This window comes from Pagrus pagrus (assembly GCF_965226575.1).
Source record: "Pagrus pagrus genome assembly, chromosome: 14".
Taxonomy (NCBI): Eukaryota; Metazoa; Chordata; class Actinopteri; order Spariformes; family Sparidae; genus Pagrus; species Pagrus pagrus.
The window spans coordinates 17990290-18056496 of NC_140198.1; the positions used below are offsets into that span (position 1 = coordinate 17990290).

General features: G+C 41.6%; 3 protein-coding genes across 6 annotated transcripts; 2 read left to right on the forward strand and 1 right to left on the reverse strand.

Moving 5' to 3' along the window:
* Positions 1-2053: 2053 nt before the first annotated feature.
* On the forward strand, positions 2054-11666 carry wdr44 (WD repeat domain 44). The gene is made up of 20 exons (XM_084373106.1): positions 2054-2610; positions 3548-3581; positions 4531-4614; positions 4937-5546; positions 5928-6067; positions 6176-6271; positions 6393-6529; positions 6990-7073; positions 7182-7288; positions 7833-7984; positions 8069-8207; positions 8314-8375; positions 8494-8610; positions 8696-8818; positions 8922-9113; positions 9236-9337; positions 9439-9554; positions 10262-10389; positions 10493-10627; positions 10717-11666. Exons 1-20 carry the CDS (start codon positions 2534-2536, stop codon positions 10803-10805), a joined length of 2724 nt encoding a protein of 907 aa, XP_084229232.1. The 5' UTR covers positions 2054-2533; the 3' UTR covers positions 10806-11666.
* Positions 11667-11750: 84 nt separating this feature from the next.
* On the reverse strand, positions 11751-21737 carry LOC311269109 (U2 snRNP-associated SURP motif-containing protein). 2 transcript variants are annotated; one of them, XM_084373108.1, is made up of 24 exons: positions 21580-21737; positions 20473-20557; positions 20277-20388; positions 19646-19752; positions 19466-19533; positions 19257-19387; positions 19108-19172; positions 18862-19027; positions 18553-18752; positions 17974-18017; positions 16315-16419; positions 16159-16225; positions 15625-15794; positions 15378-15540; positions 15179-15258; positions 15006-15093; positions 14796-14924; positions 14480-14669; positions 13871-13951; positions 13727-13790; positions 13453-13603; positions 13211-13321; positions 12180-12355; positions 11751-12086 (listed from the first exon to the last, which is right to left on the reverse strand). In XM_084373108.1, the coding sequence occupies exons 2-24, from the start codon at positions 20548-20550 to the stop codon at positions 11966-11968; spliced, it is 2667 nt and encodes an 888-aa protein (XP_084229234.1). In that variant the 5' UTR covers positions 20551-20557; positions 21580-21737; the 3' UTR covers positions 11751-11965. The 2 variants fall into 2 exon arrangements, with proteins under 2 accessions (XP_084229234.1, XP_084229233.1); XM_084373107.1 differs by having other exon boundaries at positions 19646-19755.
* Positions 21738-24161: 2424 nt separating this feature from the next.
* lrch2 (leucine-rich repeats and calponin homology (CH) domain containing 2) lies at positions 24162-58478 on the forward strand. Of its 3 annotated transcripts, XM_084373307.1 has the most exons (21): positions 24162-24505; positions 34496-34640; positions 34878-35004; positions 35092-35197; positions 36066-36202; positions 36422-36552; positions 36754-36841; positions 38851-38947; positions 39076-39173; positions 39322-39389; positions 40253-40357; positions 40746-40814; positions 41672-41734; positions 42695-42743; positions 42887-43027; positions 43545-43595; positions 43712-43775; positions 45792-45904; positions 49536-49673; positions 49842-49919; positions 51397-58478. In XM_084373307.1, exons 1-21 carry the CDS (start codon positions 24265-24267, stop codon positions 51514-51516), a joined length of 2229 nt encoding a protein of 742 aa, XP_084229433.1. In that variant the 5' UTR covers positions 24162-24264; the 3' UTR covers positions 51517-58478. The 3 variants fall into 3 exon arrangements, with proteins under 3 accessions (XP_084229433.1, XP_084229434.1, XP_084229435.1); XM_084373308.1 differs by lacking the exon at positions 40746-40814; XM_084373309.1 differs by lacking the exons at positions 38851-38947; positions 39076-39173.
* Positions 58479-66207: the final 7729 nt, after the last annotated feature.

Genomic DNA, 66207 nt, shown 5'->3' on the forward strand with positions numbered 1-66207 from the left:
TTATTGACCAGGCATGTATCTTGGACACACAAGTGCCCTAATCAGAATCACATTTTTTGCCAAGTAGTTTTTCACCATTTGAATTTGTGTTTTGGTGCATAACAAACACAGTAAGTAGAAAGATGTAAAGAAAGATAAAGGGCTGGTTTTTCAAGTCAAAAGCATGAATAGATCAAATGAAAAAAATGTAATATAAACTGGGACATCTGTGCAGTTTTGTCCAGGAATGTCTAAAGTATTGACCACTGAAAGTGTCTATGTTCACAGTATGCTGAGGACAGTCCAGCTCTGTTCCATAAAAATATCTAATCATGTTGCTCATCTGTTGCTTTACAGGCCAGAAATCAATGACTACATGTGGAGCAATCACATCAAGTGCTGGAACTCTGCCATGACCCCTATTTATTTCTCGTTCTGTATTTATTCCTTGTTTTGCATTATCTCTAACTTGTTTGAAAGTCTTTGTTTAAAGTCTTGAAAATGATAAATGCCTTTTCTTTACACTTCCAGCATAAACAACCATCCCATTACAGTTCTTACACTTTACATGATGCACTAATAATAACAACTGAATTAGGTAAGACTCTTGTTTGATGAATGTTGTTGTAAAGTTTCAAGATCCTTGACCTCCAGACCATTGACATCCATTAAATTTTATTTTTTTTAGACGGAAAAAAGATAGATCAAGATGATGCTAAACACACTGTGAGTTTTAGGTTTAGTTAGCAACGTTTATCAGGTTTGAGGACAATAAAATGTTTAAAATTCTGATCCATGCTTGATAGCATTAATGCAACTACAGTCTGTAATTACAACACGGCCAAATCAAAATAATGTATGCATTCATTAAAATGCATTGAGGCTCTTTCAATAATCACTCCTCTACCACCTCCACCTTTTTGTCCTCTTAAATAATCTGTGAAATTGCAAGCGCATTATTAATCCACTGATGCATTGATCTGGAACAAAGGGCTTTGGAAAAGATCAAATTCAATGATAATTTCACTGACCTGTTGGCTGTTTTTACAGTTTTAAGTGCCTGCCTTCATCATGTGTGAATGAATTGGACCTGCAGCTGTAAATTTATGTGCATGTTTTACCAAACAATCCTCACCTTCTGGGTTGTACAGGAACAGGCAAGGCAAGAATCCAACTGATAAACAGAACATTATAATTACATTTCAAAATCAGTTATACCTGGATCATTTTCAATTTTTAACACTTTTTTTTTTACTACACCATGGGTGGCTCTTACATGATTATCAGGTTACAAGGGTGCAAGGAGCACAGATAGGCAAAATAACGTTTGTTGAATTAAGTATGCATGTGTTTTTAGAGAAGGCTAAATGTGAAAGATATGAAAAGCTTTAATGTAACATGAAAAATGTAATCACTAAAACCAGACCATTAAATCGACATGGCTGATATTACTGGCAAGTTTAATCATGTGACAGATGTATCTGTAAGAGCGTGTGTGTCAGCTGATATGTAACGAGAAATTGCACTGCAGAAATGTCAGCATATGTATAGAAGCAGTGTTGATATCTGCTAGTTGTTGTTTTGTTTGTTATTGTTTGCACACTGTTTGTCCCCTTATGCTGCTGTGTCCAATTGAAATTCCCCTATTTTTGTGGCGTATTTTGTCCACCAGAGAGCACTGAGTTTATATTAGATATCCCGATCAGTAGCCTATATATCTTCACCACATCTCTTAGTAGCCTAACTAAATTTAAGACGTTCTTATCAAAGTGTTTGTTTAAGTCATGTGTTCATGTTAAAATAAAAAATATTGCTCACACATTGTTATTGGATGTCATACACTCTCAAATACCTACCATCCTTGGCTGGTGTTTGACCAGCCATTTTATATATGATACTGTTATCTTTGGATGGATCTCCCAGGTAATACCCCCGACTTAGCATCCCATCATCTGACAGCCCAGCCCCTGGCTTTTAACTACTCTTTAAAGTCTGTTCTTCAATCTGTCCAGTAGGGGGCAGTAATGTGACGTCATGGCCCTCAACTGTCATAACAGTGAGGTAGAAGAAGAGCGGCTGTCTGTGCCCCGCCCTTTGACTCACCTCGTTAAGATGTATTTTTTGTGTTACTGGTTTGTTTATGACGCGGTTCACTGGCCCCGTTAGCTTGACAGTTGTCCAAGTGTATGTTGTTGTTTAAAACGCGCTTTTCGGTGTCCGCTCTCATGGGAGATACTGCACCGTGAACGAGAACGGTTTAAAATAGTGCAGAAAGCTAGTTAGCATTAGGCGTTGGTCACTCGTAGGACCAGATTACGTTTGTTAGCCTAGCATTTGGCTAGCGTACTGTAACGTTATGACGTGACGTTGGACAGGAAAGTGGCTGTTGGACGACACCTGGGCCAAGTATTTTACATTAAAAGATAAATCTGGAGAAAGCAGCGTAGAGAGAGAGGCGGGCACATGTGTGTAGTACCTCCACTCGCAGGTTAGGCTTTTAGACAGCTGCCTGGCGACGAACTTTGACGAGCTAGCGAGCTAAATTCATGTTAGCATGGCGTCAGATACAAGTGACACCGAGGAATTCTATGATGCTCCTGAGGACGTTAATTTCACTCCATCACCAAAAGTGTAAGGAAACACATTTTAATAATAGTACTTAAGAGTGGCTGATAATACACGCTTTTATGCTTGTTTTGTGTCATGTGCCACAAGTTATATGCATCTAGCTAACTTACTAATGGCAGCTAACGTTAGATCAACAGAAAGATCATTCTTGTACATGTTAACTGAGCTGCTTCAGAGTGTCGAGATGGTTGCAGATTTTGTATTTGCACAGTTAAAATGTGATGTGTAGTGTCAGACATGATTACTCTTCACCAGCTGGTTGATGCTGGGAGAGTCAACCCAACACCCAAGTCACATGATGTTATTCCTAAGATCTAAATGACAGTTTGAATGCAAATACATTGTTGTAACACCTTAAAGACAATTATTAGCTGTCATTATGGGAGCATGGGGATTTGGCTGTTGGGCACAACAGACCAAAGTCAGGATTGACTAGGAAGTATTGCTGTGTATTCAAAATAATGCCAGGAAATGGTACTGCTTTATGACAGTTTAAAGTAAATTTACAGTAAGACACCACATACTTGGCCTTTATGTCCGTTTCATATAATGGCAATTTGCTGGTGGAGAATTTTTCCCAGTAAATAGGAATTGAGGAGCCCATCATGTAAATGAATGTAGTTCATTAGTCACTGAATTGACCAAGTTCTGTTTACTAAACAGCATTTACTGTAGGACACCACCGATTCAAAGAGCACCCATATCTATGTCTTGCTTTAAGATACAAGCATTTTTTTAGCAACCACATCCAGAAAGATTTCTTTAATAATATAAGAGGTCTGAAAATTAGTTTTGATTCACACACATTACTTGCTCAAGGGAGGGATATAAAGACAACACATTTGATTTCAGATTAAAAAAAAAAAAAAGTTGTTTGATGTTGCATTTTAGACATTGACTGTCCTTGCACTTTTGAACTGTATCCCTTCGTGTTTTTTAGGTCACCTGCGAAGTTTGTCATTCCTTCACCTAAGGTATGTTTGTCTAAACCCTGCCAGTGTTGAAACAAGGCAGTATCTGCTGAGTCGTAACATAGCTTTAATGTGACAAAGGTTTGGAAATAAAGTAGAGGTAGCTGATAGGCTTATGGTTCAGTTACATTTTTATTGTATTGGTATCCTTATGAGTCCTTTATTGAATCTGTTGAAATAGTATGTCACTTGTTGTTTTTCCTTGCATAGATTACATCTGATTGTGGTAGTTGTTCAGCAAACTGTTCCTGTTTGTTCAGTACTTTGCTAGCCAAAAAGAGAGTTTTGCACCAGATACCAGGAACTGAGACCTACCGAAACAGTACACTGTTCTCACAAGTGCTTGACTATCTAGAGGTGACTGCAGTGTTTATAGTAGCTCTCCTTGAAGTTGCACCTATCTCAAGTGACTTCAAGGTAACATATTAGTGCTGTGTGTGAAAACATTAACACAGCCTGTTTAGTAAAGCTTCATTGACTGCAAATGTTCATTCCTTTGCCACCATGCCTGTCCTTCCAGTATTTATCTGGTGCCTCCCTCCTGACAGTTAGAAAAATGGAAATTAAATGGAAATGAATCATGGCCTGGCTCTGCCTGTTCTTCCCACACAGACAGTTACAACTGAAATTCAAATGATCCTGGCTGTTCACGAGAGATTGAAAATAAGAACTACTATAACAACACTGAGCTGACATAGGAATGGATCCAGGATTGAACCAGATAGAGTCAGTCTTAGTGTTCACTCTCATGACAAGCAGTCTGATGAAATCTGATCCAATGAGAAAGGGCCTTTTAAAAGTTAGCTGGATGAGAGAAATGTGCTCATTAATCAGGTATTTCATGATTCAGATAGGTTTCCCGCTGTTTGGGTGTACTTGTAGATTAAAACTTGCACAGCTCTTGTTATTTCCTAGGAGGAAAAAATTATGTTTTTTATTGTTTTCTGAACAGCTTTCACAGAGATCAGTAAACGCTGCACAAGATGTGAGCTGTGGAGTGGCCGCATCAGAGCCTCAGCAAGATGATTCCCTACTGGTATGGATTCCTCCGTTATTACACACAGTGTGTCCCACACAAGATGGCTCTGTTTCACCGTATTCTCAGGTTTATATTTTGTAGAAGAATTGTGTAAGTGCGGATCTGAAAGATGTAAAACCAATGATTTGTTCTAATTACATCCTGTGGGTCCTTTGCTATACCTTTTTATGTGGGTATTGCACTAGCTGTGAGTGTTTGTTTTGTGTAAACTATTGTGAAAAGAGAGGAAGAAAGAAATGTACAGAAAATCACATATCTGTGAGTACTTAAGCTGGACACAGGAACTAGCATCATAACTGTTGTTTTCTCTTCCTCATAGATCATTGACAGCATCATTGAGGAGAGTCAAAAGGGAAGTGTTGGCGATGTTGGTGAGGTTGCTCAGCTGTTAGATCAGCTACATGTTGATGTAAGAGTGGACCCGGAGCCACAGGAAGATAATAATGCTCAGGAAGTTCCTGCGGAGTCAGCAGCGCCAGCTCCCGAACCTCAGCTCGCCGAGAGGCCAGAGGAAAGTGCTGCAACAAATAGAGCATACTCTATACCTGCCCCTGAACCCACAGATTCTCCAGGCCCATCAGTTGGGCCACAAGAAGGTGTTCAGCCCCCAGACATCACTAGCACTGTAGGACAGAGTCAGCCTGGTGGGGCTGTTGCAGTTGCAGAAGAGGGTCAGGAGCAAAGGCCTGCAGATATCTTAGATCAGATCCCACTCACGGACAGTCAGGCTGACTCGGACTCCTCTGGGCCTTTGAAACCCCCACGTCAGTTCACAGTGGAACCAGACATTGTAGCCAGCACCAAGAAGCCTCCTCCCTCACGCCCACCCCCACCCAGTGGAGGTCCTCCACCGAGACCGCCTCCACCCTCTTGGCAGAGTCTGCCTTCCAGGAAGTCGCAGGAGTGTCTGAGGCTGAGTGGACTGGAAGGTTGGGAAAACCATGCACAGTTAATGGCACTAAAGTGTTATGTTTATCTTTTGAAATGTTTAACTCTCCCCTTTAAAACATCACTAGATTAGTCACAGCCTCAAGAGCAATGGGTTTTTCATCTCTTATTTTAGACAACCTTTATTTTACAACTGTTTTGACAATAAACTAGTAAATGGGAATGAAATTGTGCTCAATGTAACCAGTATGAACAGGGATTCCCACAAAATGTGTGTTTCAGAGAATGGAAGAACAGTGCATAGCAATCCCTCCGTTATATTTGAGGTTTTACAATTACAATGGCAAATAGCTGCACACATATACAAAGCAGACTGAATAAGTTGACCCATTTTTCAGATGAACTGTTCTGTGATTGTCCAGTGTCTGCGGTCAGTAGCGATGCTCTTGAGCCCTCCGGCCTGGTGTCCCCTAGCAGCACAGTGAGGAGTCTAACCAAAGAGCTGCAGCATTCCCTGGATCTTGCCAGCGCCACCAGTGGGGACAAAGTGGTGACGGCACAGGTGAGTGAGGCTGCATGCTCAGATAGAGCTGAACAAGAATGAAACTGAATATCATGTAGCAGTTTGCTTATCTATTGCACCGTGGCTTGCTTTGTTTTGTTTTTTCAGGAAAATGAGGACGAACAGGCCTCGTCTGACAGTGGAGGACAAACTCCAGGCCCTCAGCGTCCACGTTCTAACTCTGGTAGAGAACTGACAGATGAAGTAAGAGTCCTCTGTGTATTTTTATTGCATTTATTCAGCTTGAATCCAAGCCATTACTCAACCTCTTGCATCCTTCCACCAACCTTTTAACCTTTTATACTTGTGTGTTATTTTACAAAAGGAAATCCTGGCCAGTGTGATGATCAAGAATCTGGACACTGGGGAAGAGATCCCTCTTATCCAGGCAGAGGAGAAACTTCCTGCAGGGATTAACCCCCTCACTCTGCACATAATGAGGAGGACCAAGGAGTACATCACGTAAGCAGAAAAAGATTTCTCTGTATTAGCTGCTCTCAACACTCTCCTATACATTAACTATTCTGTGAGAAACTCAACGTGTTTTGAAGGCCTTCAACAACAGCCGCAAGTTAGAATAATTGAAGTTAGCATCACCGACTATGTTCTCACATCAGTGACCGAAAGGAGAGACAAAAACAACCATTTCAAATTAGTGAAACAGCAGGGATTATGGAGACGAGAAGAAACAGTGATAAGTGGTGCTTTGTTGAGTATTGTGACATAGTGTGCAAACAAAAAGCCAAAGATGTAATGAATACACTCACACATACACACTTACATACTTGTTGCTGTAAGCAAATGTTATTCTCTTCGTAACATTTCCCCACTGTGAATTTTTTTTTAAGGCCAAATCTTGTAAAAAAAACAGATGGTACATTTTCTGGAGGAAGTTGATCTGTTTTATTTTTATTCCACTCAGGAATGATGCAGCACAGTCAGATGATGATGACAAGTCTCAAGCCCCACTGGCAGACACAGACGGAGGAAAACTGAAACAGAAAACGTAAGGATTAATGACTTTCAAAGCCTGTTAATGGAATTCATTTTTTGACCATGTGATATCTGTAATATATAGAATATAATCATTTGCTGTCACTTCATTTCTAATCAGAACCCAGTTTAAGAAATTCCTCGGCAAGTCTGTGAAGAAAGCCAAGCATCTCGCTGAGGAGTACGGAGAGAAGGCAGTCAACAAAGTGAAAAGTGTGCGTGATGAAGGTAAAAGAACATTACACTTTATTAACCTTTACACTACATTGTTGTTTTTTTATATTTTATACAGTCTCTAGATCTACTTCAAAAACATTTCAAGGTAATTTTCCTGATAGAGTGACTCATTTCTTTTGTTAAGTGAAAGTACAGCAAGATGACTAGCACAGATAAGTGCAGGCAGGAGATTGCTCTTTGTTAATGGATGTGGGCGCTGAGGATATTACAGGACGTATGGCTTAATTCTAACTTCTCACTGTCATAACCATAAATAGAAGCAGCGGAGGAAAGGTCTTGCTGAGTCATCAAAACCCACAAATCAATAACCTCAACAAACTTTGCAACGCTATAATGAAGATTTGATTAGTGAACTTCTGTCGCCATGTATCTTCATGTACTCATAATGTGGATATTAATAGAACTGTTGAGCTGCTGCAAAAGTCTGGATTCACTTTAAAGGATTTAGAAAAGGTAGCAGGACATGCTTATGAAATACGAGCGCTCTTGATGCAAATGTTTTGATAATCAAGGTTATGCTTTTTGTCTTGCTCAGTGTTCCATACAGATCAGGACGATCCATCATCGAGTGACGATGAGGGCATGCCCTACACGAGGCCTGCTAAGTTCAAGGCAGCACACAGCTTCAAGGGTCCCTTTGACTTTGATCAGATTAAGGTTGTGCAGGACCTGAGTGGAGAGCACATGGTAAGAGAGGGTCTTAGTTCGCGTTATTAATGTTTGAGAGAACCAGCGAATGCTTGTATGACAGCGTCTTTGTCTTCTCCTCAGGGTGCCGTTTGGACGATGAAGTTCTCTCACTGCGGGAGGCTGCTGGCAACTGCAGGCCAAGATAATGTGGTCCGCATCTGGGTCTTAAAGACTGCCTTCGACTACTTCAATAACATGAGATTAAAGTACAACACTGAAGGTAACCTGATGAGCATGTCAGGTTTTTGATTGTGTGATGATTGAGTTTTTGATTTAGTTGCTCAGCTTTGGCTGCAGTATGATTATTTTTGTTTTGGCTTCTCCAGGTCGAGTTTCACCTTCTCCTTCTCAGGAAAGTTTATGCTCTTCAAAATCTGATGATCCCGGGGTGAGTGAACTTAATAACACATTTGTGTTTCCAGAAAATATTATAAGAGTATTGTATTTTGTATATTTTACAGTCTGGAGACTCCATGTTTTCCTAACAGATTGCACTCTCATCCTAGGCAAGTTGTATTCCAGAAGATCCAGAGACAGAAGATAGAAATGCCCCTTTTCGTCAAGTCCCATTCTGCAAGTATAAAGGTCATACGGCTGATCTGTTGGACTTATCCTGGTCAAAGGTGACACATTTGTGCACACATTTTAGACACTGTCAGTACTGGTTTTATCTCCCATCTTACTTTTTCCATCTTTGTGTCAATGTAGAACTTTTTCCTGCTCTCCTCCTCCATGGATAAAACAGTCCGATTATGGCACATATCCAGGAGAGAGTGTCTCTGCTGCTTTCAGCACATTGACTTCGTCACAGCCATTGCGTTCCATCCCAGAGTAAGTAGAGTCACCTTGTGTTACCTCTCTCAGCACAAATCACACATCTATTAATTTTGGCTTGCAGACTGTATTTATAGCAACGCTTGCTTTATGTTCCTAGGATGACAGATACTTTTTAAGTGGCTCTCTGGATGGAAAGCTACGGCTCTGGAACATTCCGGACAAGAAGGTGGCGCTGTGGAACGAGGTGGACGGCCAAACACGCCTCATCACTGCAGCTAACTTCTGCCAAAATGGGAAGTATGCGGTCATCGGCACCTATGATGGCCGATGCATCTTCTACGACACAGAGGTACCCAGCTGAGCTACTTTTTCTTTTCGTTTCTTTATGTCTTTATTATTGATATTTGTCATGACAAATTCATGAATTCCAGGTTTAACCAAATGTATTTTTTCTGTTTGTACGTTTGTTAGCGTCTGAAATACCACACGCAGATTCACGTGAGGTCCACCAGAGGCAGAAATAAAGTTGGACGCAAAATCACTGGCATTGAACCTTTACCTGGAGAGAATAAGGTATCACTTGATCTCCAATGCAGATACACTCACTGTATGGTTGATGTCCCTTAATGAGGTGGTCAGACTTGTTAATAAGGGATTCTGTCTTTCCACAACAGATTTTGGTGACCTCAAATGATTCCCGCATTCGCCTTTATGACCTGAGGGACTTGTCTCTATCCATGAAATACAAAGGTTACGTCAACAGCAGCAGTCAGATCAAGGCGAGCTTCAGGTGAGGATGTTTCCCTTTCATGTAGTCATGTAGACTTGAGCATTTTAAGTAGCATTAGTTACAGCCGAGTAACAAATCCCTCTCTGTGAACTGCATTTAAAGTAGTGCTACTGCCTCTAAACTCTGCTTCTCATAAGCTTTTGGGACAGGGCTCTTTCAAATATTGATCTTTAACTGTAAAAACTGCTCAGCTAATATTAAACATAGTCTTTTTTTTTTTTTCTTCAAGCGTTCAAGTGTCTGCAGCTCCTTAAAGTGTCTCACATTCAGTTTTCTAAACATTTGGCGTCAAAAGTTATTAAATAGTCTTTAAATGTATCTAATGTATGAGGTCTTCATTGTAACGTTTTATCGAATTTAATTTTTCCATTTTGTGTGAAAGTCCAGATTTCTGATATTTCTGATAAATCTTTAAACCCACCACTGAACTATTGACTGTCTTTACTTAAACTTGCATTTACCTGTTACCATAAAGCCTACCTCTTTACAGAACCACAAACAGTATATACTACATAACTTTATACCTACATGCAATACTCGAAAAGACGATTTGTCCAAAAATAAGTCGTAGATCTGGTGAAAAATGTATCTTGATAAGGTCTCAGAAGGCATGAAATTTTAGTGTCTGGTACCTGTAGACTCCCTGGTATGTTGCACTGCTCCTTCAACACAAAAAACTGACTTGCTGTGGGATTGTCTTCCTACAGTCATGACTACTCCTTCATAGTCAGTGGATCAGAGGACAAGTATGTGTACATCTGGAGCACTTACCACGACCTGAGCAAATTCACATCAGTACGACGGGACCGCAATGACTTCTGGGAAGGCATTAAAGGTAGCTGTGTTGAATGACAACCATGGTTTTAATAGAAATACCTGTCTAAATAATGTCTCCCCCCTTGAATGAACTGACACTAAAGTGTTACTTATTTTTTCAGCACACAATGCAGTGGTCACCTCAGCGATCTTTGCACCCCACCCCGGCCTTATTGTTCCACAAGAAACTGGAGCAGAGAAACCAGAAGCAGAGTGCAAGAGCCTGGACTCCACAGACTCTGAAACGATACCCTCAGGTATGTTTGTTTGAATTCATCATGGACACATTTCATGACATCGAGGTTTGTCATTTTTAGTGCTATAAAATATTTATTTCTTTTTGCAGGAGCCCTTAAGACAGATCACACAGAGGTTCTACTCTCTGCTGACTTCACTGGAGCCATCAAAGTTTTCATCAATGTAAAAAAGTACTGAGCACTTGAGAGGGTGTCATCTCCTCACATCCAGGCCTTTCTGTCGGAGATCAGTCCTGCAGATGAAGGACAGCCCGTCAAGAGCCATCCGACGCTACCTAACGGCTAACGCTCTGAGACGAAGAGCCGTCTGTAGCTTTTTCGGGAGAACAGGGACCTTAAAATAGAAGATGAGGGAAAGGGTGGAAGAACTGTAAAAACAGACAAGGTGTGATTCACTGTCACATTTCTATTTTTTATCTTTAATACCAAGCAACTGTGAACGGTTTGGCATTAAGAGAAAAAAGAGCCAGAATGCCAAGTGTGTGTGGTTTGAGCAGAAATGACATCTGTTCGTGTAAATTTACAGCTGTATGAGTATAGCTAGAAGGCTATTTGTAACAGTATGAGCACCTTACTAGTTTCTTTTGCTCCCACATTTCAGAAGAATTTACTCTTAGTAGTGCAAGACACTGTCCTAATGTCAGTCACAGATTTTAAATGTGTCGTGTAGAGATGTTACCATTTGTCCTGAAAGCAAGGTGGTTTGAAATGTTATTTGTGCCTACAAAATCTAGACCGCTTTTCTAAATTCAACTTCTGAAGCTTTCCTCTCAAATCTATCGAACATTTCAGTAGGAAATCTGTCTACGGTTACTAATGATTAGGGCTGGGTATCTTTATTTTTTTCAGAAACAATACTGGCTCTTAAGTACTTTTGATAAACTTTTGTTCAATGAAAGCACATTTCATTATTATAATAGTACTGTAAATCTAGTGTTTAACATTGCGTACTTACTGCTTTTGTAAACAGAACCAAATGATGCTCTATTAATTTCCTCAATAAAAATCCCCACAAACTTGAAGAATGCTTGTTGATAACCTTTCTTTAACAGCAGAGTGACAGTAAAAACAGTTTGATATCTGACTCTACCAATCATGTTCTCCACACACACACACACACACACACACTCATCACCAGCAGTGATTTATTTAGTGTCAGAGCTTTGCGGCAACATTTCTGGTTATCATTTTAAAAACAAACATTAAAACAAAAATATATATAATAATTAGTTACAGTGTCCAAACTTTTATTATACAAAAGAGTACTGAATCTTGCATGGAGAGTTGAAGTTGGGACATGCCAGCAGGCCAATGCATGACAAGGTCCAGAGGTGAGAGTCAATGTTTGCTCTTCTTTGCCTTCTTGTGGGAGCGATGCGGCGACCGCGACCTTGACTTCCCCGCTTTCCGGTTTGGCGATGGTGATCGGGAACGTTTGGACCACTTGGGAGACCTTGTCCTGTTAAATGTGCAGAACACAACAGATTAACCTCAAGGAGAACAATCAAGATGAATCCATTGGTACACTCAGAAAACATCTCATGGCACTTGCTTCAAGGGAGAGATGCTTCTCGATTTTCGGGTGTGGTCATCAGGATCTCTGCTCCGTCGTCGTCTTCTGTCCCTGTCTTCACTTCTTCTGCTCCTTTCTTTGTCCCTTCTGTCATCCTTTGACTTGTCTTTAGATTTTGGTGTCAGTGTCTCATTCTTGTCCTCTTTTTCAAATTCCTGTAGATACAAGGTAAAACACCCCTAAATCAGATGTAGGCATCACACCCCATGGACCTGGCTTGTTTAATAAAAATCCACTCATATTTGCCTAATTCTTCTCCACAAGGGGGAGCTGTTTGGTCAACATCAGACCAGATCAACACCTGTTCAACTGTTCCACCTACAGTAATGGGGGGAAAAGAGAATTGCATTTCTGACCCACAGATGTATATAATTAAAGTTGACACCTCTGTGTGAGGTCAACTTAGTCAAAAGTGCGGCATACCACTGCAGTGCATTGGCACAGTAGTATTGTCTGTCCTAGCTAAGGCTGGAGATATGCTTGCTTTTTACAGCGTGTCCAGGTACGGGGGGCTGGCTCGCCTATCCTGTGTCCTTTCGAAGCGGCAGTTGTGCACGTGCTCAGAAATCAACGCATTGCATATGTAGAATGCAGTATGCACATGAACTGTAGGAGCAATATAGTGCCAGTATGGGGATGTGAGAGGGTCAGCAGTCAGTAAACACATCATCAGCAGCAGGGATAACAGTGGGACAACAAGCTAACATCCCATCTAGTGGTATCCTCCAGTAGCATGCGTAGTATACAGGAAACGTGGTTCAAAAGCAAGTATATCTCTGGCTCTTGTAAATTTTGCCCCACACTGTTTTGTGTTTTAAGAAATATTCCTATTACACATTAGTTAAGGATGCATTTTTGTTTTAGGGACTCCCCTCGCTGCAAAATAAATACTGTGTTTAATTAACTGCCGTGATAAACAAGACACTGCCCGTTTATCGGAGAGTAAATCTAAACATGCAGTATAACATAAAAGCAGCCTCTGGTGGACCTGAAACTGTGCAGTGGCCCACCTTCTGTAGCAGTTTGTTCCTGTAGTGCTCGACTTGTTGTTGGATGCTCATTCCAGTCTTCCTCGGCCTCTTGGCAGATTCCAGCTCATCTTGCATCTTCATAACCTTTACCTGTGTCAGATAAATACCATCAGTTCTCCATATGTATGAACTATAGATAATGGTCTTTCTTATTAAATACAGTATTGTGTATTTGTTCAAAAGGAAGCAGATCTAATCATTTCAAAAAGAAATGCACTTGCCTCCAGCTCTCTCAACCTTTTCCTTTTGCTCTCAGACATCTGAAAACTTCTGAGCGAGCTCTGGAAGTCCGCACTTTCGAATTTGGACGAACTGCAGGAGTCATCGCTACTGTCACTCTCCGAGTCCTCACCTCCATCCTGTGAGTTGATGCTGTTGCCAGGTGGAAGAGAAGAACCACTGATCTCCAGATCATTTGACTGGTTGTATATTCTGTGATACGCTTTTCACAAACGCAGACGGATGATGTGTTGATACAAACCACAGAGGCCTTACCTTGCATTCACTTCATCTTCACTGTCCTGCTGCACCACCATGTTCCACTTTGACTCAGTCGTGGCTTAGAGAGAGAGGAGAGAGATGAGCAGGATCACAGGGGGACGACTGATTCGATACAGAGAGCATCTTGACCTGTCTTACCTTGAGAAGATGTCCCAACATCACCCGTTTTCTCCCACTTAGACAAAGGCACGCCAGAGAGAGGAACATTGCTCTCATCTACTGAGGAACAAAAGAGACAGCTGGGTCACAACAAGGACAAGTCATCAAGTACATGGCATACGAGGGTTATGGTGTACGTTTGCTTCATAATGGTGTGGATGACTTTATTTAAAAAGAAGTCTGACACATTTAAATCTCTCGGGTCATAATGAATGAATGAAAATAATTTCACGTTCACATTTAAAAAAAATAAAATAATATAGAATAATAAATAAATAAATAAATAAATAAATAAATAAATAAAGGTGGAGTAAGCAATTCTGAAGAAAGACAGTTGATTGTTGAGTCTCCTTCCCAAAGTAATGATTGGACCAAGCAAGCTCAGCGTGAGACTCAACAATCATCTATCTTTCTGTCTTTGACTGGAATTTCTCCTGGGCATTGAAATCTTCTAGCACATGTGGATCAGATCAAAGTGCACAATCGTCTGACAACGTATTGATCGAAGACACTGGAGTGGGGCAAATACTGAACAACACAAACCGTAAACTTTGGACTTTGAAAGTTGTGCTTATGTGGCGGACTCACAGGGCATTCCGTCAATGTCATCAGCGGCCACTCCTAAGGGAACACCGTCTATGTCATCAGCAGAGACTCCATCCAGAGGGTCCCAGCCCATGGGGCAGCCGTCCAGGTCATCCTCAGGAGCTCTGTCCAAAGGTAACCCATCTATAGGTCTGCCGTCCATTGGCGCACCGTCGAGATCACAGGACACTTCCTACAGGGAGACAGAAAAGTGCAGAGACTATTGGATCATCTTCTTCACATTCCAATATTTTGCAACATTAACAGCTGCCCAATTTATTGAAATGTCATTAGAATGAGCAGGTTGATATCAGCTCACCTTTGCTGTCTCTGTCTGCTCCTCCGCTGCTTTGGCGAAGCCCAGAAAGACGTTCTGAAGGTGGATGAGATAAGGCTCCGGGTAGATGGCCCAGTCCTCCCATGCTCGAAAACAACTCATGACCTTTTGCTGTGGAGAAATTAAAATGTCTTATTGTTGCTCTATTTTTGGAAAATGTCCCCTTGTGATGCAAATGAAATACATGATTACCTTAAACTGCTCAGCCTGCAGCCTGGCTTGTATGTTTTTGTGCGCCGCGTTAAGGTCTTCAAATATCTGTGTGAGCTTAGTTTCAAAACTGAAAAGACAGAGACAGACTGTCAGAAGAGAAGAAATAAAAATAGGTGACGCTTTAGAGCTTAAATTGAGGGAAAGTCTCTTACTATTTACGATAATATGATGCACCGGCTACTTTGGCACACGAGTTGTGCAAGATGTCTGACACGAGATACAATCTGGCAATCTGTGGGAAGATAGACAGAGAAAAAAGTCAAATCGATGCAGGTGAAATCACCTTTACTTTACATATTCATTCTGTTTAACATTGTTCATAAAAAAAATACTTAAAGAAGGCAAACTGGCCTTCTTCTGAAGGGGTGTCTGAAGCAAGGAGAAAGATTCAGTGATGTTTCCCACTACTTCCTCTGCAGCATCCGCTCGCTCCAGACAGAACAGCATGGCGTTGGCAATATCTTCTCTGCTCGGCGTGAGCTCCGTAAGGATCGTCTCCAGTCTCTGTCTGTGCCTGATTGACAGAAGAATGACGGAGTTCTGCATTCAATTCAACCTAAGTTACACACACAAATTTCATCATGCCTGCTAGACTTACTCAGATCTGAGCTGCCCTTTCTTCACCTCCTCCTCAGGGGGGACATCCTCCTCCACCTCAGCCTTATCTTCACCTCTCTGGGAGTAGTTGTTTAGGATAGGGGGTCTCCATACGGAGCCTCCCCGGAACATACGGAAATCTGTTGTCCTCCACTCTGTCGGGGACTCTCCCTGTGGAGAAGGAAACCAGGTGCATAACACACATAACACTTCTGGGCCCAAAAGGTTGTAGAAAGGATCCAACTTGCTTGAATGATTTAAGGCATTATAGATTTGTTTTACAGCACAAGAGACAGTTTGATTTCTTCCCTACTTTTTGCCATAATTGTGCTGTTTCCATAGAGCATGAGTTATATATTGAAGTGACTGAAGTGAAAAAACAGTCCACAGTGAGTAAAAATGCATCAGGAGCAAAAGAAAAATGCCACTCCGACAGTTATCCCCCATAAAATGAGCTTAAATGACGAGTATTAAACAGTTTTTACTTCCACCAGATAAACTCCTGGAAAAACAAGGCTATGTTGTGTAAACACACCTGCAGGATGGAGAACAGCTTCCAGCGATAGTACACGTGATCTTGGCTTTTGTTGTCAAAAAGAAACCTGAGACAATAAAGAATAAGCAAATTAAAACATGCAAAGTACAAGGTCACTTACAAGACCAACACACAACCAGGTACAGTAAAACTCACCTATAATCTGGATTGTTTTTCTCCTTGTCCATTATTACGGCCTCGAACACGTGGCCTTCACGCACCACAAACTCTATCATCCTGTGTATGAGGAATAATAGATTCCTGTGGGGGCAGGAGAGTGTATCAGAGCAGGGTTTGTGTGGTCAAAACTCTCAAAGCACAGAGATCTCTAGTACTCGTTTACACTGAACTAGTTGTCAAACTGTGCAAACTGCTTAACGGTTAACAGCTTCATTGCATGTCAAAGCATTTACTATTTTAAAAATGTATAAACACAACAAGGTGACAGCCTATAGGACAATCCGCTGTGCAAAACTGCAGAGTCACTGCAGGACAGACACTGTGTCAGCATATTTGTAATATACCTGGGTCACTGTGTCCATGAGAGGGGGAATGAAGACCGACTGTTTTTAACAACTGAAAGCCCAAATCCAAAGTTTAAGTTCAGTCATTTTGTTATAAAAAAGACTGTTCTCAACTTCATGCCCGGCTGGTATTAAGTCAGCATCAGGGTGACGACATTTCTGCTGGCAGCTACACACTGTGGAGTAAGATATCACTCACTAATCAAACCTGAAGCAGTAACTCTTTTTGATTTATGGCACCAACATGAATATTCTCCTGGCATCGTGTGACTTGGTTAAAATTAAATCTGCCTTCTAGCTGTATCGGTCTGCAGTGTCTCAGCCAACCTGTTAGAAGCCCGGGGCCCGAGATGCTGAAATAAATCAATGGCAGTTTAACATTAATTTACAGTCTTTTCCCACTAACACATATTAATATTCTGTTGGGAACAACATGAATTATCTGTGGTGTTTGAGCAAACTAGGATGAGAAAATACAAGTGCCTACAGAAAATACTAATTTCATTTAATGTATGTAAATCTGAGGCCATGGGGACCTCTGATATCTACAATAAAAACCCTCAGTCCTAAGCTGCAGATGTCAAAACATCCACAAACTATAGCAAGTGTTGCAACACTCCAAAGAGCTTTAGGTTGTTTACTATGTCCTTTATGTAGGGGTGGGCCATCTGACGATTTTAGAGCGTGCTCAAGGATCTTTTTAGGTGAATCGTACAGATCTTGGTATTTCATGTCCTCTATTTCGGTTCCCAAACTTCACATAACCTCATTCACTAGCGGATCTGGGCCATGTAAACAAACCAAGAGTGATGTAACAAACTAGATGGCCACGCTGACTGGATTCATTACTTTAAATGGTTCTTCCTTGGTTGAACTAATGTGAAAAACGCAATGTGAGTTATTGCTAGAAACACGGGGGATGAGGAGCTTGTACCAAAAGGAGATATCTTTCATGCACTACTATTTTTTTTTTTTTAATGGTGCAAATTGAGAAAATTCATAGGCTGTTTCAAGTCTGGCTTTAGTCCACAGGGCTCCTCAAGGATGAGAAAAAAGATCACAATGTAGCTTGTGGATCATGATTGCGATTAAACAGATGGTGATATCTTTTTGAGCCAAAATCATCCAGCCCTACCTTTATGTCAAATGCATGAAAAACAATTGTTGAAACTGGAACTTCCTTCATAAAATCACCAGTATACGGACACAAGAACAGAGCACCACAGCCTCTGTCCTTTGACACTTGTGTTTTTAACAGCTGGTTCAGGCATAGTAAGAAGAGTGTGTGTACCTTTCGGTTGGGATAACCACTTTGACTACGGCTTCGGACAGAGTCTGTTTGTTGAAGTCAAAACAAATAGTGGAAATATTAAAAAGTGTACAGATGGATGCTTGACACAGATTCAGAACTAAATTATTCTAAAATGCTAAAACATCAAATTTATCTCAAAGATTTAAGAGCAAATGTATCATTTTATTTAAACTGTGCGATGGCATATCCCTGAATCCTGTAATGTGGCACAACGCAGACAAGGTGATCAATTACATGAATAAACAAACATGCAACATAATAATAACATGATCGATGACGTATTACAGTTTTGCTTCATAGACGTGCATTTATTCTGAATCAGTGCGGAACCAGCTGCAGTTTGTAATTATTGCATTTTAATTTAACATAAAGACCAAATTTTGAGTGCGTGTGCAATTTTCTAGAAAGTGGCAGAAAGAGTGAAGCACTACTTCTGCCACTACTTCTAAGAACCATTATTTATCACTTAAATTTGACAGCCTGTAGTGCCTTATCAAACTCACCATTACAGAGAAATAACGGTCATGCAGACAACCCAGAGAACAGAGATACTTTTACCTTGTCGAGATCTCCTTTCGACATGCCCAGTGGCTTGGTGAAGTCATTACGAAAGCGGTCCCTCGGCTGAGCATTGAAAGGCAGCCCAGATGGAGGTGGCGGTGTGGCCCGCACCCCCACTGGTGTGTAGAGAGGCTGAGGTGGAATGCGAGCTGGTTTACCCCAACCCAGCTTCATCTCAAACCCCATAATAACTTTACCTACAATACAAAACATCACACAATCACAGTCAGCGGCAGTAACCACACAGTAGGAGCAATGGGGGAATGTTTATTAGATAAACCTGCTATTTTTAAGAGTCAACTGTACCATCAAGTGCAGCCAGGGCCCTCTCTGCGTCTTTCCGTGTCATGAAAGCCACAAAGGCTCTGTTGGACGTCCTGCAGCGCTCCTCGTCTGTTCGGGGCCACATGATCTTCACGCTGGCCAAGGGTCCGTACTTGCCAAACTCTTTGCAGAGCATCTCCTCGTTCATCTGGAGAAAGGTGCAAACGAAGAGTGAGAAACGTACATCTATTCTGTCCCGAGCCAATCAAAGTCAGTGCGCTCCTTTACCTTTGGGCTAATGCAGCTAATGTAGAGGTTAGTGGTGGTTGGCACAGTTAGGTCATCATATAACGCTGTCGGGAACAACAGGATTGAGGTTAACGTGATTTAAAGGTGAGCAATTTTCCAATTAATTTAACACCTATTTTGACCCTTACTTGATCGTCCTGACAATGGTATATCCAGATCTCCATATACAGCTCCACCTCCTCCTCCTCCTGCTCCTCCTCCACCTCCACCAGGGTCATTTTTCTTTCTTTTATGCCTTTCCTCACGCTCTTCTTGTATTCTGCATGAACATAAAACATAGGCTTACATATGCCACATAGGATTAGGTTAAATCAGGCAAATTGGCTGGACGACTTACAGCTTAAGTTCTTCTTTGAAGAGTTCAAGATTACTCTTCTTCTTTTCTTCTGTCCTTCTTTTAAATGTCTGTTAATCAAACAGGCAGCCGTTGTGGTTATTATTACAACTGAGCATTTGTAGCATTCATACTGAATTCAGTCATTACACCATTAAACAAATAAATCAAAAACAAACTTACAGACTTTTTGCTTTCAGCAGATGATACTGGTGAGACATTCTGGGCCACATGGAAAAACTTTGTGGAAGGTTGATACAGCTTGCTTTTCTTGACCTCTTCTGCTTCCTCTGCTGCAAAAAATAGCAATCACTGAACACTGACTTCCCAACAATACATTAGGTAACAGTCATTTAGGTCTGTAAAAACAGGACGGGGCTGTCTTCTCCCCACTGTTGTTATGTTGGTCAGCAGGATATCTGAAGAGCTTCCTGTGGAACAAGGCAGGCTGTGGTTTCAAGAACCGATGTGAACTTTTTCAGTCTCAGTCTCAGTCTGCTGTTAACGTTTAAATCAAGGGGCTGTCTTTTTATGTAACAATAGTTTGGAGAACTGCTTGGTATTTGACAAGCTTATTGTTAAACCATTCATAAGAAATAGGCCCAAAAACTAAGACTGGGGAACTTTTTCACTCACAAGTCCGTCTGACGTTCTTTAATAATTATTTTCAGTTCTCTAAAGATGTCTAGGTGAGTCAGTGCAACATTATGGGAATAGATAACTCATGGTTCATCTTTTCAGGCGGACAAAGAGGAACAGAACTGCGATGCAGCTGCAGACTATCGTGATGGCAGATGGAGTCTTAGATGCTGACCTTTAGTTGCGTTCACGATTCCCCCGCGAACAAAGGTTTTAGCTCTGCCTTTCTTGCTGCTCTCAAATGACGCCAAGAATTCTTCAAAAACCTCTGCTGCTTTTTCTTCCTCCTGGAAAAGTCACGCAGATATTTATTTTTATTGGAGGAATGTGTATGCCATTTTATAAATCCACACAGCCCCCCCTCTCCTTACCTTTTTCTTCAGCTCTTCTAGCTCTTTCTTCGTGAGTGTTTTAACTGGAGTGACAGGTTTTCCCTTTCGGTCTGCCATACTCAAACTGCAAGTTAATACACAAAGAGAATAAATATGGAAAGGTTTAGTCTCTAAGTGTAACAAAGAATGACAGCAGCATCAATCTATGACATATTTAACCTCAAACAGACTTTCTGTAAGTAGTTAAAGCGAACCCTTTCAGATTACTCTAATCCTATTATATGTTTCCCTGCCTCAAGAGAAGTCTGACATCTTTAGTGTTGTGTTTACAGACCGCACATCAGTCTCAGGGGTCAGCGGAGAACAATAACCTGCAAGACACCTCCCTGGTCATCTGGGGTCAAGGAAACTGAGGGCAAAAGCGTCATAAATCTGTTGTCTGTTGAGTCACTTTGCCTCATTTGTGCAATTTATGGCACTCCTTCATTAGTCAGATGCAACATGCAGGCAATGTGTGGGGGAGGCACACAGAAAGAGTTGCGAAAGTGAAACTTTGCACATTTAAAACAACACAGAGCAAAATGCAGCACTATTCATATCTCATGTACACTGCACACTGCTGTATACCTGTGATCAGAGGGACTGGACACTCAAAATGAGTGAGCTGCAGTCAAGCAGCTGTTACATTACACAATGGGGCTGTTTCAACTCAATAATACCATTCAAGAGGTATCCTGGGTGTCTGCACAGGTAGCTCGTGCTCATGTTGTCTGTAGCACAAACTGTGTTTTAAAAGGCCTGAACTAAATATAAGCCATCACTCCACTTTGCTAACGTTAGCTAACACTAATGTTAAGCTTAGCTACGACTAAACTGAGACGCTAAGCGTTAACCTGTACGACTAATGGTGAATACAGCTGATATTTATCCGTCAACCATCATCCCGATTAAACCACAGCCCTTACAGATGCAGAAATCCCTCTCTAATCGCTTTCATCTGCTAGCTCTGGATGCCACACAGTGGGCAATCTTAAGCTAGCTGACACAACAGTCTCCTATATTCGTCTCTGAACCGCACAGCAGGAGGCTATTAAAAACCACACAGCATGCACATAGCTTCAGACCTGAGCTAAAACTGTAACTTACAACGGGTGTCATGCTATTGCTTCACCATTGTGGTTGCGACGACAACATGAATGCTATCACGACATGCTAACAAGCAGCGAGATATCCGACTGGAGCTGAGGAGTGAGGATGTGGGCTAGCTTGGTGAGCTGTGGTCGCTCCGCACGGTTGTAAATAATGAGCCTGGCTCCGTGCTGCTGCTACATATTCATGAATTAGACGTTCACTCACTCTCATGGAGATTTGACTTCAGTAAGTGAAGTCAAACTCTCCATGTGTGCTTATTGCCACAGTTTAATGGAGTGCTACATCCTGACATTCCCATGTGTGCTGTGGACACCTACTTTTCTCAAACGTGACAAGCCCACATGATGAGCTTTTCTCGTGTGTGAGGTTTAAACAAGTCTTGTAGTTGATAGAAACACCTTCGTCTGGTTCTCACAGCCTTCGTGTTTTCCATGCTTCATGCCCGGTGGAGTGAAGAAACTTTAAATGTTACCTGGATGTTCCTCAAGTCAGCCTCCCATCATCATCAATCATCTGACAGATGACAGAAACTAACTGGTGGAAGATACCACACCGTAAAATACACTGCAACAGCAACCAGGACACATCTGGTTTAGTTGTTTGCATGAATTACATGTGTCATCATCTAATAGACCAGAGGTGCACAAACATTTTCCTCTTGTAGGTCCAAAACTGAGACTTAATGGTGGATCATGAGCCAAAAGCAGACACCTGTTATGTTAATGTGTAAAATGGTACGGAAGCCCTGAGAGGTCAGAGAAACAAATGTGATCTTGTGATCCATTTTCTGAGTCAGAAGTGTAGGAAAAAAATGATTTGCCGATATCATCTTTCACACTTCCTTTGTATTTTTTTCAGGGCCTCTGCAGTACGGAAGACCTGAGGGGCAAGTGAGATTTGTTTTTTCTGGTGCTAAAAGAAATGTCTTTTTATGTGTGCAACACAGTGAAAAAACTTTTTTTTCGTGTGTCGAACTGAGTGAAAAACAAAATGTGTGTGTGAAATACGGAAGCCCTGAGAGGTTAGAGAAAATAATTATTGTGATCCATTTTCTGAGTCAGATCTAAATTGTTTTCTCTCCCGTGTTTATGACTCAAGAAGTGTATGACAAAAAATGATTTGCCAGGATAATCTAGAAAGTTCCTTAATATGTTTTTTCACTTGCCTCTCAGGGCCTCCGCAGGTTCCTGAGCTCCCTGGACTTCATGCACAAAGTGAATCTATCTGACATGCTTAGATTATAAAACATAATTTTAATTTTTTTGTATTTCTGACACATTTCTCCTCGTTTTCATAAAATATGCTCTATTATTGCGATTCATACATGATGATATTTAAACAATGATGCATGAAACATCTTTCATGGATTTTAAATGATCATTGTCAACTGTAGGCTAAATGTATTCTCATTATATGAGATAAGATGGAACTTAATTTATCCCGAGGGAAATTGTCGTGCAGTTGCTGCAGTGCAAAGTAGGAAAGAGTGCTTATATAAAATATTAATTAAGGTGCGAGTATAAAAACATCAATAAAACAGATATCTTTAGTGAGGTAGCTTCCTGGGCAGCTGTATACACTGTAGATGTGTATCAGAAATGTATAGGGTCAATTCAAAATATTTGTTTATGTCTTTGATTTGACATTGTTGCAGGTTATGCCCTATAATCTCCTGCATGTCAGAAGATTTTGACTATAAAAAAACACCAACAGAAATGAGCACATGCACAGGCTGTGGTTCAATCTCAGAGTGATTATTTTTGCTCGCAAAACGGTGTATCGCTACAGCCCTATTCAAAGCTAATCAAGTTTAAGGTCTCGGAAACAACAGCTGTTTGTTGCAGCAGTATTTCCATATGTGATATTATCTATCAATCGTCATAGGGCTGCTTGGAGGGACAGCTGCATCGGTCGGCAGGGCCAAGAGGACAAACCTGGCCTGACCCGAGGACAATTTGAGTTGGTGAGGACTGCTCAGGCTGACCAGACGGGCCTTTGGGCTACTTTAGTTCTCCTCTGTTGGGACATGTGAAAATAAAATGCCCCACTTGGATACTCAGACATATCCTGCTTAATTATTTTTCTCCCCCTCTCGGCCCATCTGTAATTTCCCTAACCAGACTGACAGTAATGAGGAGATGGTAATCCATAATTGAGACTCAATGGTAATTGCTATATTTAAAAAAAAACCCTATTATAAAGATTGTCTGATGCATCATGTTATGTTATGTGTCAGTATTCAGAAGGATATGGCACCACATGACTCTCAGCATTGTTTAAATATCTGTAGGCCCATCTGATACTATTATTTTTTATCATATTAATTCAGTATAATTTATCAATAACCACCCACTGCCCTCCAGGCATTGGGAGCCACGTTTAAGGAAATCTGACTGTTGGCTTTGATGAAGGGCCCCTGCCCCCTGTCTGCTGCACTGTCCTCAGCAGGGGCCCTGCTGGGAGTTTGGCATGAGCAGGTGGAAGAAGGGTAAAAAGCCTAAAATGGCCACCATACCCTGCTTACCATCACCATCATCATCACCAGCAGCAGCAGCAGCAGCAGCACCTCAGAAGCCCATCCCCTAGCGTCCGTCCCGGGTATGTACCCCGTATGCGCATGGGCGGAGAAACTGCCGCTGTGCGCTGTTATTATTGTAGAGTAATTTCTTTTTTACGAAAATGGCGTCTGGTCAGGGAGGTGTGGGAGCTGTCAGTGCTCTTCAAAGCCATCACTACTCTAGCGGACCTCACTGGAGCCCGGGAAACAGCCAGTACCAGCACCAGCAGCAGCACCACACGGCCCGCAGTCTGGACCGGGCTCTGGAGGATGCCGTGTGCTCGGGGTTCCTGAACCTGAGCGGGAGGAAGCTGAGGGAGTACCCGGGGATGAGCTACGATCTGACCGATACTACACAAGCAGGTGGGTCGCCGTGTGCGTGCGTGAACTCCGAGAAAAAACCCCCCACGAGAGCCAGCCGTTATGTGCCTCGTGTAAGAAAAAAAAAATACACTCGCGGGGTTTATGCGTTTATGAAGGCAGCGTGCCCGCATTGTGCGTGGATTTGTGCCTGATGTTCTGGGCAGAGGCGCTTAAACGTGTAGGGGACAATATTTAAAGGGATATACCGTCCACTGAGCTGGCCTCTGTACATCCTGGTTGTGGTTACTGTCCATTGTACAGCACAGGGGGGGCTCGGCTGCTGCCGTGCGGTTGTTTTGGTCGACGCCAGCGGCTCTCGGTGAGCCCCCCTCGAGACACATGAATGAGACGGCAGGCGCACCCAAGTCAGGCGCTGTGCGGTGCTGTGCGCACCGAGCTACAGATGATTTGGCACCGGGCTGCTGGAGCAGAATATGAATGAACCGAGGGGCCGGTAGTAAATTCGTGCTCGCCGAATATCATTCTAGTGAGCATGTGATCCACGTACATCCTTCTTCCTCTTTTTTTTTTTTTTTTTTTCATTTTCGGCACAAGCAGACAAAAGATGCAGTGTACTTGCAGCCTCACCCCCCTGCCTGCCTGCCTGCCTGCCTGCCTTCCTGCCTGGGAGCATGCATACTGTATGCCAGTACAGCCCATAATCACTCAGAGAGGAGGAATACTCTGGTCTGCTTTTGGTTTCACGTATGAGATGATGGATATTTATTTGTATTTTGTTTTTTTTGGGTTTCTGGGAGAGGCAAATGATAATGTGCTCGTGTAGTCAAGTCAGTCAGTAGGTCAGTATTAGTCTCACGTCTGCTGAGGGCTGTGGGTCAGGTCTTACACTCATTGGTATTACACATGGTGCTTCAGGAATGAGCTCCTCTCACACATCCCACACATGAACGATCCAATGACAGACTATACAACTGAGGGGAATATTTGTGGTTATAAGTATAACAAATACATGAATGAATAATAGTGTAATAAATTATTATTAGTCATTCTCAGTCATTGTGTTTGCTGGATCTGTTCCTCCACCTCCCATATGGTGTCATGTGCAGCGTTATGGCAAGTACAGCCTTGTTGGAAAGCCTGAACCCCGAGGGATTTAAATTTTCTGCCTGAAGATTTTGCTTCCTCTTCATACCCACCAGACGTTTTTTTTCTTTTTTTCAAAATGCTTTTGTTGTTTGATAGATAGATAGATAGATAGATAGATGGATTAAGCATCCAGACGCTTATATGACACATACAAAATCCAAATACACACAAGAATATAAGAATAAAAATAGAAACAAGAATATTAGACTTAAAGCAAGAGTATAAGAATAAAAACACAGCAGAGAAGTGATAATCTAGCCACCAGAACTACTGCAGAGAGCTCTCACTATAATAGAGTCTGTGCAAATGAATGTAGGTCAACTGTAAGGTTGACAGTAACAGTAGTTACTGCAAAAGTAAGGGGACTGAAAATTAAAAATAGCACAAGAATAATTATTACCCTGGCACTCATTGAAGATAAATACATAAAGCACATACAAAAGCAGATTGTGCACGATGCTAACTGACAGTCCAGCAGTGCAGGGTGATTACGTGTAAGGTGAAGAAAACTGGAATCAAAGGTTAAGTCAAACTATTTGTCGTAGATCGTGATATACTCAACATAGACACCAGTTAACTTGGTTCCATCCTCTTGAGACAGATTGGATGGATGGGTAACAGGTTTGCAGTGGTGGAAGTAACCAATTACCTCTACTCAAATTACTGTAATTAAGTCCTTTTTTGGGCACTTGTACACTTTTATGACTGTTTTTTTTTCATGTCTGTAATTTTACCCGTTCTTACACACTGTGTAACCTACCTAGTTAGTTTAAAAAACTATATATACTGTAAAATACTGTAAAAAACTGTATACCATAAAACATCCACATACTCTTAACACTTTGTCCTTTTACTTAAATATTATTTTAATACCAGTAGTTTACTTATAATTGAGTAATATCTCAGGAATATAACTGTTCTTGTGCTTGAGTACAGATTTTCAGGACTCTTTCCACCACTGCAGTTTGTTTAACACTGAGCAGACATGAACACAGATTGTTTATTTTCTCTGTCAGTGATCCAGATGTACAGAGATTGATCTCAGTGCTTTCAGCGGTTCCCAAACCTGACCTGAACCATCCTTTTATTATAAAATGAAGATATCTGACATGATATTATGATGTCATTTTAAAAGTCTCGTGTGAAAATCCCTCAACGTTATGCACAGGCGGCCTTTCAGGGGAAGGACTGACTAACCCAACAGGAAGTCAAATGCACTATTTCTGGACCGCTGTGCTGAATGTACACACGTTATGCTGCTACCACTAACATATAACGTCATGATGATCAGCCTGTCTAAAGAAAGCTTTTTGAAAAACTGCCGTTATCACAATTTCACTTGATATAACACTGATTAGAAGAGACATGAGAGTATATAAATATATATATATATGTATCTGAAATGTGTGATCTCTTGCTTACACTGTGACTAATCCTGTCACTGTGCTCGCGGCTGGCTGCAGTCATTTCTTCTGCATCTTCATTTCGCTGCCTCGAATAAAAGGCGTGCCAGATGGAGGTCTCACTTTCAAATGTGCAAAGAGAGATCAACACCTCGCAGTTGAGGATGGTTTACGTCACCTAAGATCTTTGTTGTGAAAAGAAGCGGCACACCCAGATGTAAAAAGGCATTTTTTTCTGAGATAAAATCAAATCTAACTACAATGGCTTTCAGTAGAGTGCATACCTCTGCCAAGGCCCAACAGCACCCTTAATTCCTTCAAGCCTAATCCAATATGTAAAAAAAAACCATATTTAAATCCACTAGATCCACATTTTGTTTTTTTGGTCTGCATCAAAATGTACTCATAGATACCAGCCATTTAAATAAGCCAGATTTTTTCATCAATATCCATGCATTATTCCCTGAAAAGTTAATGAAAATGTAAAAACCGCCCTATCTCGCAATGTTAAAGTAAGTCTGGATCCACACCAAAGGTTAATGGGGTCTATTCTGGGTCAAGACCCGTCCTCAATCCAAATTTAGTGGAAATCCTTTCTGAAGTTTCTGCGTTATCCTGCTGACAAACCAACCAACCAACCAACAAAGGGACATGGGTGAAAACATTTCCTCCTTGGCGGATGTAATATTTAAAAAAAATGCATTCTTAGTTCTGCTTTCCAGTTTAGTACTTATTTGAAGGTTTTGAAATGGAAGTCAGCAATGGCAGCCTCTCATCTTTATTTTTAAATGTGCCTGTAAATAGAAGAAATAACTGATTCCTGTGAAAACTATTTTGACATGTGTCTTTGCCTTTTGCCTTCATTAAAGCAACAGCATGGCATCCCACGATGGCTGAGTTAAAATGGGGTTTCTCTGCAGATTGGTGCCTAACCAAGTGGTCTCCATGTGATTAATGAGCAGTTGAAGGCTCCAGTGTGTGTGGACAGAGAAAGAGGGAGGCCAGTGCTCACACATGGGTGTCTGTTTGCTGTGTGCTAGTGGCAGTTTGCCTCCAGTCCGTTATGTTTTCCCACGGGAAGGTGTGAGAGCTCTGAGCTGCTTCCCTGACCTTGGAGAGGGGCTGGGGAGCATTAACCTGGGCAGATGTTCAGGTTCATATGCCGGCACGCCCATGCCTGCCATTACCCTGCCCCCAAGGGTGCAAACACACACACACTTAAGACAGTGTGAGGTGCTTCCAACGCACTGTGTTTACATGCGTGGGTATTGTTAGACAGAGCAAAGTGTGTGTGTGGTAGCCGAGGGGGATCCTAACAAACAAATGTATTTTTTAAACCAACTCTGTTTGGTTTAAAAAGAGAACATAATGACTTATTTACAGTATGCTTAAGAATGTAGGTCACGCAGCAGATTGCGGTCTTAGTTTGTATTCCCTTGTTTTATGGCTCTGCCGCGAAACATTGAAGACTGCACACAATCTGTCATCACACTACAAATCAGTGATGGAAATTGCACAATCTTGCATCCTCCCTGAAGCGCCAATTGAAAGTGATTTGAGAGCCAAGAACAAACCAAAATCTGCAAGATTCACTGTGCTCCATGTCCAGACGTCTGCAGTGAACAATGAAGAGCTGGTTGAAACAGGTGGCAGAGACAGTCTCTCGTTGTAAGAAGCTTCTTTGGGGTTACGTTCCTGAGAAGTTTAGTCCTTCAAGACAGCCTGTAAAGGACAATCGCCACAAGGACACACACATCAAGCCGGCCTTCTCGGTTTTAATAATCCACCTGTGTAAATAAATACCCACTGTCACTGCTCATGGCGGCCAGTTTATTCAAAAGGCTTCAAGAGGCTTGGCAATTAAAAACACAACCTCACACAGCAGGGCATTGTGCAAGGTACTTCGTCTAACTCGATATCAAATCAAACATTCTGGCTGTCTAATGAAAGAGTGTCCCGTCTGTGCTCGTGTCACGGCTGCTCTGTGAAGAATAGTTTTTGAGCGATCATATCACTGTGAGCGTAGTCTGAAAAAAATCCACATTCCCCGCTGGTGCTCGTTCCCTCAGGGCTCCTTCTGGTTGTGTGTTTGCATGTCTAGACGAGACATATGCATACCTGTGAGGAAGAGCACAGTGCTTTATTATCACATTAATGACGCCACTGATGTAAGCACGATGCTTTTGATGTGTCACACTGAACAATAAAAAGAGCACTTGTGTCATTATTATAGGTTTTATACAGTACGTCCAGACATTTACTGTCTGTTTGAGGAAGATATTTTTCTAAATACTTGCTGGTGATTGTTCTTTACAGTGGCGTCACTGATCTTATTTTAGGAAATGTCTGGAAAGCGTTACATAACTTTTGATCCTTATAAAGTGAAGCCGAGATGTGGAGATACTGTGGTATTTTAAGAGCTGGACGGCATGTTCCTCACAAGCCTTAGATATGAAAGAACATTTTTAGATTAGGTCAGTTGATAATTGAAAACATGTCCATTTAAATATGCCAGTTTCATTGTGCTTGCTGTTGCTCAATTTTAGGGCTGCAACTTGGGATATTTCCAGTGATTTATCCATCAATCAGCTTTTTGATTTGAAATAGACATAACCTGCACAATAGAGATTTATGAATCACCGTGTATTTGGCATTTGTGCTTGTACAAAACTCACAGGTAACCTATAATCCTAATAAATCACTTAAAATAAAATAAAATGAGAAACTTTTGTGCATCTTTATTTCAATGTTGTCATATTTCAGAGCACGCTCTGGTTCGATTAGAAGTGACTCTGTTAATCAGCAGGGAGTTACAGTGTCAAGCTGAGTGTGCAGCCACAGCTTCTGCTTCTTCACTTTCAGTATGGATGAATGAATATGAGTCAGATTTTTCATTTCATTCCACTCAGTTATTTTTGTGCAGCTGCACACTACTAATCTATGGGTGTCATATGAGTGCTGTCATCATTTTATGTCAGGTCACTTGCTGTTTAGAGTCATTGCCTACATACAGGAGTATGGGACGCTGCTGGGAAGTAGCAGCGTCCAGTGTTGGGGCTAATAGATCATGTTGTAAAGGATCGGTGCATGCCCGAACCAGTATTTTAGGCTGTATCAGAGGCATTCCTGGTACTGGTGTTACCAGAACAACCGTTCTTCATACTTTGGAGGACAACTTTATTATTTCATGATTATTTGTAGGTTTGTCACTATTGACTGTTAGAGAAGACGGATGATGTCTTTGTAAGAACCGATTCGAGTTTTAGACATTTTGGTAAAGTGAGGACATTTTCGCCAGTCCTCGCTTTCAGACAGACCTTTAAATGGCTGTTTCAGGGCTTAAGACTTGGCTTAAGGGTAAAGGTTAGAATTGGGTTTAGGTTGGGGTTAGTTTTGATGCTTAATGTTAGGATAAGGGGCTAGGGAATGCATAATGAGGGTCCTCACAAGGATAGCTGTACAAACGTGCGTGTTTGTGTGAGTATCACCTCCTTGGACAAAACCATGAGGACAAAACAAAGCATTAGGCGAACATTAATATTTGATATCTAAAGTGCTTATGATAATGTGTTTGGATATGGTTATGTACAATTGTGTATGCATGAATCTGTCTGCATATGTCTGCTGTGAGGCTGCTGGGCAGGGACTGATGAAGCATCCATGTTAGGGACCATATCTGGTGAGGGAAGTAGGCTATAGATTCTCTGTGATTATGTTGCACGAGCCAGTCATGTGAGTACAATAAAGCCTCCACTAATCACCCCCTTCAAAGCAAATACAGCTGATCCAGAGAATGCCCAATCCCCCCGGGGCAAACCTCACACTCATCAATCTGCATGACCTAACCACTCTGTCACCATCCGCCAGCTCACCCGCACGGGGGAACACACCCCTGGACTGACCCACTCCCAAACACTGCCAGTGTCAGTTGGTGACAAGTCCTGAGCCATCCTGAACACCAGTGTTCAGTTGTTAATGGTTGAATATGACCTCACTCCCCCTCCAACCCATCTCAGTCTCATCCCATCTGGGTATCTCCAGGAGCAGATTGATAGCAGGGGCACCCAGCTGACTGCCCATCAAATACATGAATCCACATAGAGGCATACACTGCACAGAAGGTACCTGCCTGCACTTAACACCCACCACCGATCCAAACCACACCCACACACTGGTCACGTCTGCTGCGAGGCGCAAATAATTAACCCCAATTAATCATGTTTTTGTCATGTTCCTGCCATGTCTTCATTTAATCGAACCTTCTAGTGGAACTGATGGAGTACTTTTGGTGTCTGCAGATTTCTTGCAGACCATCAGTGATTTCTGCCGTTGTTTTATAAAGATGATCACAGGTTTTAATTGTAATCTCAAAATATCTCATGTTTAGAGCAGCAGCTCGCAGTCGAGAGAGATCTTTCATGCTAATAATACCTTTGAACCGAAAATAGAGAGAGACTGTGGTCTGCTGTTTACTCCAGCACGCAGCAGGACATCTTTTTGCTGTGTCATGGGAAGACATAGCCAGACATCCTCTGCACTAGCAACTTAAATGAATAGACTGATGATTTGGCGCGAGGGTGGAGCCGCATAGTGGAGCCTTGTTGGAGGGCGGAGGGCCCGTCTGCCTGGCGGGGCCTCGTCCTGCGGGAGCTCTGGGCGACCAGCAGGTGGATGAAAGACCCACTGTGAGCTGCAGATGGTGCACGGCCTGGATTGGAGGATGGAGCTCACAAAGACTGCCTCCACTTCACCCACCCCCTTCTCCCATCGTTGTCTACATGATTCCACCGCTACAGAAGAATCCCCCAGCCAGCTGTGGGGCCGGAGGAGGGGAGGGAGGTGGGGAAGTCATCAATGTACAGCTGGGTCACAGCATCAAGGTCCGAGCCTCAGGGAGAGGGAAAATTTACTCTTAATGGAAAACAAGTATACCCTGTGACCTCGGCTTTAGTCTGTCCCCATGTGGTAATTTCTGTCCCTTAACCTCTGGGCTTATTTTCCCTTTGTGCTGCCTCTGACTGTCTGCTCTCTCACTTCTGCTTACAGATTGAGGCTTGTCTGGTCTGTTGTTGCTCATTTAGGGAGGCTTAGAAATGAGAGCCTATTTAAAGGCGCAGACACAACTCCTCATGACGCCTTGCGACCTCAGGGATTAAAGGTTGCCATATCCCCATAAACATGTTGAATACAAGCTCCTGATATGACGTTTTGTGTGCTCTTCATGCTAATCCATCCACAGTAAACAGAGCCCTCTTAACAGTCGGTCAGTGGGTTGTTTGCTTTCAGTAAAGCTCATGTAGCTTAATTGTTTGATAAGGGATGGGAGCTATATGTATTGGCACGCATTGAGGAAATGGCGGCGCAGTAGCGGTTGCTTCCCCAGCAGTGTGGATGTGGCACTTCACTTCGGTGGGACTGAATCCCTGAAAGCTGTTTTTATCTGTGGCTGCGCAGCTCTTCACATAGGTCTCTAATTATCGTGTCACCCTGAGATAATTCAGAATGCAGGATCGTTCACACACGCACACACACATCAATTTGCAGCTACTGAATCAATATGTGTCTGAAGGTGAAGTCTACACAATGCGAGGCAGTCTTTGTATGCAAGTCCCCATGTATCTTAATGTTTCCTGTTTCAAATGAATGCCGTTTGCGTCATGTTTTCTCTAATAGAAGACAGGGAGAGAGATTGTAAAGATTTGTGTGCATGCATGTGTATGCGTGCATGAAAATGTCTTGATCCGTACGAGTGAATCATCAACCTTGAGGCGTAATGCGCCTTCACTCAGGCTTTGCGCGTGATCCAAAGGCATCCAGTCCTCCGGAGTGAGCATGGGTCTGGTTGATGGTGTATATTGAGATTTCGTACATGATGTGCGTGTATGAGGACAGACATTGAGTGATGATGAGCTTACACATCAGTATCTGCCTGAGCGTGCCTCCTCTACTCTGGCGTTCCTGGGCGAGAGAGCTAGTATCTAAATATTTTAGCATAAGAGCAGATTCAGATGAGAGGCTGTGTTGGTATTCACTCATATTCTTGTTGCAGAATGGAAGCAGCCAGCTGATTAATGCAGGGCGATGATTTTGCAGCAAATTGGCTTCAGGAGTAAAGAAGATCACATGAGTTATAGTCTGTACTAACTGTGTCGGACGCTTTTAATTAAGGCTTGTTATTTATTGATTCAGCATCAGCATGAACCGATTCTACCTTTCTCATGGAACTAATGTGATCAACGTGTTAACAAATGTAGGAATAATGTATAAAGAATATCTATGCATAAGATGCCACATTTTACAGCCTTTGGTCAAGATGTTTAGATTAATTTGTTGATTAAATTCATTTTAAAATACCTGCATGACTGTTTCTTGGTTTAATGATTAATATGCAGTCATTTATTTCAGAACACTGCGGATATAAAATCCCATGAGCGCGTTTATTTAGAGGTTATATTGTATTTGTGCCCATATTGGGTTGTCCATCTGTCCGTCTGTGCCATTCTTGTGAACACGATGTCTCAAGAACGCCTTCATTTTATAATGATTATTCTAGTTTTTTTAAACAGTTGCTGCCTTCAGAAACAGAAATAATACAGTAACAGTAATAAAGCACAACAAAATAAACAGAAACAAAAAGTCAGGTCCAAATGCAGTTTTTTGTAAAAATGAACAACTACTTTGAAAAATAATGAACCAGTGTCCCTTTTTTGAGTGACATTTTAAAACCGGGTTCATAGTAAAATCGGTTACTTATGGCTTTCCTACTAACTTCTTACTAAGATGGTGAACATGGTAAACAATATAACTGCTGAACATGAGCATGTTAGCCTTGTGAGTAAGTTCCATGCTAGCATTAGCATTGAGCTTAGAGTAGAGTACAGCCTCACAGAGCTGTTAGCATGGCTGTAGACTCTTGGTACAATAGATGAACAAAGTGTGTCTTCTGTCATCTCACGCAATATCACTTGGTATATTGCATCCAAGTGTAATTATATTACATTTTTGTCAGTATATTTCATTTTTTTTTTTAAATATGTTTTTCAGTTATATAACTATTTTTTACAGTATCCCAGTGACATTGAAAACCTTCCACTGTTCTGTACAAAAAGCAGCCATAACCTCCCCTTTCTTTATAACCATTTGTTGGTTATCTTTGAACAAAAAGAAAACGCGGAGTTTTCACTTTCCATCCATTCATACGAATCTGAAGCCATTAACGTGCCACTCCCAGTGAGATCGATGTTGGAAATACTGAGATATTACTCAGCCAGTAGCACTCAAACCTTTGAGGCCCGAGACTCTGGTGTAATCTTAGACCAGTGTTCGATGAGTAGGCGCTCTGCCCACCGCTCAGTCACGGAGACGTATTGATTAGTCTTTCAAGCCTCTAAAGCAAACCTAATGGACAGTGCCAAGATCTTGATTCTAGATTCTCATGTTTTTGTATGTATTCATCATCTCCTGGTCCTCTGCCTCGCAGATTTGTCCAAGAATCGGCTCACAGAAATCCCCCCAGAAGTGTGTCTGTTCGCCCCCCTCGAGTCGCTCAACCTCTACCACAACTGCATCAAGTGCATCCCAGAAGCCATCATCAATCTGCAAATGCTGACTTATCTTGACATCAGGTGAGTCATTGCTAAGACTATACTTTCAGTTTGGGGAATGTATCGGTGTGTTTAGTTTTACATTTCTCAGGAGGTGCTTGTTCCCCATTTCAAAACACAAGCAGGGCAAAAATGCTCACATGAAAGGGAGGCATTTCCTCTTTTGCTGAAACTCAATTCCCAGTGCCAAGATACTCACTGTTACATGCTTCTGTGCACTGTTTACAATGTAGGTCACTGTTTTATCTTTATCTCCAGCCGAAATCTTCTGTCAGTTCTGCCAAAATACCTGTTCAGCCTCCCCCTCAAAGTTCTGCTTGTGAGCAACAACAAGCTCGTGTCCATCCCCGAGGAGATCGGCCGGGCCAAAGAGTTGATGGAACTGGTGAGCAGCGTGTACCGGTGCATATGAACTTGAGCGGATTGTGCTGCCAGTGTTATTCCATTTCCTACACTTTGTCTCCCCTTGCAGGACGTGAGCTGTAATGAGATCCAGGCGCTGCCAGCTCAGGTGGGGAGGCTTCAAGCCTTACGGGAACTCAACATCAGGAAGAATTGTCTTCACTTGCTGCCTGAGGGTCAGTCAATCACTGCTAACTGATTGTCGTTTGTTGTTTTTTGTCACGGAGTTCTTCCGAAAGGTTCCGTCATTGTTTGAGGTTGACATTTTTGGCACGCACACCAGCCAAGAGTTACACCTCAACTGTGTTGTTTTATGTTGGCTGTCATGTAGACATCAGTTCAGCTAAAACCACTTTTAGCTGATGGAAGATTTATACTCAGTATAGTGTGTTAAGGTCATTTAAACCAAGTTTGGACCAAAGTTGCAGATACCTCTTCGCAACCCTAACCCCTAACCCTACAGTAAACTGAATTAAAAATATATAGTTTAATATATAATAATAATATATACATTTTTCACAGAACTTAGTTACCATTCCCATCCCACCTAATCTCAGTGCATCCCAATCTCAAAAGGTTAAAAGCCATCCTTGGATCCTTGGTGTGTAGATTTAGTCTTTTGCAAGACTTAAATGGAGCAAAACATCACTCATCCATAGGGTGTTGTTTGGTGGCTTAGGAGGTTGCCAGTGCAAAAGAATCCTCCTTTGGGCAAGTGGGGCAAGATAGCTGAGTATGCATTGGGCTATAAATTCAGGCTAAAGCCAGTGAAAGGGTCTTTAAACAAGTAGGGGAGGGCACAACCAAAACGTGTGTGTAAGGGTTGCTGGAGTCAAGCGTGATTAAGATACATAATCAGACTGCAAATAAATCAATGTTACCTTACTGCATACAATAGGCCTAGAAGTACGACCAACGTGGAATTGGCACAGTTTTGGTTGTTGCAGTGTCCTGATGAGCTGTAACCAACCAGCATAACATAGCGTACAGTCCATATCATTCAACAACAGCTGCATGCAAACCTCTTCTCGTTTCTACCTGCAGAGTTGGCTGACCTGCCTCTCATCCGACTTGACTTCTCATGCAATAAGATCACAGAGATTCCTGCAGCTTACAGGAAACTCAGGCAGCTGCAGCACATCATCCTAGACAACAATCCTATGCAGTCTCCACCCGCACAGGTGAGTGCATGCCCCTCATTGTTATGTTTGTGCATATAATGTAGACATTATATATATATATATATATATATACACAAACTTTTTTGTTGGTTTCTTGTATGTGGTTGAGTTGACAGCTTGTCCCTCACAATCTATCAGCCTGGTACAACTGCACCATCTAGTGGATAAACGAACACACTCCTCCTTTAGAGATACCTTGTGTGCGTTTGTCTGTTTCAGATTTGTCTCAAGGGCAAAGTGCACATATTCAAGTACCTGAACATCCAGGCGTGTAGGATGGACAAGAAGCCGGACACCCTGGACCTCCCCTCCCTCGGCAAACGCTGCCTCCCACAGCCACTCACAGATAGGTACTGATGACACGACACACAATGCGCCTACTTTATCATGTATCATAAAATATTCAAAAATATTATTTCCATCTACACATGCTCTCCTTTGATCATAGTTCATGGTTTACTGTTAATGATTCAGAACCTGCAGATTTGATTTGATTATCACCTGTTAGCAAAGTAGATCCCTAACGAGCAGTTTGTTTTGTATATTTACAGCATGGAAGATTTTTATCCTAGCAAGAACCACGGTCCTGACTCTGGAATTGGTAGTGACAATGGTGACAAGAGGCTATCTACAACTGAGGTCAGAGTTCAAACACAACATCGACCGGTGGCATTGAAAACACATGATGAGCATGTTCTTGTGTGCCAGAACATTTTGAGACATTTCCGTAGAAATTTCTATGTGACACAACGTTAAAGGTCCGCTGTGTAGGAATTTAATGGCATCTAGCGGTGATATTACAGATTGCAACCAACTGAAAACTCCTCACCTCACCCTCCTCTACCGTGGCGACTAAAACGCGAACACGGTTCTTAGTTTCAGGTGATTATACACTAATGAAGACATTATTATTAATATTATGCTGCATCTCTGCCAGTAGATTCCCCTAAATCCTACACACTGGACCTTTAAGCAAAGTTTAAGTGCTGCCTCTAGTCAGTATTTAGTTGGTTGGTACATTTTTTCAGAATAGTAAATCTAACATATGGCAAAAGCACTCAGTCGTCAGACAAAGTCTCTTCAGTAGAGGATAAAAAAGCCTTGCAGTGGCAAAGTAGGCTCATAGCAACAAATCCAAAGATGCCAAAATGGGCAGGCAGTAGTAGAAATTAGTTGAGGATCATATGCAAAGGTTGGCAGACAAGACAAAATAATGGTCAGGTAGGTATGGCATCTAGGCGTTATAATGTCTGTTTTATTTGAATGTCAACTGGGAAGATTGGCTAATGGGAAGCAGGTGGGCAGACAGGTGGGTCATAAAGGGTGACCGGCTCTCTGAGGGTGGACAGATAGAAAATAACAGGGTAAGGGTACAACCCAAGTCTCTTAAATTGCATCCACATTTCCCTCACTTGCTTCTTAATCCCTCCTATTGAGGATGCAGAGAGCCGCAAGAACAACCAAAGCAAAACATGCGTGGGAAGAGAGAAAACACAGCTGTTGCTTAAAGCTGCCAGTGCCTGTCCCTACTGTTGTATTGACACTAAGAATGCAGCCTGATCGAATATGTTGCACTGGTGTTTGCCTGCTTTAACACACTTGATTCAAATGAGTGGGTCGGGCTGATGGGCTGATCATTTGAATCGGGTGCGTTGGAGCGGGCGAAACATAGACGGATTATTTATACGTCATGGCGTTCAGCTAAAAGTCCTCTGGGAAGGCTGCTCTTTTGTGCACTCGCTCTTCAGAGCAGAAATAGGATCTTGCAAGATGGTCTACCAGAACAACTTCCGGTTCAAGCGAGCGGTTCTTAGGGCGCACTCACACTTGGCCTAGTTTTTCCGTACCATGCCGAAGCACGATTGTCCCTCCTCCCCAGTCCCCCCGCTGGCCTGCACTCACATTGCTACAGCCCCAACCGTGCCTGAGCATGGTTATCTCTTGTACATGTGTGTCCAAGTTGCGTACCTTGCACACCTCTTCAAACCGTGCCAGGGCCGGGAAAGGGAGAGCGCTTACACTAGACAAACAATCTGGACTTCAGGGATCAAACATGCTTGGGCACGCTATGGTTTGCCTGGTGTGAGTGCACCCTTAGTCTGTGCTGGCAGGAGGGCTTTTCCTGGAAATCACCAACTCCTGAAAACACAGTGCGTGGGCGTTCTTCGTGCCCCACACACAAGTAACCTCCCTGTTGCTGTTGAGTCATAGTACTGCATGAGTAATGCACATACATTAGCACTACCATGACTGCAGAACAACATCAGATGCTTAATCCATTAATCTAAGATTTATACAGTCAAATGCCAAACAGACAAGATGTCACGAGCAACAGCTTTACAACTCAAACTCTATTCTGAGTACTAAAAAATATAAACATTGAGAGATAGGGATTCAAATGTTAAGATTAATGATTCTCCCACAAGGTTTGAAAAGCAACAAGGCAGAAAAAAACAAATGAAGCTGACTGTGAAAGTATATTCTGCAGCCTTTATTTGGACTAGTTCAACTGAAAATGACAATTAAATGGAAACATGTCTATTCATATATTTAAAAGAGGAATACTAAGAAGCAGGTACAAAGACCAGCACGTGAGCTCATTTAAACCAAACCGAGAGTTCACTCCTCGTTCTTTTCTTCCCCTGCAGCCTTCAGATGACGACACCGTCAGCCTGCACTCTCAGGTCTCAGAGACAGCCCGTGCTGACGCCCTGTCACTCCTCTCCAAAATGGATTCTTGCAAAGGTTACCGAAAATAAGTATCACATATTCCCCTTTGAAAGCAATAACAGAGACTCGGGGGTTGTTGAATGAAGTGCCTAAAGATATTGAGAGTTTATATGACGAACGCGGATGCTTCCTCCCTCTATCAGATCAGGATCTCTATGACTTTATAGAGCCAAATCCGGACGAGGATTCTGCTCTGTCAGAGTGTGATGGGCAGCAGAGCAGCCATGTGTCTTGTATAAAGGTATGAATCACATCTGTTTATTAAAGGACGAATACAGCCCAAAACAGAAAGTTATTTAAAGACAATCAGTGGAAGGTCGCCAGGAGGTTAAATCAATTTCAGGGTATTGGTTCCTGACATAGTGTGTGTGTGTGTCTGTGTTTTTCAGGAGCTGGAGAAAGTTCTTAACATGTCTCACCAAAGCAAAGATAAAGAGAGCTGGAAAGAAGAGTCAGGGTGAGTTCATTAGTCAACACAGCTAACACTGAAAACTTTTTGTCTTTTCTTATTCATCGTAAAAAGCATGCAGGTCAATCAGGCCGCACAAAGAGTTCTGTGGAAGTAGTTGGAGTTTACCTGTTCAGGGATTCGTATGACTCACCAGGGCTGCAGTTACAGTAAAAACAATAAAATGAAACGTTCACAGAGGCACTGAGCAGCTCTTCTGCAGTTAATCTAATACTTTCTAGATATTTTTAATTCACCTTTATTTTGAAAATAGTGCAGCGCTAAAAAGCAGAAATAAAAGGCGTCGAGATATCTGAGCAAACAAATCAACAATTGCAAATCAGGAGTTAAGTTAACTTCTTCCCACGGTACTGACATGCGCTTACAGTAGCTGACAGATGGCGAACACATCCTTTCACCACCAGCTGCAAATACTCATTGCGTGCCTCAGCTTGAATATTTTTCCAGCTATTTGATGGACAGGTCCGTACCAAATATTTTATTACAAGAAATGGCAACAACAGCAGACATTATCAAAGCTCATTGTGCAGATTGTGTCAAGGGCACTTGCACCTCAAGGGCATCCTTTGCTACTGCCAGGGGTTACGTGGAGAGTTTGAAGAGTAGCTGTAGGGTAGTAGATGACATAATGTAGTTTACATACACATGATTGTGTCAAACAGGCTTCAGTGTTCTGTGAAGAGACTTTCTGAATTTGTTGAGTAGCAGATGCGGAGTGTTCTCTACTCTTTACGGACCTTTTAAATTGTTTGCATGATGTATTTGTATGCACAGTAATTGGTAATGTTTAAACCCTTGAGTCAAAATTGTAAACTGTGTACAATGTTTAATCACAATAATTTCCCTTCCAGTTCTGATAAGGAGCAGCTAGTGGAGGAAGAGGATGATGAGCTGAAGGAGGTGCTGGATCTGAGGAAGATTGCTGTACAGCTTTTGCAGCAGGAGCAGCAGAACAGGTGTGTGGTTTTCCTTGTTCTCCTCGCAACGTAACAAAAAGCTAAACACTCTGCCGTTACTTTTGATTTCCATTCGCTGCACTGCTTGCATCCTCCTCTTGCTTATGTTTTCGTCCTTCTTCACCATGCGACATGTGTGAATCTGATATCAATTAGCTTTTATAGATTTCGCATGCAGAAACTGAAGAACGTACGAAAAGACCCTCTCTCGTTCTGTTTTCCTCAACATCCAGACCGTTTTTAATTTTATCCCCAGATATCGCTCTATCGTTACCTTTTTACCTCTTTCACCTCTGCAAATCCTTATCAGCCTCGCATCACTTTCTCTCTTGTTCCCCACTTTCTCTCCCTCAACCCTGCGGCTGAACGTTTGATGTACGGCTTCTAGACGACGGTCCTTAATTTGCAGAGCAGAGAGTCTTATCCACCGACGGAGGGTGACCGGCCGGGCACACAGGTGGATGGACTTTCTTTATCACCGCCTACACACTGTTTGTATGATAACCACAGATCAGGTCTTAATTAATACAGAAGGGCTCTGGTGTGTCTCTATCTCAACGTGTACAGGACACAATTAATGCTATTGCTATGCTATATTAAAGGTGCAATATGTAAGAATTGGCCACCTGTCATACTCAGAACAAACAGGGGGCAGTAAATCACCATAGCAACTTCTTACTGCTGCTAGCTGTAGCTAGTTAACTCAGTTAGCCGTGCAGCAAGCGGTCTGGACTGGGAGCTTTGGACTGCAGCTAGCTGGTTAGCATGCTAACTTCAGAGGATATCTCTGCAATGGACGTCATAACATTAATAATCAATAGTTCCTTTATATTTTGTTGATAATTTAATTTTTTTAAGTTTTTAACTAAAATTCTTGCACATTGCACTTTTAACATGTTATAATAATGCTATGCTAACGTCCATTCCAATACAGGGTTCATTTTTTCAGGGTTTTTTGTCCTTGTCAGTAAGTCACGATGAAGTAATCTGAGCTGTTTCTGTGCTTGAATGAGAATTTTTTTTCATCTTACAAGTGGAATTATCTCACTTTTCCAGTAAGCCTGTTCATGTTGCCCATTGTTGCTCAGTTGAGGACTCTTCCAGTGAATCAGAGTTAGCACTGGATTTTTATTTTATCAGGACATCTGTGTTTGTAAGCACGTCTTTGAAAACGGATGATCCTCTGCAGGTAACATGAGTCACTGCTGTCCTAAATGACTTACACTGGGACAATCCACCTGCGTCATAGACCATTACTCTTGTGTTATAGTTGTGTCACTCTATAACCTGAACCTGCTTCCGTTTCCACTGCAGGTTCCTGAGTCACTCCGGAAGCTCCAGCAGCAAGCCGAGGCCCCCACCTCAGACGGCTCGTAGGTATGTGGTGTTCAGTCACGTTCACAGTGGTATCATGTAGTCATGTGGTAATGGTGACCACATACCGGGTAATACAGTCTGCTGTAATTGTTATTTACTGTAGTTGATCTCTCTCTCTCTTGGTCTCTCAGTTCCATGAGTTATTTTTATTCTGACTGGGCTCTTATTCCAATTATTAGTTGAATATTAAGGTCCATCTGTGTACTTTTGCGTAAATTCTATCGTCTCTGCCAAGGTAATACCATAAAATAAGAATACCGAATTGCTTTGTAGCAAATAGGAGCCCAAATCCGGTGGCCAGTCAAAAAAATTAAAGAAATAGGGGTTCATAGGTGTCTTTAAAGTCTGCCTCGATCGCAGTGGACTAACCTGACATTCACAAATACCTTATTGAATGTCCTGGTGATGTATTTCTGTCATCTGTCCATTTCTCTGTCATTAAGACAGATTCTGTGTTTTGAAGTCTGTCCAATGTGACTTTACTGTAAACCAATAACATCGCTGTGGTGAACCAGATCTGTTTGTGTTGATACAAAAAAACTTTTTGTATGAGCCAGCTAGGTCAGCCTAATTTATTTATTAATGGTAAAACACCCTCTGCTCCTGACGGAAACATACTGACTGGCTGGATCCCACAGATCCCGACATTTTCATCCTACTTCCTGACAGCCCAAAACCACAGATCTCTTCTCCTACTGTCCTTCTTTCTTTGGGGAAGAAAAGAACATCATGAACTGTGGTTTTAATTGATTGACATGCAAATGCAACACAGCAGCTTTTAGGCGTGGTGCTTCTAGCTTATATAACTTGGTGCCGGCACTTTCACAGTTTTTTTTAATCCAAAAAGGGCTGTTGTCTATCTGGTGACAGAAAAGTAACATATGCTTGCTGTCATCTATAGTGTCTTTAATGTTACCTGAATGTAAAAGTCATCTGATGCTACTCATGTCTTTATTCTAGCGCTTCTCTGGATGAAGGAAGTAGCGGAGCATCAGTGCTTAGCGGACAGGTAAAAACTCTCTCTTCAAAGCAAACACATTTCTCATGTCTCTCAGTAACCTAGTTTGTGGTAGCACCTCCCATTCCTTGTGTCATGTTGTCTCCCTTGAGGATGCAGAAAACGATTCTAATTTAAAATGTTTGCCTTTGCAGCCTTCTTCTTCCTGCTCCTTTGACAGCAGCCTGAAGACGGATCAGTCAGACTCGGAGCCAAATTGGCCCGAGGTCCCGCCTGTCCTGAACCAGAACGAAGACCGCAGGCGGAACAAGTACCTGAGAAAAGATTATTTGAAGGTGTGAACATGCACATGTCCTAAAATGTATGGTTGGTTGAAAGAGATATTCCGCAGAACACACCTCACTAGTCGCCTGATGAAAAATTCCCGGTTGTGTTTGTTTTGATAGATTTGTAGATAAACATCTGTAAAATCCCCATTCCTACGCAAGCTTATGGGAACAATAGATTTTTGTCTGTGGTACTCACAGAACCGAAAGGTTGCGTTTAAAAATTCTTACAGCAACATGTACAAATCCGGACAAAACCACAGACACACTTTTAATAGGTTTAAAAAGTGATGTGAACACATGAGATGAGAGATTCTTTCATCAGAAGTGTCTAGTTTTCTCAAGAGCTTTTGTTGGTACACTTATGTTGATTTAAGATAGTGAAAGAATGTATGATGATTATTTTTTTCCATTTCAAGTGGGCATCCATAGTCGAACACCCGTCTGAGCGGAAACCATGAATAGAAATGAAGCCAAATAATTAGTGTTAAATAATTAAAAGAACGTGTTTGTTCTCTCCTGACAGTACAAGTGTCAGAGCGCTCGGAAAAACTCCGGTGGAAATGACGACTGCGAGGTGGGTGTGACAAAACTTCCCGTGTGGATAGAAATCTAGAGAGCTTATCGTCTCAGAACATCTTTCAGTGCTCTCAAAATGCCAAATTCTGATTGTGACGAATGTTTGGTCTTCAGGAGGGCCTACGCAGCGCTGACTTCAGCACCACTCTGACGGTGTTTGGACTAAAGCCCAGATCAGGTAAAATACATGTGCTTGTTGGATATGACCTTTACTGTGGCACAGTGTTTTTCCTTTTCACTGCAGTAATAATCGTGGAACCTGGGCTTAAAAATATGTTGCCAAAGGGTTATAATCTTCTACAGGGGTGGTTGAAATGTATGATATCACCCATGTATGTGAGGATATTCACATTAAGCGTGACCATTTATTGACCTCTGCTGAAGAAACCAAATAGATACTTAGAGCTTACATAAGAATGAAAATGAAAAAAAGAAAATGAATAGAATATAAATAGAGTTTAGTTTTGGGGCATTTGGCTCATGGCTGCTACCATAAACAGTGAGACAGTGCTTCATTGTAACCCATATCTGTTGCGATGTGAACTCTCTTCAAATGAAGCCAAAATATTTTTATAGGTGGAGTCCTCCTTTCTCTGGAAGTGAGGGAGGTTTCTGAGGAACTGTTGATCTGTTCTATATCAGTCCATTAACAGTCAAGTCAAGGCACAGCATGACTGATGACTCTTTGTCTGTCCCTGACGTGTTTTATATTATTGTGCACCAATAAATCTTGTTTCAGCACAAGACATCATTTACTGAGACATCTTGTAAATGATGTCTTGTTATTAGTTACTTGTAAGATCACGAGGAGTGGAAGAAGTGTTCAGATTCTTGGGTAGGAGTACTAATACCACACTGTGAAAGTACTCCATTACATTTAAGTCATTAAAAATGTTTCTTAAATACACTTAGAGTATCAAAAATAGAAGTAGCCTAGTCAATGTAACAGCGTTCTATCATTATATTATTATTACTCATTAATCTGGAAAAGGGAGGGCACTTTTCAAAACATACCTGGCAGGTGATTGGTCGAACCACCTGTCTAACACCGCGTGTCACAGGCTAACTTCAACTGATCAGGCTCTGAAACCCATTATTTTCAGTGCTGTTCTTGCTCTTCTTTCAATGACACAAACTCTCAATTCCTGATATAACGGATGATTTACTGTAGCAGAATCTACGCTAACCTCTGGAGGAGCCAACGTTGTTGTTCCCAAAACTAACAGTCGCTTCTCTCGCTTGTCGTCACACTTAAACCACGACTGTAGCTGCCAGTAGTTCCTTTTAGAACACTGCCCCACACTGATTCACCCACTTTGTGTTCGGCCAAAAGTGCATAACTTGACACCTGGCAAGGATTCTCAAAATCACATGATCACACGATCTCAGCAATTAATCTGCCTCACAGGGTAACAGGGCTGAGACTAGAGACAAAGGCATCACAGTATACGATAACCAAAGAACCAAAGTGACAGGTTCAAACCGACAGTTCTGTCTGATCAACAGTCAAACTGCAAATTAAGTTCAATGTTCAGCATCTTTTCTTAATTTGGATTATCAATTATTAAAAGTGTTTATATAGTATAGAGTAAGTATAAAGTTTCATAAAATACTCTATTAGATAAACCAAGATAAATTCACTAGACTCACTTCGAAGTCCACACAAGTCCATACATTCACTTTGAATTAACAGGGCCAGAACTTTGTTGGCAACAGTGCCCACCCACCCACATGTTCCTTCTTTTTTTTTGAAAGATAGTGTGCACAGATTCACGTATTCATCTTGCAACACCAGCTGTGAAGAATAGTACCCCGAGGCATGTAACTACTTCAGGAATTTCTGCAGCAATTATTACTAAACTTTTTTCCGGAGAGCAGAGTTGTGGCATATTCACGTGCCCGTATTTGGTTGCAGGATGAAGCGTAAAGGTAAAAGATAACGTCAGAAGTTTGAACCACTCCTTGACAATATCTTAAAAGGAAAGATGGAACAGTAGATAGCAGTTTTTTCAGACTTCACATGTGGATATCATCAGATATAGAGCGTTGGTTCTTGGCAGACTTTCCTGGACAGCAGGATCTCTGATCACACTGTCCTAAAGTTGACCTGCTTAGATAGTCAGTAGTTACTGTGTCACTATCACTGTGTGTTACCTCGAATTGAGAACAGTGTTCTTTTTGTTTATCATTCCAGCCTTCACCAGAGGAAGCCGACAGGAGTACACCTCCACGGACCCCAGTTTTACCATGAGGAGGAAGATGGAGCACTTGAGGGAGGAAATGGAACAGATAGGACTCTTGCGGCAGGTCAGAAGCCGCACAGCTTGTTTATGCATTTTGCACAAAGCACAAGTCAAAGCCTGCCAGATCCTGCTTTTGTTCCATTGTTTGTACCTTTACATGAACAAGTGCACTCAGTTAAAGGTATGGAAGTGTCACGTCGGCACTTGGTTTCTAAGAAGTTGAGTAATACTGTACTGAACTGACTCATCTCATTGTGAAAGGCGCTTCGTGTTACATTTTTCTCAACATTTCGCTTGTGGCTGATCATGTTACCTCCCCGACCGCGTCGATGTTACTTCTGAAGTCAAGAAACTACCAACTTCCTGTCAGAGTTTTTATTTTACTCTTAGTAGTACTGCTTTGTAGAATTGATAGATTTTAGCACTAGTACTTTTTAGTGGTAAGACCAGTAGTTTTTAGCAGTGATAGTCGTACTTTCTCAGCAGCTGTTATAATAGTTTATGTCAGGGGCAGCAGGTAATGAAGCCTTGAGAAGGCTAACCCTTCCCTAAATTTACTGCTTTAGGCTCTGATTCATGTTTAGTGATGAATTGCAGTTCTATCCGCAGAATGATATGTGAATCAGGTGGCCAGGTCATAGAAAATAACCTTGGGATTAATAGAGGATGGAATGTGGGTGGGTAAAATGATTCATCTTTCATTAGGACATTTTTAATTACTTTACGTGAAGCGATTCCCCAGCAGCAGAAATGGTAAGTGTGTCCCCTGTGCGCATTTACGCACGAGGCACAGCAGCCTAACTTCATTGATTATTTCATGACAGGCGGACAGGATTGGTCAGAATCTAATATTAAATAATGTTCTTCTACGTATCCACAAAGTCACGCACGCAGTTCAGCTTCATAAAGTAGCCGTCCTCCTGATGAATCCAGAGCTCCATCAGAGCTGTCTAAAAATATTGACTTCAGAAGTTTAATTCTGTTTTCTCTGGAGAGTTTCCTCTGTCCTTTGGAGTTTATAACTACAGCTAGCCAGTCTTGTTGTGTAAATGTGCCACGATTTTTGCTGCAGAGACATGACTGCCGCACGGATGTTTAAAATACTAAAAGCAGCCTCTCTGATCATTAAATTATATCATTAAAAGGAACACTCCATATGAAATGGCTTAATTTGTGTAGGATCCTGCCATCCTATTAAAGTAAGACTATTCACAAGTCACTTGTTTGTCTATTATGGATACGTGAAACGTAGCGACGGCAGAAGCGAGTTTTGTGCATGTCATGTGAGCTACGCTGGCATGTGGTTTAATACTTTCTGGTGTCGTTGCCCTCCAGGGTCGTCACGTCAAAACAAATATGATCGTTAGTCAAATATTAACTCTCCCTTTCCTCAGCCTCAACTGCTGCCTATGGTTTATGTATTGCTTAACTACATTCATCGTTCTAAAATCTGCCACTTATAATGTAGCACTAATACAAAGACGTCTGGTAGGCTGCCAAGTCTTCTGGTAGAGGAGGAGATGTTTCATAACTAGCTGTTGATGCGAATGACAGGATAATTACCCAAGTATTTCACATGTCAGAGAATTGCTTCTGTATGACAACGCCTCTAGGAGCTTCACAATCTATTCGGCATATGACATGCTCAATCCCTACACCCGCAACCCTCTTTCATGGGGAAAAATGTACCAGCACAGAGAGACATGCAGTAGATCTCGTGTGCCAACATATTAAATTAGATTGTAAACATATATGAAGAAGATGGATTCCGGAGGACGTCGAGCAACTTCGGGTGTTGCCAAAACAAGATTACAGACTAGAAAGTCATGCGAGAGGCAGAGCTCAAGAACACCGTTCACACAGATTGGAGAAAGACGCAAGTACAAGTTTGAATCTCCTGTAGGATGAAGATCCAGATTCTGCTGGAATTGCTGTTATAATTGACATGAATGCGACCCAAAAATAGAAAGTTGGAACGAACAATATACGTCCATCGATGGAGATTAGGACGCTTAATGGACTGTAAATTGCTGCCCACGGCACCGTCTTCTCCTACAAGAAAAGATCAAAGACAAAATGACATGACTGAACGTGAGTCAGCAGAATGAAGAGAATGACTAATGATCTCTGTCAAACTTAAGCTCAGAAGCGTCACACCATTTGGAGCTACTGAATATAAACAGAGGTGTTGTTATGAAGCTGAGCATGAGTAAAGAAATCAAAATCAGACACACCTTTACCAAATAACACAGTGTTCTTTCATTAAAACATGACTGACGAGATAAGATTCAGGTGACACTGATCGTCTAGAACTACAAGGATGGAGACATGGCGTCATGTGCCGGGAGAGTCATAAGGCTTTCGGGCACTTTGTTAATAAGAAGGGCCCTCGCAGACCTGCACCTATAGTAGAGTTGTTGTATTCCTACAATTAGCTATGTTTTGTCACTATTGAACTTTACCACCTTCTCCTGGATTTTAAGATATATTGACATAATGTTAACGAAAGGTGAAAATAAATTATGTATCCTCCTTTTGAGATCTGCTCCAAAATGTAATGGGTTCTTTCTTGGCGCCCTTCCACCAAGTTTCATGAAAATCAGGTGTGTAGATTTTTCTTTATTCTGCCGGCAAACAGGTAAAGTGAAACCAAAAAACTGGAACCCTAACCCGTGGGGGAGGTAATTACGCTGAAAAAATAAAGATGTCAGTGCCTTGTGTCAGATCAGAATTAATGATAGGAAGTATGACAGTCAAAACACATTAAAGACCTACCTTACCCACCAGTTTCTGAACAACCAGATAATATCACACCTCTGACAGTTCCGCTGTTACTACACGTCTACATGCAGTTTGACAGGTTAAAATGATCTGATAACCTTTAAGGAAGGAGACATCAGTCACAGGCTTTTAGGAACTTTCCCAAGCACTAGTTTCAAAGCATGTTAAAAAAATACATGATGTAAAGATGGAATAAAAGCAAAACAGATAAGATGAAGACTTTCTGCGTGTCGGGGAACAACAACAGCAGGAACGCGAGACGTGCGCAGACAATGCTTTCAATGATGAGAAGAACAGAGCAGACATTCCCTGCTCTGGCAAACCCAACACTGACTTCTTTCACAACACAAGAGGTTGGGTGGGGATGTTTGCGACACTGCAATCAGGCCACAGCATCAACTGTGACTGGGTCGTTGGTAATTGACAAGGAGTTCAGTGAGGGGCTGGAGAATGACCAAGCAGGCCACCCACAGTCAACACTGGAGAGCATCTTTGAACACAGACAGGGGTTACCATCTCCCCCCATATACAACCATATTATTATTATGTGGCCAAACTTCCATTCAGGTCAATTAAATGGGCCATACATTTCATATTTGTCTCAGTTTAGTTTATTATATATCAACGTAACAGTAACACTGGTGCTGCAACATACAATCATGCACTGCGCTTAGTGTTTATAGCAAGATGCTGGTTTACAGTCACACCCACACACACTCTCTGCTGATTAAGCATTTGCATTTGTGTGTATACTTCCTGGAAAATAAAGAACAGAAGGGTGTCGGGAGAAGAGCTAGAATTCACTGCGAATAATTTAAGAGAAATAAATGAATAAAACTTCTTGTTCAACCAAAACTTGCCTTTGTTTGTGAGAAGACAGAGATCTCATGTGGTCATTGTTGATGCGTTTGCAGAACATAGAGTCCAGACTGAAGGTGCTGCTCCCAGACGATGTTGGAGCTGCGCTGATGGACGGGGTGGTTCTCTGCCATCTAGCCAATCACATTTGTCCCCGCTCCGTCGCCAGCATCCATGTACCGTCTCCTGCAGTGGTAAGCACGCTGACACTACAAATGGAAGCGTTTTATCTTACTTAAGAGTTATAGATTCTTGGAAAGTAACACTTTGTAAGATTAAATGGGTTTTTTTTCTCACTTGTTTTTTAAAAATGCCTTTGTTTGTTCTGAAATGACTAACATGATTGATGTTGTGGCCTCCAGCCAAAGCTCAGCATGGCTAAATGCCGTAGGAATGTGGAGAACTTCTTGGATGCCTGTAAGAAGATGGGTGTCCCACAGGTAATATTATTAGCAATCCATCATTCTCATTCATGCGTTACCTGCCACACCGTTTTGTTTCAGATTTATGATCTCAATACTAACAGTCGAGCTTGTTAATGAAGTTAGTCACAAAAGTCCTGTCACGCACACTCACTGGTCTTGCAATTTTACTTAGCTGAGCCTCCCTCTGATGGAAAAATGTCCCATCGATAATGTAAATAAAAACATTAACCCAACACGGGTATTTTTTTAAGATCTGTCAAATGTGTGCCTGATTTTTGAAATTTCTTTTAAAAGTTTTATACTGCACTAGATACAGACATCTGAATAAGAGACATTCTTAAGCTTGCAACACATACCGAGAATAGTCAAAATCACCTCCACACAAATGGTATTAAAGGATGCTCCTCCAAGAGGCTTCTTCAGTTCTAACTCACTGGAGGGGAGTTGCAGGCTTTTAAACTCTGTGTGGGAGTGTCCTTACGGAGTCGTCAAGGACACATGGGCGCTCTGAGTTTCAGAGTCGTTACGAGCATTAGAGACGTCACTACTCTGAAAGTCAGAGCTCACACGTGTCCTGCGGGTCACTCCAGCCAAATTACGAAAGCTAATTTTATTACTCAGCTCAATTGGTGCTGATGGGCATAATTGAACCGCTGCTGAACAATAAATGTTGAATACCAGTAAAGGTATATCTTTGTTATATTTGAAAGAATGAATTGAAATCATTATTAAATTATTTCATTAAAGTTTTTCAGTCACAAAAGCTTTCACGTTCCTGAAGCCTGAATATCAACAAGATTTCATACCTAGATTTATTTATTTTTTGCTTCACTTGAATTTTTAAATCAGAAAAATGTAAGTGTTTTTATGAATGTTAATAAAACTACAACAAACATTATAATCAAGACTTTGACATTGCACAACCTTAAATGTGAATTAATTCCGTGCTGTAAATCCAGTGCTGTTTGATGTTCAGCTCACAAGTAGTGATTTCACTTCATAACTGCATATATCCTTGTGGATTTATTTGCTTCCGTAGTTTTGATAACACTTGCTGAGGTATTGAAGGAGCTGTCACTGAGATGTCTTCATCCAATGCAATCAATAGAGGTTCTGCTGCACCTAACTAATAGAAATGTTTCCAAAACCACTGCACCACTCCCTTCTGCTTGACAAATTTAATTAGGAATCTTTGTGGTAAGAGCTGTATGCATTTCATTAATGTGCTCAGTCAACCGTGAACATCCTTAATCCTTTAATTATCAATAAAAGTACTGACAATTTTTACATGGGTCATTTTAATTAAACATAATGTGTTTTGAGAATCTGTGATGAAGATATTTCAAAACCTCAGCTCATAAATCTGTATGGTTAGCTACAACAACATGTAAGTGAGTGGGTAAGTTTCTGTATTTCTTGTAATCTGAGTAAACAAACCTTTTTCATAACGAGTCTCTCGTAATTGATGAAAAACATCTCTCGGCTAATTCAGGACAAGCTGTGTCTGCCCCATCACATCCTAGAAGAGCGCGGCCTGGTGAAGGTGGGTGTGACCGTTCAGGCTCTGCTGGATCTGCCTCCATCTAGGCCCACGCAACTGTCAGCTGTTTGACACACGCCTGAATGTTGCGTCCGACCTTCAGTCATCCAGCCAACCCCTCTCCCCAGCCCAAACCCCGTCACCAGGGACCAGAGAGCCTCTAGGGGCGAGGACCCAGTGAGCAGGGGGTCTTTGGGAGTCTGCTTCTGCCTGACTGAAACGGGAGACAGTAGGGGGAAATACCTCTGTCTCTTTATATGATGTCAGCCGCCACCCACTTCCTGTCCATCACATTTTCACTCGTATCCTGTTCCTAGTTACTGGGGTCATCTTGTATGTGTGTGGACTAGCAACGTGACTGTGTGTTTCCTGCGTGAGCTGCACAGTTTGGACTTGCCAAGAAGAGACAGACAAGACAATGAGGTCGATAGCATGACCTTTTACCCTCTCAACATGCTCAGTGATTATTGAGCCTGCAAGTGCTGCAGTACTGACAACATTTCCATGCTGGTGTTGGAGACATTGGCGGACACGTGACTCATTCTTTCACTAAAGAGACCGAACCTGCACGCTGGCCTCGCAGCCACAAACCACTGACTGACCTCAAGATGTTCTTACGCTCTTGAGTTTCTCTCCTTTTTGTGGAATTTATTTTTACCATGAAAATTAATTTTTTGAATTTATTGTATAGTGTTCTGCTTTTTATTTACATGGTTTGCATCAGGTCCCTACTGTATACTGTATCCTTTTTCAGCAGCCAAACCTGACTTAAAAGTAGCCACGAGTTAATTTGCAAAGCATCGCATTTGAACAATCACATCTCCACTGCTTTTTGAGGGAGAACACGAGGCTAACCTCTGAGAAGCGTGAGAAGTAGAAGTCACGCAAGCAGACATTCAGCCTTCTGTTTTCTCTCATACCCTGGTGTGGTTTTGACATGTTTAGATTACTGTACAAATCGTTTGCAACTCTATGCTCTTTCTCTATACAAACCTGCATGCACCAGGGGATGTGACACTTGACCACTGTGAGAACATGTGCTCGGCTGCAGCCAAGAGCACGACGGTCCCGTTTTGTAGCATATTTTCACTGAACATGCAAGGGTTCTGTTTTTGAAAAAAATATTCTGTATTCTAACTTTTCTAAAGCTTTTATACTTTCTTCCCAGTCATTGCCAATTATCACTTGCCATTTCTGTGGCGTTCAGAACATGGGCTGTGCCATGTTAGGTAGGAGTTTATTGCTTTGCATAACCTCAGATGAAACATGTTTATACTGTATGTGTTTGTGAGTGCACGGTTCTGAGTGAATGGCCTCTGGATCACCAAAAGGGGTTCAGTGCTGCTTAGCAAACCTTCCACATGTGGCACGGTCGTATCTTACTGCCAGGCCACCCTGCTGTATGTGGATTCTGATACAATTCTTTATTTCAGGGAAATGAAATTATTTATGTATTTATTCATTTGTTTGATATTTATGTGTTATTGCTTTGTGCGTCTCAGCCCTGACAGTTGCGGTGCAGCTGAAAATTTAAATTTCACTTGTGTTTCCTGTATGCTCCTGGTTAACCGAAAAGAAAACTTTACACAAAAACACAAATTAAGTCATTATCTACTCACCCTCATGCCAATGGAAAGTCAGGTGAAGTTTCGTAGTCCACAAAACATTTCTGGAGCTTCACAGCAAAACAGAGTTTCAGCATTCTACTAATCAACTGAAGTGGATGGGGACTTGTTTTTATATGTAAATAAAAAACTGAAAAGAAAAAAAACAAACATAAAATGTCTTCACACAGCTTGTCTGGTGCCATACAAGTCTCTGGAAGCCCTGTGATCCCAAATTGAATTAAAAGAAAAATCATTTATACCCTTTTTAAAGTTGGAACTTTCACTGTAGCTGCTAAGCTAAAAGCATTAACAACTAACCATTCTGAAGTGGGTGCCGAGTTTGACCGTGAGTAGAGGATGTACAAATGTCTTTTCTAATCAACTTGGGATCTCAGGGCTGCTGGAGACTTTGATTACACATGACGAGCTGTATGGAGCCAGTCTGCTTTTGTTTAGGAGATTGCTTCAACGCTGTTTTGCTGTGAAGCTCCAGAAATGTTTTGTGGACTATGAAACTTCACCTGACTTTCTGTTGGCATGGGTGCAAGAAGATAATAACTTAATTTTCATCATTGGTGGGACTTATCCTTTAATGACTGAAAGCAGCAAGAGGTGTCATTTACAATCCATCAGTGTTACAGCTGTCAAACCTTTTGAATTGGTATCTGAAGATGGGTGTTAATTTGAAAACCACTTATTGTGCAAAAAAAGGACATATCTTCACACCAGTTCATAGAAATAAAAGCGGTGTTGACAGCATAAAGATACCTCTATAATACAGAGTTTGAGTGGAAAACACGAGTCAAGAGTTCATCATCATCCACTTAAGTCCCACCCTGTATTATTCTGTCTTATTGCCTCTTATTTATCAGCTATTTCTGAAGTGCAATATCAGTCTTGTCTTGTCAAGTGGTTGGTATGTTGGATCAGTGAGAATTCCCTCAGGCAACTGTGTTGCACCATTTATTTTTCAATCAGGTCTCCAACATGTAAAAAAAACTCAAATTATTGTAGCGGAAATCAAAGTAAACACATTATATGTTAATTATGAATATCATAAGTTAAAATACTGACCATTATTTTTGCTCAGAGAAAATAAAAAGACATTTGGTCCTTCACTACATCGATTTGTAGGCAAGTGCAGTACACTGTGGGGATGTACACCATCATCTGTATCTTTGTTCACAAGATGAAAGGAACTTTTTACAGATCAAGTTTGTTTTATTACACTCGAGTGACTAAACTTCAGCCAACCACCCAACAAGGTTTTCCTTCATCACGAGAACAGATATTGACACATTTTTCTATAAAAACTACTGTACTGGATGTTTCAGAAGAGTACTCGCTCCACCCTAGTGCACTGCATTTGAACATGCACCTTTGAAGAGAAGCTGAGGACCTGTATTGAAGTCTATGAGTGACAGGCTGATATGGCATCAGTTAAATGAGCTCTTGCCCAGTTTTTCTAGTTCAGCCTGTAGTTGACACAAATTTCCCGGCAATTAGAGAGGAGTTTTATGTCTAGTGAGGATGTAACAAATCGAAACAGCTGTAGGCCTACTTAATGCCACTTCAACACCTTGAAAGTCCACAAATATCATCATGTTAAAGAGAATTGTAACATCTAAAAAACGTGACATATTGTGCCTTAATGGGTGGGTATTCTTTGTTTTTTTCTGCCATCTCATGTAATTACACTATTATGTTTGTGAAATGCATCTGTGATGTTTTTTATGAGATTATATTTATTGTTTTCTCAGTTCACAAGGGTGTGGTGTAGACTTCGTGTAACATAAGTAGCTTCTTGATTGGCTGCCATTCTGGAGGATAATTAAGTTAAAGCTCTAATGGTTGACAGTTCAAAATCTGACGGACTTGCACTTGAGGTTTAGTTCACTGACTCTGACACGACTAGCATAAATCAGCTTTTGTCACTGTGCAAACGTGTTCGGATTTCCTGCTTTGATTACTGTTCCTGAGAAGCCCTGCTTCCTCTGAATTGGCTGTATTGACTTAGTTTGTGCCAAGAATTGATTCCACGGTGATACAAAATAATACACATCTTCCTGTTTATCAGGATGTAAAATATGTCTCATGTTACTCCTTTTTGTTATGCAGAAAATTCAACTGAATTTCCTTGAATGTCTTTGTCTCCTGATCTCTTGTTGCAATCACTAAAACACAGTCTGTCCCTGGAAATACCCTCATCCATTTACATGTCCTTGTGCTGCTGCAGATAGGTCATTTTTTATGCTCCTGGCTGCCATATAATGTTCAAACAAGCAGCTTTTTAAAGGATAGACACATGCACAAGAGAATAACACCACAAAGTGTGCAACAGTGTGCTGCGTCTTAGAACCGCATCTGCCGAGTGTATTGGCTGCATTCATCACCATGTAAAACGTTCATTTGTTGTGGAACAGTGAAACACAAGGTGACGTGAAATCTGAAAAATGAACTGAAAATTGTAGCACACAGCACGATGTTAGCATTACAGAAGCTGGATGGCTATATCTGAGCAACAGGAGTCGCACAGCAAAAGCATTAGGACTGATGGTAGCTTCCTACAATCTTTGTCTGTCTTCAATTACGGGTTTAGAGACAGAGAAGATGTTGAAGTGGTGTATGACCTACCTCAGGTTTGCTGTGTCTTATGTTGGGGGTTTAGATTCACATACAGGGCGCCAGAGTGCGACTATTTTGGTCGCACATGCACCCAAATATCTATCATGTGCAAGTAAACATTTTCTTTTCTCTTCTTTTTTTTGAACAATTGAGGTTATTCCTATTCACAATCATTCAAATAATGTGTTCAGAACTTCAACTGAAATGTATTATTGTGTGCACCTTAATGAAAAAGTTAGGGGTTCCAGTGCAACCAGTATAAAACGTTAGTCTGGAGCTTTGGGATACTGTGCAGATCAATAGTTGAAAATGGTTCTGGATGACTAAAATTGATGTTTTATGACTATAACTTATTGTATGTATGCACTGCTGTCTCATATGTTGACATTTTTCCAAATGACTCACTGTTACTTTATGTTTTCTGTTCATGCGGAATAGTTCGAAGACATTTTGGGACCGAGCTCGAATAATGTATTCTCGTGACACTGACACTGAACTGCGTTGAGAAAAGGGACAGAAAGTTAGAACACAAAGGGATTATTTTGTGGTTAAATCACCAGATGCGGTTACTGCTGTGGCTAATAATTGGTATTAAAGCTGATTTTCGGACATATGTGAATTTTACGACAGGGAGAACAATCACACGCAGCTTGACATTTTCTCGCCTGAGGACAGGGTCTAACCATCCGTGATAATAATTACTATCTGTTGCGAACTTCTCCGGAGCTGGTATTATCATGATAAAACTTAAATATAGGGTGTTTTCAATAACACTTTTTCCACAACGTGTGGCAACTCAACCGTGAAAACTCTTTTTCCTTGTAAGATTGCCAGTCAACTCTGTCTTTTATTCTATTGCTGGTGGATATGCTAGACTGACTCACCCCTTATGTCGTTTTTTTATTTGTTTTTTTATTTGTTTTTTTATGTGCTTTTTCGTTAACATCCACTGCTTGCCAGGACATGTAATGTCAGCCAACGTGTGTCAATGTGAATATCGTGCAGCTATGTTTGCTTTTGATCCGGTGTTTATTGCATTAAGTGTTTAATGAATTCACAACCCTGCTGGTAAATGCTGGAGGTGATGTTCACACCTTCATATAACTCCAGGTCATAGCAGTTAAACTGCGGGATTTCCTGTCCTTCCTTTGACTCTGATGTGTATGCGAGCCAGCACCTTACCAGACTGTGTGGCTTCCTTCAGCTCTTTGTCAGTTAACACCCTCTGAAACATGTATCTGTTAGCTAAGCTGGAACTGTTAGCAAGAGCAGTGATTGTGATTTACTGTGTGTGTCTTGTGTGCCATATTGCAAATCATTCCTTTCATCGCAGCCACTGTCGACATTGTAGACAGGATACCTACAATGGTTGCATGCAGGTGATCAGTTCCTATGGAGAGGGTTAGGGTTCCGGGATGCATTGGCCGAAATGCAACCGTGAAACCAGTAAGCCCTCGTTTGATGATAATTTAGTCTCTCTGGGCAACATGTTTCGGGACTTTCAGTAAAAACAGATATCCCGGCCAGGACTTCCTCTTCGGTGAGAGTGTCATTGTATATAGTCTGATTTGCAACTTGAGATGCAAAAAGGATGCATTTCGGCCAATGCACTGAACCTCTTTTGCTCTCCACAGGCACGGCTGTTGCCTGTTGCACGCTCGAACGTGATTGGTCAATACTTCTCGGACTACAAACACTTCCCGATACCAAAATCCTGTCCCTTGCCTACCGATTCTGCATTAATAAGCAGATATCTTTTTATAGAGACTATCTCATAGCTAATGAGGATTCAGCAGTCTGAGCCAGAATATTCAGTTGGGTGTCTGTTTAGATTTACTTAATTTTATTAAGTTTAAGTGTGAAACTTCCTCATCTTGTTTCCTGGAATAGTGTTTCTATTGGCTCTAACTTTGGCAGAGGAATGGTGACACAGAGAGGGAAGAAACATTGGAAGAAAACCATTTTATTTTTATCTCACTCAGGCTGCTGAAGCCTCATAATTTACACAGAATGAGGACTGTGGATTTTGTCCCCCATCAAAAAGGGATATCTCCTTTTAGCGACTGATAACCATCTCAACGTACGTATGGGCACGTGAGTAAGACAGACTTGAGAAAAATGTGCGTATCCTTTAAAATGTTTGCTCTGTTTAGTGGAAATAATACAGTATGCAAACCTATTGATCAAAAGTAATAGCTGATTGTCATGCTTTAGATTTGATGCGTGTGTTATCATCTGTGAATGTAGTGTTTTACCTCAAGAACATTTCTACCCAGTTCTTCATCATATGGTTCTTGTGTTGCACAGTTCCAACTATAAATAGGTTTTGTGGAAGGTATTTAATGAGGCCTGGGAGCAAGTTTGCGTGTTGCTTTTAAGTTACACTCCCTTTAACACCTGCAGCTGAACTTAATGAACGTCTGCATCAAGGATACTTAAGAGGTGCTGACCTACATTTCATAATGTGGGGGTGCAACAGTCTTCTTCATTGCTGCACTAATTACATCTGTGCCTGTAATTGGTTCACATGTCACAACAGCTATCAGAGTTTTGCCTGTTGTGACTTAACACGTGTCATGTCATCCAAAGAAAACAGTGAAACAGTGAGTCATGTCTAAATACTACACTGCCAAGAACATTCAAACTTATGTACATAAGCTTTTTGTATTTTAAAACAAGACAAATGCATGCAAGAATACCGAGTGGAAGCTGAACCTGTACATATCATCTGTATAAATTCCAGGGATTTCTTAAACAAACCAACAAACGTGGTCAATATCAAATAAAGTCAAATTCTTTGCAGCTGTCTGTTTTGTCTTTATCACATGGATCTCAGGCTGCGACCAGTCTTGAGACATCTACTGTGGGAGGAAATACCACAGAAGTGGTTTTGAGTATTTGTTTATTTGTCTGTCTGTCTGTCTGTGGACATTGTCAATATAATAATATCAAAACTGTGCAAGATGTATTACAGAAACTTTACAGATGTGAAGCTTGAACAACATCAGTCACCAAGGGTGTCTGTGTTTGTGTTCAGTTTTCTCTCTGACCAGAGTGAGCAGTCGCCAGATACTCTGTTTCTTTCTGTTATCCTGCAGTGACTTTACTTTTTCCCATCTCCTCTGTACGTTCATGAAGTACATTTTCCCTCCATTTAGCAGGTGCAGACAGGCTCAGATGCGATAGTGAAGATACCAAAAATTTTAAAAACAAACCGCTCTCCTCGGCTGCGGGTGTTCATTCCTCCAGGAGCTCTGCCCATGGCTATCACCTCCAGAGCTCGACGGCTCTAGCAGCTGTCTGCTGTCTGTAAATGCTAACAGGGTCGCTCGTTAATCCAAAACACCAGTGTCTGTTAGTCTACAGAACCACACAGCACTGCATATTATTCGTCCGATATTTGCATAATACACTCTCTAAAAGACACAAACACTACAAACATGGCCAAGAGGTCAAGCTTGGTGACTGGAGGTGAAGACAAGCAAACTGCTTGCAGCTGTGCCTTTAAAGATGCATATGTTTAAGCCTTAATATAATTGAGTGAGTTTTATAATATACAATAAAATATCAGTTTATGCTTGGACAAAGCTTTGTGTTCACCGCTCTTGGTGCCCATTTGTCTTTATACCTGGAATTTGTCTGCTCTATCTACTGACTGATCAGATACTGCTTATCAATGCACCAAACCTTTTGGCAAGTATAGACTGTTTCTGTCTCCGAGTTGGCAGATGACTCCTCTTGCTTGTGGTTTCATAAATACACAAGGTTATTATGTCGATTACTGTAATTCACGACTATCTTGGATTTCCTGAGAAGTGTAATCAGATCATTGTGCAAGATAAAACAAATTGCTGGAATGTGCTTTCTATTGTTTATATTAATGAGTACAGTAGGACATGAGGTTTAATGAATGGGTATCAACTCGTGTTGTGACACCTGAGTCGTCTCCCTCCACCCGCAGCATCAAACTCTTCCTCCAGTGTTTCAGTCTCTCTGCTGCCCGGCTCTTACGTCCGTATTTCTGTCCCAGTCAGATCTGGTTCATGTCACCCAGTCAGAGCCCGTTCCTGTTTCTGCTTCTCTGAATCTGCTTCACACAGCCTGATGCTGACTCAAGGTTATTACTGTGTGCAGTGGCAGGGAAGAAAAATACGAGTTCAGCCAGTTTGGTGTTTTAAGGCATGGAGACATTGTTCTTGGACATTTTGTTAGGGATATGCACTCGATGCTCCGCCTGTTGATAGCCACTCTGCGCTCTGATTTGGGGATGAAGCCATGGACATATTAAAATACCTGGATACAGTGTTGGAGACGAGCCCCATTATTTTTTTATGAAAGCTGATCAGTGGCGCATGAAGCTGAAAAAGCTCAGGTGTGAAAATACCTGGATGCTCCATGTTGTGCGGCTCGTAGAGCGTGCAGAGACATCCACCGACTGAGCCGGCTAACTTCTGGTTTAATGTCACCATGGTTGTCACATGTGACAACCTTAAAGTGAATAAAATGAAAATTTGCAAGGGTTGTGACACTCAAATAAATGTAGCCATTGTTTTACAGCCGCTACTTTCACAATGTAAGCTTATTGCAAGTTACTACAAGTTTGGCCACTAAGAAAACTGTCTTCAAAGCCTGGTGCCTGGCTGATCCCTGTGTGTCTGATTAAATTACTAATTGGATTGCCTGTGTAGTTTTCATTTACAGATTTTGCATTCCACTTTGATCAAACTTGTTTTTAATGCTTTAATGCTTTTTTTGTACGCTTTTTTCCTTCAATTCAGTGTGTTATATAGGTTCTTGTGCTTGTACAAGATCTTGAAAGTTAAAAAGGTCAAAGTCTGCACCAGCAGATACTCCTCTCTCCCAGAGAAAATACTGCTCCTGAAGCGCCTCGTCAGTAGTTCCGCCTTTAATTCAGTGACTTTGTTACATCATACACTATTATATATGCCTAGCGGCTAGTTTTGCACCTAGGATTTAATTCAGCACAGCTGCACTGTTGTTGTTAGTGATGTTGGCTCAGGTGTGTGTGAGCTGACCAATCATAGCAGACTGGATATTCGGGAGGGGGGCCTAAAGGGACAGGAGCTAAAACTGAGTGTTTCAGATGCAGGGGGAATACAGCGCTGCAGAATTAAAGCATGGAAACCTTTTCTAGTAGTAACAACAAAAAAGTATGAAGCTGAAAATGAGCATAATATATCCCCCTTTAAGTACTTAGCCGCATAACTGCAAGCTACCAATATGCTACAAAAACAACTGCACGGAGAAATCATTGCAGCTAAAAAGGTGATCCAATTATATGACCATAAATATGGCATTTCTAGGCTGGACTTAAGTATAAAGCTTCAGCTATTGTAAGGTAGTATTAACAAGGTTTAAAAGCATTTTATTCTTTTAGCACACAAGATTGTCTTGAGTAGGCATACACACAAGTACACACATGCTAAAAGTCCTGTGTTCCTGCAGGTATTTTTCATAGGAAAAGGAAGTTGGCACGTATCCCTGATACATATTGTTCAAGCTCCTAGAGTTCCGCCCTAGTTTCCTTTTGTCTCTCCTTTGTTTTGTTTTGCCCTTTTTCTTGTCTGCTACCTCCTCCCCCATACAGTGCCCCTCTGTTCCTCGGCTTGCTTTTCTGAACTCCTGTGGTCCGCCTCATGACTACATTCAAATCTTCTTCTTTCTCAGCCTCAGGGTTGTAGTTTCTCCTCTGAGCCCAGACCTCCTACGTCAATCCCCTCTGAGCCCAGACCTCCTACGTCAATCCCCTCTGAGTCCAGGTTTTGGATTGTTCAATGTTAGACTTTGGGTTTTATTCTTTTACTTTTCTGTGGTCCTTTAGGTTCTTCCGAAATCCCACCCGTTTCCTGCTCCTCAGCTTCTCCTCCTGCTCCAATCTCTGTCTTCCCTGCAGCCAGGTCTACCTCTTAAGCTCTTAGTCTTTCCAGTTCCACCTTGATGCTGCATGACTGGTTTGATGCATCTGATTGATAGGTGCCTCTTTGATTAGCCTGTACTGTTACCTGTGTGTAATGTCCTTTCCTGCCTCAGCATGTTTGTATCTGTTTGCCTGTTTCATTTTTCAGTTGTCTTCCAGTTGGCTACTGAACCATATCTGTATTTGTCTTGTTCCAGGAGTTGACAAGTAACATGAAATGTGAGTCATTTTACCACGCTTATACTATACTGTATAGTCTATCCCCAGTGTCACATTCCTGTTTTGGCTCCATGGAAAAAAACAGCCTGGAGTATTTGATACACCATTATAAAAACACTGTCTCAACAGTGATCTCTAATGGATGAACCTCTTGACACTTAAATCAGGGTAACAATTAGAAATCAAACCACAAAACCCTGTCTAGATATTTGGCTTGCATAACGCTTTAAACACACATTAATAATTAAGTCAACACTGTGGGGAAACACCTTGAATGAATGAAAGTGCACTCTGCCTCCAAATTACACGTTTATCTAAATAGACCAAATTTTCATAAAGATGCAATTGTCTTTAAAACGTTGTCTTTGTGGTAAACCAACTTGTGGTTTGGAGTCAGTGTGCATGTTATGATTGGACTTTGTGGTGGTGCTCGGTGAGGCTGGGGGTGGCTTAGCTGCTGGTTGGAACTGTACCGGTCCACACACCTGCAGGGCATTGAGTGTAATCAGCACCTGCTTTTATACCCAGACCTTTCCTCTGCACGGTGCCGGATTATTGTCGCCAGCTCCCTACATCTCTAGATTTTATGTATTTAGGAAGCTTTCTTTTGTTCACTCGCCAGCGCTTTAATCCTGCTTTCCTCCTCTTCCAGTGTGACCGGACCATACCTGTGGACCAGCTCCTCTACCACTCGCCACCCAGCCTCCCGCACCTCTGCCACCCCTCACAACCCTGACTGCCTGAGCCGGCTTACTGCGTAACCGTGAGTCTCCACCTGCACCACCCTGGGAGTCACCGGCCTGCGCTTGAGCTCACCGTCTCTTCCTACCAGCAAACTGTTTTGTGATCAATAAATTCACCTTTCAAGTCTGTCCCTGTTTGGCGTCAACTTTTGGGTCCACCTGTTCTAAACTACAAGCATTACCAGACAGACAGACCCAATGTGCCAACCAGGACCTGGAGGCTGCCCTCCGCTGTGTGACCACTCATCATCCTTCCTCCTGGTGCACCTTTCTCTCCTGTGTCGAGTATTCACACAACTCCCTCAAAAGTGCAGCCACAGGCCTGACCCCCATCATGATAGCTTCAGGCATTCAACCCCCTCTGCTCCACACACAGGAACCCATTGTAAGGAGGTCTGGCAAGCCTTGCCTCTCCAAGCCCGTTTCCACAAGCGTCCTGATTATACAAGTGAAGTTTATTGTGAATACACATTGATTTTAAGCTAAGTTGTATGTTATTTCTGCAGCATTCCTGTTTTTTTTTGTGTTTTTTTTGTTGTTGTTTTTACCATTGTCTCAAGTAGAACTACAAAAAAAGACAAGACTCCAAGATAAAGATTAACAGGCAAATCCTGAAAATGATTACCCTCAAAATAGTTGGTCATAAACCGTGATGAAATCTGTTTTCACACTCAAGTGAAGTCAACACAACCGCAATCAGTTATATTACAATCTTATCTCTCTATCTGACAGGAAAGTCAACTTGTAAAGTTGTGAAATATGCCTTGTCAAATTTACCCTGTAATTTCCTTCAAGCAGTTGTCAGTTGTTGGAAAAACTGTGTTGATGAAGTTTAAACCAAATTGTCACCCATTTTAGAGGAAATACCTGGTGATAAACTACATATGTACTTATATACAGTATGTACGTATATATTTTTTACTTTGTGAGTCTGCTGCGCAAATTCATCTCTCGTGATGGTCTTTGTGAAGTTTGACAGCGGTGGAAGAAATACTCACATCAATACCACTGAAATGTACGTTATAAGAAATAGTTTTGCATTCAAAATTCTTCTTGATAAAAGTGCATATTAACATCAATATGAAGTCCCAAACTGCAGATGCATGATACATATATGGCCAATAAATAAAACTTCTCTCAGGTGTGCATGAACTACAGGTTATGATTTCTTAATTCTGAAGTTATCTTATCGGTATTGGCCATGAAAAGGAGGTAAGTATCGTTTATTGGCTGAAGAAAATCCATATTGTGCATCCCTAACCAGAAGTGAAAGTACTCATTATGCAGAAAGGTTCATTTCAGAATGTATTATTGGATTATAATTATTGATGCATCATAATTTGTTTGCTGATTATATTTTGGATTAATCAGAATCTGAAAAGTAACTAGTAATAAAGCTGTCAAATGAATATATTGGACTATAATTGAATGTATTTGCATGGTAGCACAATGTGGAGATTCTCAAGTAAAGTACAAGTACCTCAAATGAAAGAGAGTGTGAACTTTGGAATTACTTGCATTTATCTGTGAATTTGTCTTGAAACATGGCCTCATCATCATCTACGCTACAACAACAAACAAACACAATATGCTTTAACTAATTATTACAATTTACAACAACAAATTCTAACATGATTGTGTTGTACTGATCCATATTGAATACATCATTAAAACATTCAAAGTTCAGGCTGTAACAACTAAGTGAACCTACAGGCTAACAACCTCAACAAGAGCTCATTTAAATAAGCAATTTGCAAACCTGGTGTAATAAGTGCAAATAAAAAAAGCGCTTTCATGCATTCATATGCACACAACCTCACAAACACTTGACCTCCATGTCAAATTACAGCATCATAGATAGAAAGTTGTGGTTGCTATTGGGTGGACACAGCTATGAGGGGCAATGAAATGATGGGCCAACGGAAAAAGATAGAGCAATAAAAAAGGAACTCTCTGAATGCCTCCTACAAGTCTGCGACAAACAGTTCATGAGTTATGAAAGGTGGGGTGGCTAAAATGCAGGGATGGGCCCAACTGTCATCATGGAAAGCTTAGTCCAGTGATGACTCCCTCCAGTGTCTGTGACAACTATGATGTTGTGAAAGCGGACATGGCAAAATGGTGTGTATTGGTGTATGTGTTTGTGTGTACATCAATCAGCCACAACATTAAAAGACTATCAGGTGAAGTGAATAACGTTGGTCATCTTCTTACACTGCAAAAACTGCTCAGGAATGGCCTGAGAAACATGACAAAGAGCTCAAGGCATCAAGTTAGCCTCGAAATTCTCCAAAACCCAAACCGATCGTGCATCTGTGGGACAAGTCCGGTCGATGGTAGCCCTATCTCGCAACCCACAGAGCTCAAATGACCACCATCGATGCCCTGGTGCTAGACACCACAGGAAACCATTACAGGCCACCTTGATGGGTCAGAGCCGAGTTGGATCCACGGAGAGGCCTTCCGATGGAGTGAGACTTGTTGCGATTATGGTCTAGATCTCCAAATCTGTCTTGGTTATAGGCCGCACCCATTGCCACAACAGTTTTTTTTTACCAACTGACAATATTAAAAGTGGCTGTTCAGCCAAGATGACTGAAGAGAACAATGAACAATGGTACATGAGATAGAAAAAAGAAAAAAAAACCTTGAAGGCTCAGTCTTAGGCCTAAAGGAGTCACTGGAACAGCTTCTATGAAGGAAAGCCACAGAGTCCTAAAACCTGAAAGTAAGTAAGTATTTTTGCAATTACGGTTCCCTCGTCGCAAAAACAATGGGTTTTCAGTAAAATGCCTGAAATATAGTCTGTGGGTACCACTGGCTTAAGATATTTACATGTTTTGTTCTGCGACATAAAATACATCATTGAATGTCCCACAATTTAATTATGTAGTGTTTAGGTGTCGTCTTCAAACGTCTTCATGCCGAACACGGAGACTCATCAGCTCACTAGTCCGTCTTTACAGGTCCACTTTAGTTATAAACTATTCTAACTCCGACTTCACAACTTGTAGACAGATCACATTATAGAAAATGTGAATAGTAATTGTGTAGTAGTGGTGACGTCTAAGTCATGCAACCGCAATGTAGTCCGTTTATAGCCTAACGCTAGCTTTTAACTTCTAGCTTCAAAAAGTCAGTTGCAAAGACTATCTTGCCGAACAGGACGTGCAAGTATCGTAAACTTATGTTTGCTACAGAGATTATTTTCCGCAACCACAGGCTTTTTGCTGAGGGAACATGCAAAATTCATCACACCACACTTTCTCCCCCTTATTCACCTGCCAATAGCTAACGTTTCCCTGTATAATATGACCTCCTCTGAGTGTTTGTCCCATGGCAAAGTGTTTTGGTGATGTCTGATGCCAGGCAAAAGTTCAACCTCAGGTTCAAGTTCAAGTCAAGATCTCATCTAACGTCACAGAAATCCAGCGATTCGATATGTATCCAGACACATAAGTAGAGGGAGGGGTCGTGTAGTGTTTCTTCTGGTGACTGGTTGCCATGGGGAGAAACATACACATGCCAGGTGCTGACTATTATCGGATGACTCACCTGACAGGGGCCCAGGCGCTCACTTCCAATCAAATGAAACATTTTGCAATAAACTGGACTTTTCCCAAGGCGAACA

What these genes read in the sequence shown, in the direction of transcription:
- wdr44 (XM_084373106.1), top strand. Translation starts at nt 2,534, where the DNA reads ATGGCGTCAGATACAAGTGACACCGAGGAATTCTATGATGCTCCTGAG. An exon ending in ATTAAAGTACAACACTGAAG is followed by an intron (nt 8,208 to 8,313) that starts GTAACCTGATGA and finishes TGGCTTCTCCAG; the next exon opens with GTCGAGTTTCACCTTCTCCT. An exon ending in GCATCTTCTACGACACAGAG is followed by an intron (nt 9,114 to 9,235) that starts GTACCCAGCTGA and finishes TACGTTTGTTAG; the next exon opens with CGTCTGAAATACCACACGCA.
- LOC311269109 (XM_084373107.1), bottom strand. Translation starts at nt 20,550, where the DNA reads ATGGCAGACCGAAAGGGAAAACCTGTCACTCCAGTTAAAACACTCACG. An exon ending in AAAAACAATCCAGATTATAG is followed by an intron (nt 16,226 to 16,314) that starts GTGAGTTTTACT and finishes TTATTGTCTCAG; the next exon opens with GTTTCTTTTTGACAACAAAA. An exon ending in AGACACCCCTTCAGAAGAAG is followed by an intron (nt 15,259 to 15,377) that starts GCCAGTTTGCCT and finishes ATCTTCCCACAG; the next exon opens with ATTGCCAGATTGTATCTCGT.
- lrch2 (XM_084373307.1), top strand. Translation starts at nt 24,265, where the DNA reads ATGGCGTCTGGTCAGGGAGGTGTGGGAGCTGTCAGTGCTCTTCAAAGC. An exon ending in GTGACCGGCCGGGCACACAG is followed by an intron (nt 40,815 to 41,671) that starts GTGGATGGACTT and finishes TTTCCACTGCAG; the next exon opens with GTTCCTGAGTCACTCCGGAA. An exon ending in CATCAGTGCTTAGCGGACAG is followed by an intron (nt 42,744 to 42,886) that starts GTAAAAACTCTC and finishes TTGCCTTTGCAG; the next exon opens with CCTTCTTCTTCCTGCTCCTT.